General features: G+C 39.2%; 1 protein-coding gene and 1 long non-coding RNA gene across 2 annotated transcripts in view; both read left to right on the plus strand.

The window, feature by feature from the left end:
• Positions 1 to 25,337: 25,337 nt before the first annotated feature.
• LOC121343476 lies at positions 25,338 to 50,692 on the plus strand. The gene is made up of 8 exons (XR_005953708.1): positions 25,338 to 25,569; positions 25,973 to 26,049; positions 27,787 to 27,996; positions 34,508 to 34,662; positions 35,456 to 35,655; positions 38,275 to 38,389; positions 41,240 to 41,444; positions 48,762 to 50,692. It is a non-coding gene; the product is annotated as an uncharacterized LOC121343476 (long non-coding RNA).
• A 13,658-nt stretch (positions 50,693 to 64,350) lies between these two features.
• TMC3 (transmembrane channel like 3) overlaps positions 64,351 to 72,089 on the plus strand; it is a 20,934-nt gene continuing 13,195 nt past the window's right edge. The window contains exons 1-7 of the mRNA XM_041418428.1: positions 64,351 to 64,460; positions 65,738 to 65,881; positions 67,159 to 67,234; positions 69,866 to 69,947; positions 70,339 to 70,445; positions 71,530 to 71,628; positions 71,721 to 71,863. Coding sequence (XP_041274362.1) covers positions 64,351 to 64,460; positions 65,738 to 65,881; positions 67,159 to 67,234; positions 69,866 to 69,947; positions 70,339 to 70,445; positions 71,530 to 71,628; positions 71,721 to 71,863 — 761 coding nt within the window. The remainder of the gene's footprint in view (positions 64,461 to 65,737; positions 65,882 to 67,158; positions 67,235 to 69,865; positions 69,948 to 70,338; positions 70,446 to 71,529; positions 71,629 to 71,720; positions 71,864 to 72,089) is intronic.

The raw sequence follows: 72,089 nt of genomic DNA on the forward strand, positions 1-72,089 counted from the left end.
CTTGCATGCTATTCCTCTAAGAGAACTCCTTCAAGGATTGCAGCAAACGAATGCACTTCTAAAAGCCATTTTGATGAAATCCCAAGACTAGCAGCAGCAAGCCAGCCTTTCTCACTTTCCAGCTTGATAACAAGTCTCACTGGTTGACAGTTTATTTTCTTTCCAACAATCAAGTCTTGAGTGAAAGAGCACTTGATTCTTGAGTAGGCAATAACAAGCGTAGGCATGGAGTTGTTGCCACTTGTGCTTTCATTTCAACAGCAAAGTAGAAAACCAGATTTGCTGAAAATGAATTGAAATGTTTTCCTTAACCGCCTTCTCCATGTACATCTATTTTCTGTTTGGTTTTCTTAAATGGCATTCACAGAAGTTGACAAAGATTCCCACTTAAGTTTCTTCATCTCTTTTAGATTTTCATTTCATGCTTATATAACAAGGTAAAAGATTTATCAATCTTGCCAGCTTTTATAAAGGGCTAAATGTCTTGACTTTCTGTCCAGCTGTGGAGGTGGTGAGCAGATCAGATGAATGTGAAACAAAAGTGTAAATCTAACAGTGAGGTTCACAAAACCTCATTATGGTCAGTGAACTCAAATGAAGAGGGAGGTCAGTGAGCAGCACTTAAACCCATGCCCTTAGAAAATCTGGTTAAATTAAGGAATGCATTGCCTTGCTTGTGACTGTAGTGTCTAGAGGGAATATAAATTACAGACTTGACCAAGGTATCTACTTATGGAGGTAAAATAGCACTTCTGTGGAGCTGTTTTCCATTCCTATTTCATGCAGTCTTCACCCATTCCCAGAGCTATCTGCTGGAAGCAGGGCTAATATATAGGTAAGCTGGCAAGTTTAGAGTTCTGGAAGCAGGAATTTTTGCTGTTTTGTAAAAAGCCTGGGGCACTGAAGTGTTGGCCTTGATTAGTATCCTGAAGAGTTACTGTGCAGAAATATTTTGTGCATAAGGGGATAGAGCTATGGAATTACTGCTGAATGTTCCATGGGAGAGTCATGTCCAGAGAGATGTTTGTTATATTCTCATTTATTGGAGTTGGATATCATCATTGGCAGGTACCTTACAAAGATTCCTTTCCCAAAACTGCCAATCCTGTTTCATAGGCTGGTTATTTTAAAGATATTTTGAGGAAATTTAATTATGAACTAGTTTAAATCATCTCCATTCATTTTAAAAGTTCATTAGCATCAGATGTTTACTACTGTCCCAGATTCCATAATTTCCAGTGTTTGAAAAGAGAGAACCTTTAAGTCCCCCACTTTGTTAGAATAGAGCTATTTTTTATTTCTGTTATCCTGTATAAGATGTGTTAATATAAGAAAGTCATCTACCATCCCTAAAAATTTCTTTGAATTTTGCTTCTAAAACTGTTTTTTGAATCATATTTTCTAGTACCTCTTAGGGCTTTGTGCAAAAAAATCATTCTCTTCACCATTACGTAGACATTGACTGGGAAATCTCTTTATCAGTGGTTGGAATCAAAACTAATTTTTTTTTTTTTCCAAGAATCCATTTTAGTTTCATGTACTGCTGGTTCTCAGTGTGAAAGAATCTATTTAACTGCTTGCTTTTTGGATGGCTTTTAATGTTGTTTTTAGATTTATACAAAAAGTATTTTGCCAACGAACCTCTTCATCTTCACCACTAGAATGACTTTTAATGGACGTCCAGTAGTTTCATACTAAGTCGTTTCTTTTAGCTTTATTCTCCCTAGGGAGGAATGCACTGAATGGCTGGAAATGTCAGCAGCTGCATTAGCTGAAGAGTTTAGCTGCTGCCACCTCCTAGATAAATCTTGCCCTTTCTCATTTCTGTGTTTCTTACTGTTTCCCTCAAAGTCAGCCAAAGAAACTTCCTGTCTGGCATAACACAGATTAGGAACTAAATTAGCAGCTATTATAGATGGGCATTTTTCTGTTTATTTCAAGGCAATATCCATTAAAACTGGCAGAAAAGTTGGCTTCATTTCCATAGAGTCAACAAAAATCAAACAGAAACATGAAGCTGAGAAAAGGGAAGGAATGTGTGCAGCTGCTGGGAGTCCAGTCCAGCTCAGCCACTGCGAAGTGTAACAAGGACCTGGTCTGACCAACAGGGAGGTGGATTCTGTGTGGGCATGGACACTCCCTGGGCTTGACACACAGATGAGGTTTGACATGACAGCAAATTTGCCAGCATAGTCACCCTTTCCTCCAGAGTATCTGATCATGGGCTTGCTTGGAGATTGGAAAAGAATTAAATTTTGCTATTACTCAGCCAGGCAGTTTCTGTCTTGCCCTCCTTAGCTGATAAAATACAGTATTGCTGATAATGATGACTTAGTCATGTGTTTTGTGTGAGAATGCCTAGACCCAAATCTTCTCTAAGGCCATGACTATTCTTGTTATTAATTCTTATAATTCATCTGTAGGCATGTTGAAGTGGTTGAAAATAACAACTAAATAATCAGAGAAATCCTCTACATTGTAAAATGGTTCCACCAGCATATTTTGGTAATTTTTTGACCTCTCAGGAAAAGTCTAATATTAAGCATGTGTCCTTTTATTCATGTTCTGTGATCCATAAATTCAGAATTTTGATTGTAAAGCTCATTTTACACAGAAGTATCACAGGCTGTTCCTTATAATATTGCTCTGGATCTGTCCTTCATCTGAGTTCTTCAAAGAAAGGAGAGCCTGTGCTTTACAGTGACAGAATTACATTAAACATATATAGCTGCTTGATTAGAACTGAGATCTTTGTTCCAAGTTCTTGATGTTAAATACTGGAGTCAGCATATCTCACAGCTGTGCAGTTATTTCCAGTGCCAGAAATCAGGTTTGTAGGAAAGAGATTGTATGTCTTGAGTCATCACTACAGATTAGCCCCCAGAAATGTTATTTAGTGTAATGGTTTATCAGACTTCACAGTGATTTTCAGAATGGGTGTTTTTACAGCTTATTGGTAAAACTGTAATATGAAGTTTTATTTTTTGAATGCTAAAATGTAGGCCACCTCATTGCCATGGTGTGTATGTTATTAATAAAAATACTGGAAGGCTTTTCAAAAAAACATTGTCACTGGTTTTGAGTTAGTCAAGCATTCAGTCTCACAAGTTTGTTCCAGTTAGAAGGAGAATTTGATGTTGGAGACGAATGTCTTTCATCTAATCCTGTTTATTTGAAAAGACATGCCAAGTACCTTTTCCTTGAGCATAGGAGGATCAAAACCAGGAGATTGTTTTCAGCTGGTACCCAGACTCAAAAGCTCTCTCTAGGATTTTCTTTGTGCTGCATCCCACATTTGCCCAGCCTGCATCTGGATTTTCTTTCTAAATTCTGCTTGTCTGTTGTCCTTTTCATCATACCCACACACCAGTCAAACAAACAATCCTTTACATAGCTTAAATTCCTGGCTGTTCTTTTATATTCCTGTTTTGGCCTGCAATAAGTTGTGTATTGGGTTCAAGATTTGGTTCAAGAATCTTTCTTTCCTTCTTTTCTTTTTCTTGTCTCCTGTAAGTATTATTTTTTGTTAAACAGCATTCCTCTGGTTTGTACTACCTGTGAGCACATTTTATCAGACTGCTGCTTGCAGAACAGAGCAGCTCTGTGGACAAGAGAAAGGTGAATGCAGCATAAGGTAAAACTAAGACTCAGGTAATCTGCCAATTCATTGTAGAGGAAGATGTATACATTTTCTTGAATAGTGATTTCAGTGATTAACTACTTATTTTCTTTTTTCAGCACTTAGGTTACAGAATAAGCAAACCAGAATTCTAAAATGATGATGGCAATAATAATAATAGATTTTGTCTAGAAGCTGAGTAGTTCTGGTTGTGCTTCATTATTTACAAATCCCAAGCGTAATTTAACATAATTTTTCCAAGCAGCACAGTGCTCTTTTATCATGTCCCTTTCCCAGACCATCCATCCTTCTTGTTGAAATGTCCCCAGATTCTTTTATCTCTCCACAGGAAACTGGCAGGGAGTTATGCAAATTCAGCAGGCAGGACCAGCTTTCCAGGGCCATCAGGACTCTTACAGCAGCCCCTGAGCTAAAGGCCACCCATCTGCAGCACCAGAACTGAAATTTAAAATCCTTTTTCCTTGGCACTCTCAAGCAGAAACAGACAAATGGGGCACAGGGCTGAGTTTGCCACTTCCATGCATACTTGTGGATAAGTTACTCTCAGGATATCAGATTTGCAATAACCTAAAGCCATTAGAAATGGTTCATGAACATTCAGGCATGCATACATAATTCAAGTTAACTGAATACATTTATGTGCACGCTCATAAAATGGAAACAGGTTGCAACTTATTAGTGGAATAAATGGAATTGCTTCTTTATAGCACAAGTTTTATGCTTCTCCCTAATTTAAACCTAGATCATTAAAATATAAAGTTGTCTGATAATTGCAATAAATATTCCTATAACATTTCTACGTGCCAGCTTCTACATAATCTTCCTTTGTTTTCCTTTAAAAACATTTATTCTATTTCAGTTTGTTCAATATATGTCATGAGGATTTAAAATCTTTGTGTACTGGTGGGTAACTAACTTCTAAATGAAGGCTTGAGGTAAAATATCAAGTTTTACCTGAGTTAAATTACTTCTAGAGGAGAGTTGTTGAAAGGATTGAATCCACTTCACAATGGCTGTTGCTTTTGGCTAAATTCCTCCTACATTATTAGGCAGTTTTACCAATGTTATGTCACTGTTGTCTAGAGGGAGAAAATAACCCACAATAAACATCACTTGTCTTGAGTCGGGAACAAAGTGATGGAAACAGGTGTTTCTTCTGCATTAAAATATCTATATTTTGCAATATAAATCCTGAAAATTGAATAACTTCCAACCATTTTACTCTATATGAAATGATGGAGGACCACATCACATGTGACATCCCATTAGGCTCAGAGAGATGTTTGTTTTTGAGGAATACACTGTGTGCCTCAGCACTATGAAGGAACGTGCAAAAGTTTTTTTAGTACTTTTTTTTTAAAATGTTTTAAAATAAAAAGTCCTTACATAGCTACAGTTTTGAGCTTCACTGCAGTAAAAAATAATTTTTCCTATACTCAAAAATTAATGTCTATCTTGGGGCTTGATATTTTAGCAGATTAATAAGCAGGCATGCAAGTTTAAATCCTATTGCAGTCAGTTCAGGAAAAGCTGTCATGTGGAACTTAATTTTCAGAAAGGCCTAGAATCTGAGTGTCTTATATGTCTACAATTTAAAATCCGATCATTTTTAATAATTTTAATTATTGCATTTAAACAAAAGCCACATTAACCATTTCAGATTTAAGTTTTATTAGATAGATTTAGATCATAGTGATTTATAAATTTGTAAATAAAAATTCCAAATACATTCATTATTTATTCTTCATATCACTTTAGTGCCACCTTATTTTTGGGATTGACGACCATATGAAGTCACATGACCATGAAAGTCACAGCTCTTACACCAAGCAAATTAACTAAAATTAGAGTAATTGAATGGCTTCTATTGATTCTCTGATGTATTCTTTTATTGTTTTCTCACAAAGTGAAACAATTATCAATCTTAAATCTGTACATATTGATATGGGATGTAAGACTTTCTGTTCTTCTAATGTTCAAGTAATAATATTTACAGGATTTGATGCATGAAGTTCCTTATACCTCTGTCCTTCTTATTTTATGTGAATTGAAATACTAATGGAAAACAAAAATGCTCTGGATTTTTTTAAGACCCACACAATTGGATGAAGCTTTTCCTTTTCCTTACGCCAACCTACATCCTCAGTATTTTTATCTTTGCTGCTCCTCCTTAGAATGAAAATATTTGTCCAGTCTTACCAAAGCAAACACCCAAACCTCCATACTACACAGATTTAGAAGGGCTCTAAATCATCCTGCTTTTGTTGTGGGGCTTTTATTGTTGGTTTGGTTTTGTCTGACAGAAATCTATGAGCTCCCAAATGCTTTCTCCTGTTGTGTTAATGGAGGCTGGATGCTACCTGGACATTGGGAACAGAAGACAGGGAAGTTTCCAGATGAACTTGTAAGTTTGGCTCTGGCACACAGCAACTATTGCTGGAATCACCCCAATTCTTCTTTTGCAGATTGGTTAATAGCAACCTGGGGTTCTGTGGCCATGGGTCTGATGTCTAGGTCAGACTACCCAGGATGGTTAGAACTTCAATTCCCTTGCATTAATCCTTTTGATGTATGCCATGAAAGCGTAGCCTGTAGCTGTCAAATCATATATGCACTGTGGGTGTAGTCTGTTTAAGTTCAGGACTTAGCATCATGTATTCCAATTCAATTTATTTTTATATCTCATCTTTCACACAGAGGGTCTGAAAATGCTCAACAGCGAGAGACAGAATAATGAGATAATGCTTTACAGAACTGTGAAAAGTGACTTGCATATAGATAGCAAGCAAGGCAAAGGTTGGACTTGAGTGAGAGAAGACAGCTGTAAATTAAAAGCAGGAGTAGTATAAATACAGAGCAGTTCTGACAGAAGAGACCTGAAAAGTGTAAGGAAAGCTTCTACCTATTCAGTGAGGAAACAAAATATCTAAATGACATTTTGCATGTCAGGTATTTATGTTATTGGGATTTAGCAGCATGCTGCTAAATTTGTTACTTATGGGAGAAATAAGGATGGAAAAGTAAAAAAAAATCTTTTGGTAGCATCTGGCTGATGATAGAGCTCCTACTGAGGGGCTTAATCAAGACATGATTAAACTGTGTGAAGGAAGAAAAATATCAAGAAAGGGGGGTATAAAGATAATTTTTGACAAAATTAATTCTGGTTTGAGCAATAATCATAATTACAATATAGAAATTGTGGTAAATCTTCTGGTAGGGAATGGGGGTGAGGAGAGATGATAAAAATATAGGAGTCTGTGGAGATGATTAGGTATCTTGGGTTGGGTGGCCATTCCCAGATCATTTCACATGCCTTTCACCCAGAACATTTTCTCATTTCTCCCAATCTGCAATATCCATCACTGTAAAAGGAAAGTAGATTTTCCCATCATGGGATTTTAACCTGGTTTTCTTTGTCAAAGTCTTTGTGACTTTCTTGGTAAGACCTGAGTCTTGTGATGTCTATTGAAGTAGTAGAACTGAGTTCTTAGCTGAAGACAGGAGTAGCAGAATCAGAAAGAACATTCTACCTTTGAACTCCTCTACAGAAAAAGACAATATACCAATATTCCGTTTCCCCCACATTCCTTAGCTGCATGCATACAATCCTGATGTACACCAGATTTGAATTGAGGACCATAAATAAATTTACATCAATTGCATAAAATTGAAGGGCCAGCCTGAAACAAGCATAGAAGCTAAAGGGGAAAAAATAGAGGTTGAAAGCACAGAGCCCTAAGCAGTGAAGAATGGCAAAGGTATATAAAGCCTAAAAGCAGAAAAAAATCTTCAAATATAGATTTTGCTCTTTGAGGACAGCATCAAAAGCTGACTGTTGGAAAGGTTTGGGAAGGACAGAGTATAAATAACCATTGCTCCTCTGGTCACTCATCTCTATTTGACTACATGTAGGCTGCAGTCTGAGGTTCCTTGTGTCCCATGAGACTGAGTGAATAACTGATTTTTAGATAAAAAGCATATGTCAATGTATTATCAAATGGTTCGTGGTCAGAAGTAGTTGGAAAAAAGGCATGGCAAAAAGATGAAGTTGTGAGAGTAGGAAAATGTCATAAGGAAGATACCAAGAAAAAGTAAATGGATCCTTTTGTTGGAGACAAGAAGAGTCCTGCCCCAAAATTGTTGAGTGAATTTGGTTAGACTTGACCTTCACTGAACTTCTGAAAAGAGCTGGGTTTAGAAGGTAATCTCACTCTGATTTGCAGAGTCATGGGCATCTGTGTACAGCTTCCTGCAAATTTTTTATATACACCTTAATATGCAGTGTAGCATGCTATAAAATTGAATAACCACAGAAGTTGTTTTGTTCCCAAAGTTCCTTTAATATAAATGAGCTGTCTGGAAATAGTAGACAATTGTGGGGTGTTTCATAACCAGTGATGAATTTGTCATAGGACTACAATATAACTAGTTATTAAATATTTTGAATATATTATCTACTAATAAGGAAGTCATGCTGTTTAGCATCATTACACTAAGAAGTCACAATGACCCTTAACATAAACCCTGACACAAATTATTGTTGTTTACACAGACCTCCCAGCAGCCTGCTAAATGCAGTTTGCCAGTCAAAGTTTTGTAATTGTGATGCCTCAAACATTTTATTCTTTTACATAAGTACAGGGCTGCAGTGCAGATTACTGCTGTAGTGTATAAATAAATCCTGATTTCTGCTCCCTCTCCACATATATATATATTATGAAAACAGAAAGGATGTTTGAAATTGCCCAGGTAATCTGAGAGGATGCTATCTTGCATCTTCCCTCTATTCTTTTCATTAATACCTTTGTCATAGTTGGTGTAAAATTGTAGCATGTTGAGAAAGGCTTTGGATCTAAAAGATTTCATCACCTTTAAATGACAGTCAGTGGGGGAGCTTAACTGAGCACATGCACTTTCTGCTCTATGGAGTAGTTAATAAAATATGAACTTAGCACACAGTCTAATATTGATTTCTCTGGGAAAGACTGGATTGATATTAGATAATGATGTTGCATATGGACAGCAAATGACTTGAAAGACCTACTCAGCTTTTTGGTATTCACACTGCATTTTCAGCACATTCCTCAAATATATCAGAAAATTTCCCATCTAACCAAAATGACTGCACCTGATATTTGTCAGAATGTTTGTCAGCATTCTCCCTGTGCCTCGGTGAAATGCTTTAGGTCAGGTTCTGCAGTTTAGGGGCTTGGTTAGAGAAGGTGGTGATGATCCCTCTGAAATTCAGACAAGGAAACCTTCCAACACACCTCAAAATAACAAGTGTTGACTTTCCTGTCTTTCAGAAAGTGAGTCAAAGAACGCTCTGGCCATTCTCTGCTTTCCATTCCCTTGCATTGCTAGCCCAGAATCTGAGCTGTATCTCTACAAAAACATGAACAGAGTCAAGGAAGTGTCAAGGAATGCCAAAAATGTGCGAAAACTAGGGTTGGGAAAGGAAGAGCTCTGTCAGCTATAGAGTGTGTTGGGTCAATCCTTCAGTAGCTTTTGGTACTGAATGTATCTTAAGCTCTTTCTTTCATTAAACCACAGATTTAGTCAAAGGAACATATATTAAAAAATATATACCTTTGCTCATACTATCTCTTTGATGAGAGTTTAAGAATGTTGTATGGAATAATGCTCTGTATAATTGAGAAGAGTGCATCTCCTATTTTTGGAGCCTTGTAGTTTTGCAGTAAGCCCGAGCCAGCATTAGGGTACAGTACATTTAAAAGAAATGGTTTAGCAGTGGGTAATGAAAGCCTAGCAAAAGGGTCAGGGTGGGAATGTGGACAAGAGGCTGGAGACTGGGCTCTGCGGCATATAGAGGGCTGTAGTTAAGACTGGAATTAATCTTGATGCCAGGGCTACCAATAGACTCTCCTAAATAGCAAGATTAATGTTTTCCCTCAATAAAGTCTGAGTATCCTTTTGAAGAAGCTACTGTAGCTAAGTCTGAAATTGTGGATCTAATCCAGAAATAATTGAGAGAGGATATTTGGCTTGTGGTATGTGGTAGTCAAGCTAGATGATAGGAATTGTCTTTTATGGCTTCAGAAATATAACTATTTGTTTTTCAAAGGATGTGCCTCAAGATGATGAAATCTAGTGATTTTTATTTTGTCTTATAGATAACCACACTTGGAGTTTTCTGACATGAAATCCTTAAACATTCTTAGTGCCCTAGAAAGACACTTTCTTACCTTCAACTGAGGAAAGGTGACTATTTTTCCTTCAAATTAAATACACATCATAAATATACATTGTTTTTCTTCGATTAACTTTTCTTTAAGAATCAAGGCTTAAATGACTGTTTATTAAGCTTATTGCTTTATATATGAAGACAGAGGGTTTCTGAATGTAAGTCTACAGAGAAGACTTTCTCTTTTTTCTACAGAGAAAAAGGGTTGAAAATTGGCTAAAAGAATGGCAGAAGCCTATAGGTGGTTACCTATCCCATGGTGTATAACTTATTTAATGTGTAAGAGCACCTTAAAAATCCATGTGCATTTCTAATTGCATACTTCAATCTTGCTATGTGGTGGCACAAGTTCAAATGTTTTTGTATGTCTTTCTGAAAAGCATGCTTTTTATTTGCCACATCTTTAAAATAATGTAGACTGGGGTTTTTTTCAGATATTGGGGTAGAGTTTTTTAAAAAATATATTGATTTTATTTTCCTTTCACAATTAAACTAATACAAGTAAGGCCAAAAGGGAAAAGTTAAAGAATCCACCCAGGGATGTATTTAGTCATGAGGAATAGCTGTGACAAATATTCCTTTTCATCAAAGCTTTAATCTAGTGAGCCTTGGAGCTCTGGAAGAGGCGCCATGCTCCGGGAGCAGTGTGCGAATAGCTGTGGCAAATATTCCTTTTCATCAAAGCTTTAATCTAGTGAGCCTTGGAGCTCTGGAAGAGGCGCCATGCTCCGGGAGCAGTGTGCTGGTATTGTCCTGGTTTGAACAACCTGCGCTGCAGGTGCCCCAGGAAGCTCAGCCGTGTGGCCATGTGCGGCACTGGGCAGCACAAACCACCCAGTTCCTCACCCTGCTGAAGTGACAGGAGGAAATCTGGGGCTGTGCCCCCCTGAAAGGCAGCTTGAGCAGGGCTGGATTGCCCCTGATCATCTGGAGAGATACTGTGGCGTCTTTGACCTCGTGTGGTGAAATTCTCTCTTTAGCACCCACCTCCTCCCAGAACATCTCTGGGCTCCACACCCGCGGTGCCTTGGTTCCACACCAACTCCAAGGGAAGGCTGCCACCTACTGAACTCCCGGTTTTGTTGCTTGCAACATCTGTATTTGCCAATTTCTCACCCCAAGCAGCGACCAAATCCTGCTTTTGTTGTAGGAGATGTGTGATGGACAAGGTCCCTACATGACCCAGCTCCATCTATCACTGCGCTGGATGAGCAGCCGGGCACTTGCTAACAGATGCAATTTTTCTTTTTTGTTGCAAGCATTAGAATGTGTATTTTAACACAGTAATTATAAGAGATGGCAATGAAAGTGAAGATAACAAGAGCCCACACAGCATTGCTATTATCTGACCCTGAGCTGAACTCTTCACTGCTGTAAGTGCTAAAATGTACTGCTAAGGATTTCTTTGGAAATTGGTGTAATACTTCAGTCACAGTCTCACAAAATTTAGGAGTGTCTTTAAAAAGAATTAAACCAATAAGACTCCTCACACTTCCCACTAGATGCTCAAGTGAATTTCATCAAAGATTGTCATGCAAAAATTTTCAATTATCATTCCATAAATATGGATGAAATAAAGTATATATTTACCCCCTAAACTCTTCTAGTCATTCCAGGATGACTGAAATTTCAGATCTCTTCATGATTTTTCCTTCTAAAAAATCTTCCTTTTGGCAAAGCAGAAGGAAAAAAATTCAATTTTTGGACATATGCATACTCATTTCCAAAGGAAAACAGGACAACTTAAGTTTTGTATAAAAACTGAATCTCACGTTTTTGGACACCTTTTAGATATAGCTTCAAACTTTTGTTTAAAGTTGGTGATTTGGCTTCTCATGGATCATTTGGATTAGAGGATGACTACAGTAACTTCATGGAGCAAAGACAAGTATCTCCATAATATAAAGCTTTGTTTCACATGCCTCTGCTGGGGGAGGGGGGAGGAAAGAAGAGACTGAAATAGAGTTTAAAATGGGAGCAATGAGGGTCTTTCTGGTTGAAAAAAATACTTCTGAGAATTCTATAAAAGGATTAGCTTATATTTGCATCACAGTTTTTTGGTGACCTTGTATAAACAAGCTTCAGCACCTGATAATTGAGGCTGTACCTTCAGGCAGTTTCATTTGTAAAGTTAAGATTGTTCATGGTTCCTACCACACTTCAGCAAAACTTCATCTGCAGATGCTCCCTCAAAACTTGGCAGAAAATAAGACAATGGATGGAGGAAGAACACATTAGAAAGTACAATTGCATAAACATCAAATCTACATATTTTATTTTATTTTACTTTTTTATAATTTGCAAGATTAATCTGTCACTGTGCAAAATAGGCAGTGCTGCTCTCTGCATCCTGCCTGGCAGAAGGTTACTTCAGCACCTGATAACTTGAGGCTGTTCCTTTAGGCAGCTTCATTTCTAAAATTAAGATTGTTCATGGTTCCTACCACACTTCAGCAAAACTTCATCTGCAGATGCTCCCTCAAAATTTGGCAGAAAATAAGAAAATGGGTGGAGGAAGAACACATTAGAAAGTACAATTGCATAAACATAAAATCTACATATTTTATTTTATTTTATTTTATTTTATTTTATTTTATTTTATTTTATTTTACTTTTTTATAATTTGCAAGATTAATCTGTCACTGTGAAAAGTAGGCAGTGCTGCTCTCTGCATCCTGCCTGGCAGAAGGTTATCTTCAAGCAAAATCAGCAACATCTTGTGTCACAATTTAGTTCCTGGTATTGTTATTTGTTTAAAGTTGGTGATTTGGCTTCTCATGGATCATTTGGATTAGAGGATGACTACAGTAACTTCATGGAGCAAAGACAAGTATCTCCATAATATAAAGCTTTGTTTCACATGCCTCTGCTGGGGGAGGGGGGAGGAAAGAAGAGACTGAAATAGAGTTTAAAATGGGAGCAATGAGGGTCTTTCTGGTTGAAAAAAATACTTCTGAGAATTCTATAAAAGGATTAGCTTATATTTGCATCACAGTTTTTTGGTGACCTTGTATAAACAAACTTCAGCACCTGATAACTTGAGGCTGTTCCTTTAGGCAGCTTCATTTCTAAAATTAAGATTGTTCATGGTTCCTACCACACTTCAGCAAAACTTCATCTGCAGATGCTCCCTCAAAACTTGGCAGAAAATAAGACAATGGATGGAGGAAGAACACATTAGAAAGTACAATTGCATAAACATCAAATCTACATATTTTATTTTATTTTACTTTTTTATAATTTGCAAGATTAATCTGTCACTGTGCAAAATAGGCAGTGCTGCTCTCTGCATCCTGCCTGGCAGAAGGTTATCTTCAAGCAAAATCAGCAACATCTTGTGTCACAATTTAGTTCCTGGTATTGTTAGTCCACAGAGGTAACTCTTGGCCAGAAAATTCCCATTACTTCAGAACATTCTGTAGTTACATGTTCCTTTTGGTTGTGCAGTGTATTTCTTAAGAGCCATCACAGCTCAAAATTGGTGTATTTTACTGGAGGTGAAGTTTCTTCAAGGTGGCAGGTGATTCCAGATATTCCACACGTTGGAAAAACCAGGTTGTGACTCAGTCATAGCAGAATCTGCCCATACTCCTCAGTTTTGCACTTGTTTAAAGGAATTATCTCATGGATTTTTTCCCCTCAGGCAATCAGAGCCCCTGCTGTAGCTCTGTACTTTGGAGAGGGTGCAGATAAGACCTGGTACAAATTGGCCAAAATGTTCATTCTGAGCTTGAAGGAAATAGGGGATCCAGCCCTGGTTTTGGGTTTTAGCACTGCTCCAGGCACCCTGATCTGGTTATTTTGCTTTTGGAAAAGAGCAGCTGACATAGCCACGCTTATTTTGTGATGAAGCAGAAAATTCAATGGAAACAAGCTGGTATAATGTCCTTTTTATGCCTTTTTCTTTGCCCTCCTCCATAGTTTCCATTCTTGGGTTCTTTTCAGGTGAGTTCTCCCACTCATAAAAGCTGACAGGTTTCAAAGGATGTTCAAACAGCTGGTTCTGATGTAATGGTTACCTTTTCCAGCAGGCACTGCCTTCAAACCCATCAAGTCTGAGCCATATTTCATAGGGATCAAGGGCTCAATTCTAGAAAATATTGGAGCATCCAAACACTTGTGATTGCAGTGAGATTACTCGTGGGCCTAATGTGCTTAGTACCTGGCTGATTCATGCTGTAATAGGAGGCTCTTTGTGCTGTAGAGGGAAATAATCAGAGGCTTGACTGCAGCTTGTTAGGTGAAGTTCAGCAGTAAAGCTCTTATCACCAAATGGTTGGTATTTAGGGAATGATTCTATTTATAGAAACACACTTTCTTTGTTTTATTTCCTTGCACTGTTTATTCAGAGATTTATCTTTTCTGATTATCATAAATATGTAAGTTGCTAGAGGTGCTTTTATATGTCATGCTTCTTCCTCTGTGCAAGAACAAACTGATGCTTTATTCTATTTGCAGCAAATTGTTGCTGAGTATAGATGGTGCAGAGCAGAGAGATTCATGTGTTTTCTTTGTTTCTTTGCAGAAAAATGAAGTGACAGGTGCTTAGCCTCATTTTTCATGCTAGCTTTGCCATGCCATTTTCACCAATAATGAAGGCAGCTGCCAGAGCTTGAGGAAATCAGGCGAAAAATTCAGCTGGCAGGTAGACCCAGTCACTTTAAGAAATGTAATCTTATGTTAGCAGATGGTAATTAAAAGGCAGAAGAAATAAAATTTTGTCTCAGTTTTCTGCACTGTTACATCAATTAAATCTGCAATAGAAATGCAAGCAGAAAATATAATTTATTTTCATGTGGCTACACAGTATGATTGTATGCAAATCTAATGATTTGTTTTGCAAAGACAATTGCAGGTTTTTTTAACCTAAGTAGAATAACTGATCATTTCCAGAGTGTGTGTGTGAGCAATAAATCTTCAGTCTTTAATATGCCTAATGCAATGAAAAGCATCTCCTTGTTCTCTATTCATTGTTAAACCTCAAATTATGTTCTGCTGTCTATCGACTTCCAGCTTTCAGTAACATCAGTTTAAATCTGAGCAATTCAACCTATCTGAGCGTGGAGATTTAGTCTAGCTCAGGCCTCAGCAGGGGTGCATCCTGTTAAAAGAGAATATCCAAAAAGTGCAAGATTGAAGTGGGTAAGAGTTGTTATGATCTTGTAGGAAAATGATGTTTCAGCTCTAACAAGATTTCTAAGGATTTTCTGTTGCTTCTGCTACTTGCAGACATCAAGCTTTGAGGACAGAGCCTCATAATTTCTCATATGTTACTGCTTATGGCTTCTAGGATCACGAAGAACATGTGCAAATCACTTGAAGTGTGAAATAATTACATAATTAAAGCTCATTATGGCAGAGGCGAAATGCTGGTGTAGCTGTGTCACCCTTTCCAGAGCTGGCTGTGATTTGCAGGGCTTTTATGAGTCATGCACAAATATTCACCCAATTTTAGAAAAAGTCACCCAATTTTGAGTGTTACAGTATAATCAAACTTGAATGATATTTTATGCTGTTATTAATTTTTAAAAGGCATAGGGTTATTTAGTTTAAAGTTGATTAACCAGATGTTTATTTTGTATTTCTGCAGATCCAAGCCAGGTTTGTCTGTGATGCTGAAATTACACTTCCTTTCTTACCTCTCTTGCACCAAGTCTGCATTAAAGACAAAAGGAAATAACCTACATATTTTGTTTAAAAGTGCAGCCCCCAGTTCTTCTGTCCCACTGACTGATTGCTGATGACTTTGAACATAATGGAAATTTTATCACTGTAGATCCCATTCTAGGGAGACTGGCATAGCAAGCAACATTTTTTTTCAGTTTTTCTTAAGTGTTCAGTTGAGCAGAAATGCAAACACACTCCTTAAAGCTACAGTGATCAAAAGCATCACTTCAGACCAATGAATTAATTCTAGTTGCGTCTGATGAGATTCCCACTCATCTAAACATATAAAATATCTGGGATTTTTTGTAAGTTCTTATGAGTAACAATGAATACTAGTTTTGAATCAGATTTCACATTTATTTGCCATTTGCCCATGGAGTTTGCATCTAAGAACATAGGTAAGCATTTAAGTGAGAGATTTCACTTGAGCAATTCCAGAGAGAGAAAATCTCAGGGGGAAAGTGAGGAGGGGTATTATTATTACCATTATTATTATTAGTAGTAGTAGTAGTAGTAGTAGTAATAATAATAATAATAAGTAACCATACCTGTCTTGCCAGGTGCAAACTCTGTAGAGGGGATCACGTGTCATAAGGAGTGACTGGGACAAGTGTCACTCTTTACTGATGCCACCCCATCCCTGAGAACCTCCAGGTAACACAGAGAGCAAATGGGGGGTCATGGCTTCTGATCCATGGTGGTGGCTGGAAACACCTTGATCTCTTGGCATGGTCTCTGAAGTTGGCTTTCTCAATTTTTTTTTTTAATTATTATCCCAGGTCACCAAGCTTGCCCAGTGGTCGCTGGTGCTGTGGTGCCAGGAGGCGCAGCCTGGGGCAGTGGTGGAAGGGGAACAGAGGCTGCAATTCCTGTCACATCCCAGCCTCAACAGGCTGGCTGAGCATGGAGTGAACTCCAGCTTCTCTGGGGCCCAGGTGCTGCTTTTGTACACACATCAGGCAACAAATCCCTCGACACATCCACTGAAGGATGTGCAGTTGTGGGCAAGCAGAGAGTGGAGTGGTGGAGCCTGACTGTGCTGAGCAAGGCTCTGTTTGTGCACCTGGGCAGCAGCAGCTCGCTGAGCCTCTGGCTGGGGATGCCCCCTACGACTCTCAACATGTTTCCTTTGCTCTTGCTGCTCTTTGGGCCATCCCAACTACCAAAATGTTCTTGGTAGTTAATTCTTGGAGCTCTTGTTTTCCCAGCACTGCAACTGTTTGCATGTGGTGTGGCGCTCTGAAACGCATCTTGTCCACAGAGACCACAAATATATTTTGTCTAGAGAGCCAGGCCAGGGCTGATTCTCAGACCTGGCTGAAAGCTTTGGGCATTTAACCCATCCTTACAAATATCAGCTTGTAACTTCCAAGCTTTTGTGATGTTTGCCTCACAACACTATTAAGTCTAAAATACTTGAGTATCAGAGATTACAAAGGAACAAAATAAATAGAAGAATTAGCAAGGTAAGTGTACAAGTGTGAGAAAATTTCCCTGCCTACTCTTTGTTAAATGGGAGAGTACCTGATAATGCTGGTTAGTATTCTCAGTTTGTTGGTTTTTTTTTTTTTTTTGTTTTGGTTTTTTGGTTTTTTTTTGGTTTTTTTTTGGTTTTTTTTGTTTTTTTTTTTTGTTTTTTTTTTGGTAGCCTTTTCATTGTACTTGGGCATTGAGTAAGGTACTCCACCACTGTTAAGCCTTTTGCTTTCTTTGGACACTGACATTTAACCTCTAAGTTGTTCAGCTGCAGGTTTTAGATGTGGAAGCTCCATTTGTACCTGGCTTTGCAAAGGTAAGTCTGTAAGAGACACTGAATGCCTGGGGTGTCTGAGAGTGTTCATTGTTGTCTGAGAATCCAGTGCTGCTGGTTTTGAAATTTCATCTGTGCCCTCTGAGAAATGATCTTTTTATATACCCAAAGGATAAAAACCCTTCAGCTAAGGCTTTCCAAAAAATGAATGCAGTATTCCTCCTGCCGGGACTTTGTCCTTAAGAAGGAAACAGATGCTTCACTTGATTTTCCCTTTCACGCAGAAATCAATAAAGAAGGTAATATGAAGTCAAATTTTGAAAATGTGCAAAGCAAACTCAATGCATACTGCCACTGGGCATTCTCTAAAATTCTTCAGTGCCCTTGAGAATTTTGTGGCCTTATTCTTAAAATGCCCTATTTGGGGCACTTAGAGAAACCCAACAGTCTTAAAATCCTGAATAGCCTTTCCTTATAAATTTGGGTTACTGGTGTGCTGCACCAATCACTAAAATCCCTGACAATAAATGAATAAATAAATAAATACTGGCTTCAGTATTTATGCCCTGTCCCTTGTGAATCTTCTAAGCAGTTTCCTCCTCCATTTTCAGAGTTGAAAGAAATTATGGGAGTGGTTTGAGAAATGGCAGGAGTGTTTGGACTAGGAAATGCTATGGTCTGAAAACAAAATCCAAGGGTTAGGCATGCTCTAAAAGAGGGAGGTGAAGTGGGAGAATAAGAAAATAGTTTGGATTCAGTTTGACATTTTCTTTTATCACACTTGCCCTCAGTCAGCTTGTTCAGTGATAGCAATTTCTCAGCACAATGTCAGGTACATAAAAGAATGTGACAGCTTTCCCTGCTAACCCAGGCTGCCTGATAGAAATTATCATTCATTATCATTATTAATGTAACTCACCAACTCCAAGTCTGTTCCCATTCCAGTGGCACTGAAATGGCAAAAATCCCAGTCACATCTACAGCCTAGGCTCAGGCCTGAAGCTCTAGTATTTGAAGAAATCCAATGGTGATTACTGACTGGAGTTCTGTTGTTTTATCTGGGATTTATGTTCTGTTTTTTAATGGAGTGTGTTAAATGAGAAGCGTTAAAAGACTAGCTACTACAAGAAAAATAATTTAATGTGATTTTATAGTTTTTATATATGTTACCAGATGTAGCAAATCAATCAATAAAAGAGCTTTTCTTTGAGAGCATTCTACTCCAGTGGCTAAACTTCCATAATTACCCTGCCACCATAATTAAAAATTATTTCGACTCCTTCCTTCTAGTTTGTTCAAGCTGATGAGAAACTGATAAAATGGAGTTTCAGTGGAAATGGCATCTTATCACTTGGCAACTTTCAAATGCAGAGTATTTCAAAATCAAATCTCTAAGACTGCACATTACTTTGAGGGAAGGTGTCAACAAAATACTGTCAGCTCCTTCCTCTTGACAAGCTGTACAGATTTCAGATGACTCTTAACCATAGCTTGTCCATCAAATCAGCAGATGTCCTTTTTGGCACTACTGGTAGCACAGTTAGGGTGCCTGGTGGCTTTTTTAAAAGGCAGGAAAGAGTTTCTGATTGTTACTGAGGTCTAGGATCTAGTTCTAAATGAGGAGAGAGGAGCAAGTGATGCTTATTGCTGACGTACCTGGCAGTGGGAAGAAGGGAGCCGTGAAGACTTTGGCATTTTGCTCATTTGATCTCAGAGAGGGATGGGGTGTCCTGAAGGACAAGAATGACTAATTGGAAACTGCTTCTCTCAGCCCTGGAAAATGAAACAAATGCTCAGAGCACTTGTTCAGGCTGCAAAGTGTCACATGTCTTGATGGTTTTTAGGGCTGTCATTGCAGTGTGTAATTTCCAGTGTGTAATTTCCTTCCAAGAGGGACAGCCCTGAAACACCCCCATTTCCCTGTCTGAGAAAAGCCTCTGCTTGTGAGGTGCTTCTGGCTGCTATTATCCCTCCTCTTGTGGATTGGCTGGGCTGCAGAGGTCCAGCTGTTTCTGTTTTCATTGAAAGGGACAATGGTATACAGATTCAGCAGGTTTAATGTTTTACATGCCAGTTTAATAGATTGTTAGACTGGAGCATCTTGTCACGAGTGGAGAGATGGTAGAGTGCCTCTCTCAGATTTATGTGTGTCCTGTGTACTTACCTAGTGCCTTTTTGGGCTCCTTTTATTCCCTAAGGCCACCATGCACATGCTTCTCAAGTAACACAAACCAAAGTCTGTTTGTAGCCCACAAAATAAAGGTTTGTAGAAAGGAAAGCTGATCTTTTCCATCACATGGATTCCTCAGTTTTAAATTTAAACTGGTTGAAATACCTTTGAACAGTTACACTTCAAAGGATATTTCTGTAAAATTCATGTGCTCTGACTCTATCTTTGCTTGCAAATTGAATCTGATTTCCTTACATTCTGTAATAGCTTGCAGTTTTGTTTTTCCTGGCACAAAAGCTCTTTCCGTTTGTCCTTCAGTTAGTCAGAGGTAGAAGGCTCTCCCTGAGAGAGAGATTCATGTTTCTCACTAGAATTTCAAACTGCAGGATGACAGTCTTCTCTGGCACACACTAAGCTCACCACCATCCTCAGTATACATGAAATCATAATCAAAGACAGATGCCTTTGCCTGTTATAAATAATCAGTGCTGCTTGCACAGACCAGGAAAAATCCTTGTTTAGACTGGTCTTACTTTCTTTCTTGGACCTCTGTATTTCCCTTGGCCTTTCTTTTTTTTTCATTTTTCTCTGTCTCTAATTCTAGATATTTGCCTAAGGAAATAAAAGGAATGGGGAAAGTAGATCTTGGCACTCTCTGAATTCTCAGTGGATTACCCTATGGAGTGAAATTAAATGCACATGACATATAAAAGGGAACAGCCTTTTAATTTATAGCAAAAACCCCAGTTCACAATAAATCCGTTCTTTCCTGTTTGTTCATGTGCATGATGAGAACATGTCATATGCCTCTGTGAAGCTGATATAGGAGCCCTTTGTTCTGTGGAGGACTAATTTGTTTTGAATTGGTTAAAGGTTCTCTGTAAATATCAAATAGCAATTGTGAATACACTTTTAAATTGGTGATCAAATTCACTTGCTTTTATAGCAAAACCCAGTGCAGCAGCATCTATTTGAATAGCTTCTTGTAAAGGCATTGTCCTGCCAACTACAAGTTGTCCTCAAGTAATGGTGAGATTTCTGTCATAAGCCTCTTTTGGGGGAGTATTTTCAGATCTCTTTGTGGAAAAATTCTGCTCTGGAAGTGGATGCCATTAGGAATTTTTACCCCTGGGCAGTGCACTCCTATGCTGAGTTTTGGGTAAGGTTTCCAGCTGCAGACACCACCCCATCAACATGCTTCTAATTCAAATGTCCTGAACTCTTCCTGATAAACTGTCTGAAAGTTTTGCTGGGTGTTTTGTCTTCTAGGCTTCCAAATTCTTCTGCTGGTTAATTTTTTTTTTTAGGGATGTATAAAGTGATGAGGCAGGGATTGTGAAAAGAGCCTTGCACCACTAACGGGTTGCTGCTACACAACCATCCATGTTCTGTGTGCTTACAGGAGCTCTGCAAAGACCTGACATTAAGAAATGAGAATATAATTTTGCTTTGTTTTTTTTAATCTCAGTGTTTTACCACAAAAATCACCACTGCCAGTGCTTTGATAGAAATCCAGGCTGGTCCTGTTCCAAGAGACCCAGGCTTTTTTCCCCAAAGGTCAGCTTGTTCATGATGAAGTAGGGATTGAGAAGCTCTTTTTGTTTTAAACTTCTCCCTGCTTGGTTTGTTGGTTTTGGGTTTTTTGGTGCCTTTTTTTTTTTTTTTTTTTAAGGTGGGCTAATTCCAGTATTAATTGCTTCAACTCTTATTTCACCATGGTAAAAAATAAATTGCTATAGTTGCTTGCCCATTACTATTTATAGCTTTCTCCTTTACTGGCTGTTTTCCTCCTCTGCACAAGACCATAAATACATTAAAGAGCAAAGGAAGGAATGATTGGTTTGTCTTTGACACATAGGCTCTCAAGATTGTTGATATTAGTCACATTAATTAATCATCTTATGGACTAGAGGTTTTATTAACGGAAGTGTTATCTGATTCAAAAAATCAGATCCTGACCACTCCTGAAAAAATACACACTCTTGACATTAAGGTGACTTATTGATACCAGTTGCCACAAAAAACCATGCCAGATAGGTCAGATGTGGTTAAACTGGCTTGGATTTCTGACCAGCAGCCAGGCTTTGCCTGTCATAATTTTCCCTGATTCTCCACTTCTCTGGGAATTATTTAAGAATATTATTATACAATTATAATGAGCTGAAATCCCCCTGCTTCAGCTGCCTTGGCCTTGGTAATAATATTTTCCCCCTCCTCTGCAGTGAGAAGGATCTGACTCAATTGCATTTTCCTCTCACAGAAAGTGTCCTTGGTCAGCAGTGCAGGGAGGTGCAAGGGAAGCCCCAAAGCAGTTTGTGTTTGCAAACCCTCTTTCATTTACAGCCTGTGCAACTTTGACACCGTTCTCTTGTGATAGGTTCTAGGGAATGAAAACCCCATGGAGCAAGGTACATGATCAAACTGTCACTGAAATTCCTGCTCTATCAGGGCTGCCACTGAGTCCTTCTGAAGGCTTTGAGTTAGGAAGTGGCATGTTTCCTGAGAGCTGATACTCTGTGTTTTGGATAAAGTCATGGCAGAAATGTCACACTGAAAATATCCCAATGGATTTTTACACCCATTTAATCATCCTTTGGAGAAGTGAGGCATGTATCACTGCAGATAGAAATGCTGTGTATTGACTTTCCAGCTCTACTGGAAACAGCTAAATCATATTTGGTTAATAAAAACCAAAATATAAATTGTGCTTTTTTCACTGGGAGAGGCTTGCTTTCTGCCCCCTCCTTTGTGTTTTCTTTCTTTCCACCCTGTGGTTTCATTTGTCTGTCTCTGATAACATGACTAATTAGAATGAAAGCAAATTAATTAACTTTATAAGGGAGTGCTGAATTATACTGTCTTTGGGTCACGGTTGCAAACAGAAGCACCTTGTCCAGAAGCCTTAATTTCCCTAAAATATTGCATAAGATCCATTCAGTTAAACCAATGCAATCTGCTTAAATGTTTGCTCTTGTGGATGAGGGAAAACCAGCTGATAAATATTTTAGGATGAATCATGCAGTTACTACATTAAGGTGAATTAATATAGTTGATGCTTTTGTGATTGACCAGCACAAGCCAAGTTACTGTAATCCATCTGTAAACTGTCTGCGCCTCAAGCCTTTTTTGAGGCTCTTTCATCAAAACCAGGCGGTTTACCTGCATCCTTTGTCATGCTCTGCATGCACAAATAAGGCCATTGCCACTGAGATAGTCCATTAGACTGATTTTTCAAGCACACAAACAGCACTTCCCAGTGAGTAATTGTATATTTGACCTAACATACTATGTTTGCAACCCTTGCAATTGATGTCAGTTGAGACTAAGCCTAATTCATCCTTCCCCTCACCCAGAGAAGGATATTTGTAAACCAAAACCCATGCAACTGTGATTTCATCTCAATACCTGTTACACAGCTGAGAAACCTGCCTTAATGCTGCTAACTGCTACTCAGCTTGTCTATGCCAAAACAGTGAATAAAAAAAAATATTTGGTGCTTGTGCACAGGAGTGTAACATCAAGGATTTCAGTAGGGATGCTAAATAAAAAAGTTCATTACAAACATAACCAGTTATGAGCTATCTAAGGATATTTCACTCCCATGCATGAGTCAAGTTAGCCTGTAGTAATTTATCAAAGCTCAGGTGTGTAGGACTCTATAAGCCTGGTTTAGTTTCTCTAATGAAGAGTCCACATCACAAAGTCAAATTGAAGAAAGTGGTTTTGGGGGCAAACACGAGGATATAGATCAGAGCAAGGCAGTGCAGAGAGACCTCCAGCTCTGTTTTCTGAGAGGTGTTTGTGTGTGATGTCAATGGGTGTACGTGTGCTTCAGAGGCAGGCTTGGCTAAATGGGAATGGCCAAGAGCAGGGGCAGGGACAGTATGAGACTGCTGAGGAGCAAACATGGAAGGCAACACAGGATGTAACAGAAGCAAAAAGATTGTGAGCTGGATATGGACCAGCCTTCTTTTCTAGTTTGCTGGGGGGAATTAATTCTGTCCAGCACATTTCATTTTATATTATGTCTGTCTTATTTTTTGGTAGTCTGCTTCTGCCATTTGCTTAGATATTGAAATGACCTTTCTTACTTGTTCATCTTGGCAGTTTTCAGTCGGACTGCCAAGAAAACTAAAACTCTCTTCCTTATTCCTCGAAAGCATAATCAGGGAGTTAAGAAGCCAAGATTAGTCTTGCTAATAAATGTGTACAAGAGGACTCCTTTGGGGATTTCTGTTTTTCTAAGTATTTGCTCTAAAGGATTATGAGTTTCTACCCCTCTTGGGAGATATTTGGGGTTTGTCTCATCCTTCTTTGTATTGTGGAAGGGAAAATACCCAGTAGGTCTGATCACTGATTTTCTAAAATACCCTTTTTTCACTATTTTTGTGGTGGCAATGTTTTGCTTTCCAAGGACACTATGAGACACAGCCCATCCCCTGAGGAGCTCTGGTCATACTATCTGTTTCCTCCAGGGAATAACAGCAGGCATGGGAGCTTTGTCTAATTAATGTGTGTCAAGGTCACCAATCCTTGCAGGGGCTGGCTGCCTTGCCTTGCAGAAAGGGACAAGGGTAAACAGGTAAATAGAAATCGCTGTGTGATAATGAGTGTACATCCACAGATATCCAGAATTCTTATTTCAGGTTGCTTTAGGCTGTGTGAGAACACATCTCAGCACATCTTTGTCTGATGTCAGCTGGAGCACTGGAAAAGGAGCAGACGTGAGCAGGTGGAATTCCCACCTGGGAGCAGAGAACCTGCACAGGAGCCCATCACATCACAGAGCTTGTTAGCCTCTGTCCAAAAGGGGTGAATGGATCCAGCCTGATCAATGACTTTGTGCTGGCTGCAGCCACAGATTACTCTGAGACCATTCATAAATTATGGTTTAAACAGTAACATTTTTCAAGGGCTTGAAACAATTAGGTGCATAGATTGAGATAATGCAGTGTCATGGCAGTTTTGCGTTGCGTGTCTGCAGTATGTGGTATTCAGCCTTTGCTGTTGGAAGCTGCCATCTGTGCAAACATTTTAACTGATCCCATTCTGAAAGAAATTTGATGAGTGGCAGAAGAAAAATAAGTTAATTAATGGTTTGGTTGTGCATATGGACATGTAATCCCTGGCCAGATGCAATCAGACATTTTGGGTCATATAAGCAGCATGGTTGGCCTTTAGATAGCCAGTGACAGGCACCCACAATAAAGTTAATACTGCCAGAACCCCCTGTATTTCTGGGAGGCTTAGGGTGCTCTGTGGTGTGTGTGTGTGTGTACTTCATCCCCCGCCTCCTCTTGTGTTTCTGTTTTTGCCTTTTCAGTGCAGCAACAACCCCTTCAGCTGAGGCCCTTTGGATTGCTTTGATATAACATTCAAAAAGATCAAAGGGAAAGCAAATCTCAGCTGGTGGCCTTTCCCTTTAAAGCAGTGACTTTTAGGCCATGTCTCTGCTACAGATGTTTGCTGGCAGGACTGTGTCAAGCCAGGTTTGATGGGGAGTTTGATCCCTGTCAGGCAGATTTGTGTGAGCAGATGATTTTTTCCTGGTTGTGCTGCATGTGTTTGCTTGGCAGGAGTGAACAGTGAGTGGGCCTGACTGTGCTCATGGTGCAAGGGCACTTTTGTCAGTTCAAAAGCAATTTGCACATGGGGCACCCTGTCCCTGCTCATGCAGTAGTGCCCAGGCTGAACAGTGCTCATGGATGTAGCTGTGATGCCCAGGAAGCAAAGCAGCTGAGCCTTTAAATTGATACTGCTCTGTTGGCAAAGTCTCTGAAAGAAATGTAAAACAACTCTCTGGTGTTGAACTGTGTTCTGTTTTAGGAACTGGTTTAGCCTGTGCTGGCACAGAAACTCTCTCTGAGGCAGGCTTTTTTTCAGCTGCAATGGGTTTATCCTCTCTAGTTTAATTCTATCTCATTTGTTGGAAAACCTTTCTATAAAAGCAAGACATCAGTTTCTCCCTCATAGTTGGGTTTTTAGTAGAAATCCTGCTGTGAAGATCAAGAGAGAGAAGATGGACCTCTAAAATGTGACTGGCCTCAGAAGCCTTCCCATTTTGGGTGGAAATGCAGTGCTACAGTGTTTGCCAGAATGCACCATAATTCCAGTGTTCCAGGAGACGTTTCCTCTTGGTAATGACTTGAACATGTCAGTAATTTAGGTACTTAAGAATCCCTTTCATTTTCAGGATGTTGAGTTTGTAGTGCCAGGAAGATGCTTTTTGGGGAAAGCAGCTTATTTCTAAATGACTAAAATGGAATTATGGGCTGCTGAGAGTGAGCCTGACAGAGGTGCTGCTCAGGACACACATCTGTGCCCACAACCAACATTCAGAACTGCAACTCCTGGAACAGAAAAGAAATGGCTCTACTTTTTGCAATGAGAGCTGCTCTTGGCTTGCTCCTTAAATAAAATTTAGGGTGCGATAGTATTCTCTCCTGCCACAATCTAGACATAATCTAGATTAAATTACTTTTCTTTTTATTTATTTTCTTACTGGTTTTGTTTTTTTGGTTTGGTTTCTCTTTTGTATAGGCACTAAAGATGGCCCAGGTCGTGGATTACATGAGAACTCCAATGCATATTACTGAACTCCACTACTGTGAATTCAGGTAAGTGCTATTTAAGCACAAGTCTTGTTTGGTTGGTTTTTTAATTAAGGGAAATTGCCTTTACTGAAAAACAAGCTTATATGAAGCCTACATCTTCTTGAACACAATTGGAATTTACCCCTTTCCTAGATATTTTGCTTTTATTTTATTGAAGGTTTTAATTTTTATACTGTTGCTAGGTTTATTGAACTTCCAGTAAAGGATTTTTTTTAAATAATGATTTGAAGGTGTGGGACTTTTTTTTAAGTATGGTCTTCAAGCCTACTTTTAGAACAACCTACTCAGTTGGGTTTGAATCAGCCTGATTCAAAGCTGTCTGAAATCATTGGAAAACCTCCAGAAGGTTTCACGAGCTTTGGCTGAGGCCTTTTTTGAGAGCATGAGAATGAAGGCATTTCTGGTTTTCACTGTTGCATTCTTAAATCTGAATAAGCAGAAAATTGGATTTATTGCTAATAGAAGCAGATCTACAAAAAACAAAGGACCTGTAGTTCTCTACTGTGAGGGATATGGTTTGGCAAGATGTAGAGCAGGTAACTCTTACGACGTGAAAAATGTAGACAATCGGAATTAACTGCAACCAAATGTACCCTGGAAGCACAGCTGTAATTTATAATGCAGTCAGGAATGCACTGCAGGCTCCTCAATCGATAAGCTAATGGGAAAAAAGCCTGCAATTAATTACAAATCAACTGGGTCAATATCCTTTAAATGAAAGATATGAAATTGCTAACATTTGGATGGAACTTCTTTGCCAAGTATATTTATAAACCTCATATAAAATATGATATTTATGAAAAGAATAAAAGCTCCTTTCACTGTTTAAAGGCAGGACTCTGAATGCCTGATTTCCTTTTGCTCTAAAAATTCAACTGAACTGACTTTATTTCAACAAGTTTTCTACTGTGTATAAAAGAAGTGAAGTAATCTTTTACCTTTAATTCAAGACCTTACAGAGAAGCACAAGAGCTATAAATAGGACTCCCAGGGTGATGCTGCCCATGACTTCATGGTCAAAACATTTAAATGATGAAAGTTTGTGCCCAAATGGTTCTCTTAGTAGATGTCAGGACCTGGCAATCTAATATCTTGTTATATTTACAGAAATAGCCCCAGAAAGGGCAGCCAAGGCAGGAGGAGATGGGCTAATGCTGGCACTTGAAGGCTGCTTGTTGTCTGTGAGGTCCCAGCTTCAAACAACTCTGGGCTTTACAATTTGCTAAATTGGGAGTGCTACTTACCTGGAACCCTTTTCATTTGGCACTGATGATGTTTTCCATACATATTCTATAACACTTCTGCTTTTTATGAAAAAAGTGGAGGAGAGTCATGGCCAAGGAGGAAATAATATTATTAAACTTGTGACTCTCTACTTTTTTTTTCTTTTTTTTAAGATAATTTTGTTCATTACCTTGCTACATGCTTTTTATTGTCCTTTTTTGGGAACAGTGGAAATCAAAGGATTGCATTGTAATTATATAACACAAAAATTAAAATATAGGGATGCAGTATTGTGTGATTTCAGAGAGGAATGTTTGACAGCTTCCATCCAATGCAATGATGGTATTTGACCACTGTCTTTGCACCTTCAATTGTAGCTCTGTCTTGCTGCTTTTACTGATTGCAATGCAACTATCCTGCAATGCCTGGCGCCAGGAAATCTGTGCTGATGTTTGAGCAGTATTGAGTTGTTGCTTTTCCACCTCATGAATCTTTCTGTTGTCTCCTCCCTCCCAGATTGTAATGGCTCAGACACAGTGTCTTCATCCACCCAAGTGTTAGTCCCAAACGACTTGGTCTTGGCTGCTGGGTGGGTTTCATGAAGCTTCCATGAAACATCTTCAATCTGGGCAGTGGATTTCTGCTCAGGTAGCACATTGCTGAGCCAGGCTGTCTCTAGAAGCACTAATCATCCACAAAATCACCACCAACTCTGCAATATTTTAGGTAAGCATGGTCTGTCTCAATGTGAATGGCATCCTTGCCTCACAAAACACTTCTGCTACTTGGAACAAGAACTTGATCTCTTTCCAGTCCTCTCCACTCTTTCTTGCAACATGATTTTTCTCAACCTCTTCCAACAAAATCTCAGGAGTTCATAATATATAATAAAACATAGATATGTTGGTATATTGTAATATGTTCATTAGTATAAAGGTAGGAAGTAAGAAAACCATGACAACTGCTGGTGATTCCATCAAAGAAGTCCATTTCTGGGTGAAAATTATATCATGATGGTTGTTTGTTATCACAGCAACTGGAAACTGCTATGCTACTTGACCCTTTCAATATATTTTATATACATCCCAGAAGTTGTTGTGCCAATTACTTTTCACCTCCAGGCTTCCAGTACTCGGTCATTTCATCTTTCATCTTTCTGGAGAATGAGTTCCGATTTGAGTTCCTATTTCTCATTTGCAGTGACAGGGAAAAATATTGGTCAGCCTCACTTGGAAGTGAAATTCATTATATAAATGTCCAAGCTGTTCCTTTATTATTTAATTTTTATATATTATATAAATGTCCATCGGCTCCTTAAAAAAACCCAACAAAACAGAACATTTGAAAAATTTCCTGAATGGATGAATGGCTGATACTATTTTAATAAAAGATAATATTAACACAACACTGACAAATATTTCATTGGTTTAGTCAAAATATTAGTAGCATCACTGGTGATGATACAGACACATGCAAATTACCAGAGAAAATGTCTGAATTTCACATCTGTAGACATAGCACTGCAAAGCTAATACTGCTCTTATTTCAAACACGTTCCACCTGCTCAGGCAGCTGCAGATAGATCAGAAATGTTGATGAAATCTGTAGAAGAAATTCTGTTACAGTGACATTAGCTGATTTCTCTTCTGCCTGCAGAAGCACAACCATTTTTCTGTCTGCATTTGCATTATATATTCAAAATAAATTAAACACGTGAAACCTGCATTAAGAATGTATTTTTTATTAAGCTACAGAAAATAATTGGCACTGAAATTTCTTTTCACATACCATTCATGAGGTTAAGTCTTTTGAAAACTAAAACACAAAACAAACACAACGAAGAAAAACCCAATCAAAACCTACAACAATTTTACATAGAGATAGCAGCATTTCAACTAAAGCATGCTGCCTCCACAGTTCTATTGTAAGCCATGCTTCATTTCTTTTGACTTTCTCTTCAGTTAATCATTGGGTTTCCTAAATACAAATTCATTATGACAATAATCAGGTTTTAATTTAAATTTAAATGCATTCCTTAGTGCATCCAGTCAAGCTGTCTTCCTTCCTTCCTTCTGATGTGGCTTTTTGGGGGAAAGTGAGTGCAACTTCATAGAATTTTTTTCTGTCTTTGTCATTGTTTAGTCAGTCATTATTTCAGAGACAGACTCTGAACCTTTTACAGTCATTGGCATGGTGAGGCTGTTGTCATTGACTGGTCTCAGAGTGAGAGTGGAAAAGGGTCCTAGAATAATGAATTTGTGATTCTGCACAGAAGGGTTGGGAGAGCTGGGAAGACATCTTGAAAAATACAAAGCCTGAGGTAATTTCTTGTCTTATGCTGTATGTTGCTATTTCAAGAAATAGCAGTGATCAGTTGTTTAAAAGAGTAAGAGGGAAGAAAATATTTATCCCAGTATTGCAGGCTTCTTGTGCTTGTTTATTTTGACGACTACAATTCTGTGACATACTGCAGCACGGCCCTTCAATAGCTGAACAGCTGACAAAATAGAAAACCAGTCAGAGCAGCTTCTTTGGTGGGTTAGTGCTCACCACACAGGCATGTTCTTTCATCTAAATTTCAAAAGTAGTACAACATTTTTCTTTCAAAAGTTTGGATTGGAGCAGGGCTAATCTAGAGTTGGTATGGCCCTTTTTCTGTTGTGTGTTATTTTCAGCAAGGGCAGTGACTTTGCTTAATGTCAGCTGCCAACACAAGAAGTCAGGACAGCAACAAGCCTCTGCCTTTGTCAGAAACATCTGCATGAAGTGGGGAGTGTCACATGTGCTGCTTATATCCAGGGGCCTGAGTTCAAATAAATAATGAAATAGCATTTCTTGCTTTGATTTCCAATTGTGCTTTTACTTCATTCCATCACCTTGCTCAATTCAGTTAAGTTTATCTGTTTGTAAAATATGTTCCATAATACTTGCTTGATTTGCTGTGATTAAATCCTCTGCTATTAGTTTAGGTCCACTTTCTTCTTGTTACTTTATACATCATAAGAAATCAAATTTTCTCCTTTGGAGGAAGTATTACCTTCATACATAATGTAAACAGAGTAGCATAAAATTCTGAGATGAATTAGGGGAAGCTGGGCAGCTGGGAACACAGAAAATAGCATGGACATTCTTTTCAAAGAAAGCTGGAGGTGTTGGGTGTTGAACCAGCACTCGGGAATTCATCAGTCCTGGGTTATCTGCTCTTTTTTCTAATGCGGCTAACCTGATTTTTTAGCAATTTATTAAAGCATTTTAGGAAATCCTTGAAAGTGTCCAAAAATAATGATATAAACCACATCTTTTGTGTGAACTGTGCAAAGTGAGCCATAGAAACCAATATCTGGTAGGACTGAAGTTTCTTGAACATGTATTTTATCAAACTGACAAATGAAAAACTGTGTTTTTAAAATTAAAAGAACAGCCAATTTGTCATGAATTTTAATCTAGACTAACCCTCAGCCTTTCCTTCTTGCATGTCCTCACATAATTTCTGTAATTGGTTTTAGTAGTTATGTACATTTATTTAAATGCTTTATCTGGAATCAAATACTCTTTTTGATTTAGATGTAAATTAAAATTACAGACATTCTTGATGTTAAGTCAGCCTATAACAAAGCTCAGTTGTTTGGCTCTTATGAGACAGAGGTGTAACAGTTCTACACATGGGTTGCTTGAAACCAGCTACTGGAAGGTGTGCTGTACACATTTTCCTGGATTTTTAAAAACTATTTTAGCATCCTGACACAGTGCCTCATTGGTATAAACTGCTGCCAGCAGTAAATACAAATTTAGTGTGTCCCCAGCCTGCTTTGTGAAATTATGGCACCACGTTTTGAAGCTATGCCAGTTTAGGTTACAAGGAAAAGCGCTGCTAGCTCTGGCTTGCTACTGTCAATGTAGAGCCTTAAAATTATGATTAATGGGGAATTGGTGGAATTCAGTCCTGCCCAGGAAGACTTAAGAGGGAAAGGAGAAAGGAATAGGTATCACAGTTCTGGCACTTCATTTGTTTTCTTGGAACCTGATTCTCCTCTGCCTGAAATCTGCTAGAAGTTAGGGAAGATCAGTAGAGTTTGATTATGAGAGCTGGGCAGGAAGGCAGTGCTCTAGGTTGTGTTAACACAGGATAATTTGAATTTGGTGCTGTTTTTCTTCCCCGCTCTTTTCTCCTCTGCCAAATTCACTTTACTTTGGCACTGTTTCGTCTGTGACCTTTACCTCTTAATTGCTTCTGGGTTTTGTTACTTATTTTCCTTCATTATCTTCATCATCTAACCTAAGTGATTGCCACTGCTCACACGTCCTTCTCCAAAGGTAGGAACCAGAATTCAAATCCAGGAGAAAGTGCTTGGATGGCATTAACAGCTGAACCCCAGTCAGTGGGTAAAAGTTAGTGGACTGAAGAGTTGGTCACACTGTTTTCCCAGAGTTTTAGCATAGACAAGTGGCAGCTTGGAGACTCCCCTTGTCACCGGGAGACAGGAGAGAGAAGAAGGAAAAGAAGCCTCCTGAGAGCTTCATTTTCGTGTCTGAAAAGCTGTGCTTACTCTTATTTTATCCCTGTAACTATTTCATCCTCCTTCCAAATGCCTCTGTTGCTGCTACTTGCCTTCCTCAGCTGTAAAACAGCAACAGCACCTGATCTGCCACCTGATGCTGGGGTGATTCTTGGTTTGAAATTCCTCTGAACACACAAAGTGTGAGCATTGCTTATCTGCTCTTGCTTATCTATTATTATCCTATAAATATTTCACCATGGGCATTCATTTTAATTGCTCCATATATTTATTCATCAGAAATCCTCTCTTCCTTGTAGTTTGGAAATATATCTGAATGGCATACAAGCAAAATCTGACTAGGGAAATGCTGGTATGGACTGCAGGTATATTGATTTGTCCCTTTAGTGCAATGTTTGTGACAGGTGATGTCCAGGGAAGAGAACAGCTATGTCACTTGTGCAGAAGAGCCTTCAAAAGAAAAAAAAAATCTTCACTAAAACTGCCAGAAATACCCACAATTTCATTCTGATGCCGTTGAGGTAACTTAATCCTTCTGTATCTGGTACTTTTTGTTTTGTGGTTGTGTTATAGCTGTGCAACAAAATTGAAAAGAAATAAGTAGCGTGCTTGGGGTGAATTTCACATCATTAAATTGAAGCATATCATTTCCTTAAAAAAGTTAACATGGCAAGAGATTTAAAATGTGGGTTAATTTTAATAGATACAAATTACTGTAATCACATCAGGAGATAAATTACTGTAATCATGTCCCCTTAAATCTTTCAGTGATTATAATGCCCTTGTATCAGTGTCATGTTTCTAACAAGATATTAATTTCTTGTCATGCGTGGTCTTTAATGGGTATAACTCTGTATGTTGGAGCCCATTGCTCTTGGGGGACAGTTACCACTTTCAGTGGCAAAAAACAAGATGGGCAAAGGCAAGAGAAGTTAGAGGAAGTGGATAACTCTGAGTCCATCCTGTCCTCTCTGCTGGAGGTCCAGGTCATCCCTCCTCCTGTTTTGGAAACAGCTGTAGTGATTGCACAGGCATACTGGAATCCAAGGAGACACCCAACGCCAACATTGACTTCTCCCAATTTAATGAAAAAGCTGTGGGGAAAGGAAAATCTCTCAGGGGCCCTGAGGTCTGTGTGATTACAAGGAGTTTTTTTTCCTCCACTGCTGTGGAAGCACCCTGGAATTCACCTAGAATTCGCACACTACCCAGAGATCCTCTGTAGAGAAACCTATGGATATTTACAATGACAAAAGAAAATAGCTATGACAGTGGAAAGCACTTTTTTTTTTTTTTTTTTTTTGTACAAATGTAAGAGTAAAATGCTATACTATTTAGCTCCTGTTTTCATCAAAGTCCATGTGGAATTCTGTGAGTCAAAACAAGGGAAAGGAATCTGTTTTGTAACATTTTTGGTATGGGAAAGGGAAAAGGAATTGTTCTGCACTTGAAGCTTCTGCAGCATAATCAGAGGGGTGTTCAGAATTTATAGATGTTTCCTGTGTCAGGGACTTTTTCCCCTCCTTTTGGGTCAATTTTCAGGGGAAAAAAAAAGAATGAAAACAAAAGGAAGTGACTTTCATACTTCTGATTTGCTTTTCACCAACTCCTTGCTTGATAGCAGCTTTGACAACCTACAGTTTAAATAACTGTACTTTTGAGAAATATATTGTCCAGTGAAATATTTTCCTTACTTCATCTTAATGACTGGGACTGTTCATTGAGAATAAACATGTAAATAATGTTATTACCATGGAGCAGAGTTAATAGCCTCTAATGGCCTAGGACCTGTGAACAATCATGCCCATGAGGAACTCCTTACACAAATGGTCCTGGTAAACTCAACAGGAGTCTTCATGTGGTAAAATTACTCATACAAGTGAGTGTTTGAGAGGAAAATGTCATTGTTCCTCTCCCACATTCCTCCTGTTTCTCCGTGAAAGAAAGCCAGCACACGAACATCAGAAGGCATTTTTGGTCTAATATGTCCCAAATAAGGATTTAATCTAGACTAAACAACTGTTTTGAGTATTTGCTGTAACTGTTATTGAAAATGTTTTGAATTTTTCTATTCACTTTCTAGCTTTTGGTTCTTGATTTAAATCATCTGTAGTGTTCCTACTTAGTGTGTTCACTTGGTATTTAATGTTTAGAATGTCTGTTTAGTACACTTTAATAACCTCTACAGTTCAGCTGCATTTTACTTAAAAAGCATTCATTACTAAAAAGGTTTTGGAATGAGTGATTCATCAAAGAAGCTAAAATAGCTCAATCTTGTGTCCTGCTAACAAGACACAAGATATTTGTTTAATTGTAAGTGCATATTCAAAGCATTTACAATTAGCTGTAGCATAGTTGTGAAAGAAATACTGTCTAGAAGGAGCTGTCATTTTTGTCTGACATGAGGTTACTTCAAAAGGCACAATTCCCCTGCAGGTACTGAAGTTATCCAATTACACTTCTTGTTTGTTTATTATAATTAGTGTGTTTTGGTAGAGCTTTTCATGGAGAAATTAAAACTAGCTGATAAAACAGCTACTCTCCTGAACCAGGTAATAAAACTGACCAAAATAGACCTGTGAGTTCTAGGAGCAGGTGTGCAAAATTTCCAGTGGTGATTTTAGTGGGCTTTGTTTGGTTTGGTTTTGGTTGGTTTTATTTTTCTACCGTATAATCCTTGATCCTAAAGGTAATATAATAACTATCTGCTTTTCATTTAGGCTGATTGTGAGTCAAATCTGTATCTGCTGAGAAGTTAACTGATGCACCCTCTAATTAAGTCTCTGCAGCACCTTCCTCCTACATAAATGGGCTGGTGAATTCCTGCTTGTTCCTGTGGCCACCCGTGCAACGGAGGGACCCATCTGAGTGACAGGTACTTGCATCCATCTGGAATTTTTAATCACAGCTTAACACTTGTCAGCTTCAAAGTATACACTGTGGGGAAATTAGTGTCACATCATGTGATGCAGTAGTTGCAGGGCTGCAAAGAAAACAGATTGTTTGATTATTTTTTTGCTTCCATGGCTAAGGTTAACTGTCCGGACAGCTGCGAGTGCAGCCTGCAAGGCGTGCTGCTTTATCTGATTGGTCTCAGTCTTGATCTGGCACATGAAAGGAAATGTGAGGAAGTTTCCAGCAGAGATCATTTTGCAAGTCCAAAGATAAGGGCAAGGTCAAGTTCACTCGTGTTTCCACAGTATCTGGTTACAAACACCAACCCAAGTGCCACGCAGATAATTCCAGTTTAGTCTGGCAGTGGTTTGCACCTTCAGCAGATTTGCCTCGCTGGAGTATTTTTCATGTTCTGTTCACCAGCATCAAAAAGACCCACCACAGTAAATCAAAATTGCCTTTCTCAAAAGGTGACTTTTCCTTCTAGGGAGCAAACACATGGTGATTTTATCCAAGTTCTGATGGGTAACTTGCACTGGTGCTGCCAGCCTCCCATGGGGCTGCAGGGAAATGTTAATGCTTAGTTAAGAGTAAGTTGTTATTATCTGTGTTACATTATTTTAGCACATAAGGTTTCTCCTGTAGGAAACTACCATTTCTTCCATGCCTTCAGAACTGGGGAGTTACTGCAGGAATATATGAGGTGGGAAAATAGAGCTGCTTTTTAAAATTATTTTAGTTTATTTTTTAAACAGTGTCCTTTATGGTTACAGTGACTAGAGTGTGAAACTTGAGAGCTGTGGCCTGAGGGTGGAAGGAGCTGTCTCTGCCCCATGAGGCTCACCAAAAACATTTCCTGAGTTATGGATGAGCATTGCCTTACAAAACCCAGCCCTACACACTGAAAACTGTTCCAGTCTCAGCGCTGGCTCCTCAGTTTGTAAAGGTTTATCTTAATTCCACCAAGGTCTTGGTGAGATTTCCTAATTGCTTTTTAATTTCTTAATTATGTACATTGTTATGCTGCAATGCTTTATGGCTTTATGTAATCAGTTTTTGTTATGGCAGAGTTGCTGGTTAGTGGTGCATTTCAGTAAAAACCACAATTTAAATTTTTCTCTTAGCTGCTGCTACAAGCAGTAAATTCTGTGGTTGAAGGAAGGAGCATATTGAGTGAGCCTGTGCACTCTTCCATTCAATCACCTCAAATGCTGTTTTGTGTATGCTGTGCCTGAGGAACCGGTCTGCACACTTGTGACTGCAGTGTAATGTATAGTTCTCAATATCTTCCGCAGAGAAGCAGAAGCTGTAAGGGTTTTTCTGGTTTTTTGTGGGGTTGTTTTTTTTTTTTTTTTTTTTTTGTTTTTGAGGTCTGCATTTTTCTTCAATTCAAAAAGGAAAGTTGTCATCCCCCAAGTTAAAAATCCATACAGTCAAATAAGCTGGCCTTCTTTCATGAAAATGTTTGCTATCTCTACCATGAAAACAGAAGATTACAAATTGGCTGTAGAATATCTTGATAGCTCTCATGTAAATTATTCTACCACTCACATCAGTAAGCACAGTACACTGGGTAGAGAGATGCTTTTCTGAATCTTTTTGGGATCTGTTTTCAGAGAGACAATTACAGTGGTGCAAACTATAATATAATAGTGAAATTAAGGTGAAGTGAATGATGTGCTGCTACACAAAGCTTGAAAAGACAGAGTACTGATCTGTTAAACATGAGTTACAGTTTTATTTTGTTGTAAATTCTCCAAGATTCTAGTCTGTTTTGGATTTTGGAATGGGTGGGTGGTGGTACCTCTTTTGTCTTTAGAAAAGCATCTTTTATAATTAAAGAGGCACCGTCCTGGGACGCTCTGGTCACTTGGATGGTTATTAGGGAGAGCTGTGTGCAAGCTGGCTAAATTAAACCCTCAGTCCACTGTGCTCTGAGAGGAGACTCATACCCAAAGGAGCATGTCCTGCCCTCATGTCTCCTTTGCTGACATTATTAAGGGCTGGGATGATTTCCTGGGCAATAATGATGGGTCCACGTCCAGCAATCAATCCAGACATGGGAGCAGTGTGCCCAAAACGTTCAGTGCTAGGTGTTAGGGCAATTCCTGCACCATTTCTATCACTTCCTTCATTTACAAGTTCTGACTGTCTCAAGGCATTTCTCTGCTTTTCTGTTCTGCTTTCATAATTTTTTCCCAATACCATGAAACCATGTTTAACTTCATGTAGTGCTTTCTTCCAGGGAGAGCTGAACTCCATACAAATTTATCCTGATCAGTCTGTGTCCAATCTGTTACTGGCTTGATCAGATAGAAATGGATGATATCAGTGAAGCTGGCACATTGCTTCTAACCTTTCCTGATGGTATATTCAATACTTGAAAATACCAAAGATCTAAATTTAAAGGAAGATCTATAAAATCACTGTCCCTTTTCCAAGAGATATATAATATGTATCTCATGTCTCTAAAAGTCCTAATTTGAAAGCATGTGGTCTTTATTCGTATTTAATGTCTAGGGTAAGACATATTCCCCCAAAATACACCCCTAGCTTTCAACTTTTCCTCATTATTTTTAATGCTTTTTAAAATAAAAGTAATGAGCATTTGCGTTTCAGTGAACATTTGCCTTTCAGTGAATCTGTCCTTCCTTTTCAAAGCAGTGATTTTTTATTATTGACTTTCAAAGAGCAAATCAATCCCACTAAACTGCCGCACTTTTAATCCTAATTATTTTTTTCAATTGCTGTGTTTCTTATTCTACATCTGCATTAGTATGACTTTGTTTTTTTCCCTTTTAAACATAACATTAATACTCATTTATGTCTTTTTACTTTCCAGCTTTATGAAGGCACTGTTGACTCTCACCTTTGTAAATGTCTGCCCCCGAAGTTTTAAATGTTTGCAATAAACACACAATTTTGCTGCCATCATTAGCAGCCATTAGCCATAGATTAGCTGCTTCATTTCAAGTTCAACTTCCATTTCTCCTTAAGTGCCATCAAGAATCCTTCTCTCCTGGCCAGCCTTACAATGGTGGAGTAGGGAGACCAATTTCAAAATTTTAAGAATTGCACAAGTGTAATTTTGACTGCAGTCAGGAATATATCCTCCTTAAGTATTTTCTTCCTTTTTCTTAGCTAGTGGAAATCCTTTGGATATTTCTGACAGTGTATGCCCCCTGGAATGTCTCTGCTAAAATATCCAGACATTCCAAGACGTTGGTGGCAAGATCCTGAATCATAACTGTAGTAAATTTCTGGTGGGTGTTGCTGCCTTTTTAGATCTCTGTGGGAGATCAAACCTTTAATCCATGCAATCAGACTCTGCTGTCATGACTGTGACTCTGCATGTGAAGAAGCAATTCTCCAGTAAGACAATTTATTTCATTGATGTGTTCATGTGACCTAACTAATTCTGAGGTGAGAGCACTGACATCAAGGACAATCTGGCTAGATATGGGCTCTAATTTTGGTCCTCAGATAAATATGGCAAGTGTGCTGTAAGCATGGCATGCACTAGATGAAAGGCAACACTGTTTGTGTTTCTCTGATAATTCTCTGAATTTTTCATTTCTTCTCTCTGTTTGAGTTTGAGTTTGAAAAGCAAAAACAGCCAAAAGGAGATTGTTTTGGAGAGAAGTGATGGCCAACTTTGGATAGCAGTCAAGGAAACCTCAGTGGGGTCATGATTCAATTACAAGGAGGTAAGAAAAGTTCTAACAAGGACTTCCACGTGAACCAAATTTATATTTTAGAAATTCCACATGTTCTGTTGTTGATTGTAATTAATATTCAGCATCCATACACGTTTACACCAGGTGAAGAGCAGAGGCTGCCTAGGTCTCCTGGGAAAGCCCCTTGCACAGCATGTACAGCAGCTTTTCCTCCCTGTAACTCAGACTTTCCATCCCTTTCCCCTCAGGTCCGTGTGGATTCCTCACCTGCTGATATTTGTGCTACAGCCGTGTATCTTTTCCTAAGGTTTGGGAAGAGAAGCCTTAGCACCTCCTCACTGGAACAGGAGAGACACTTGTCTGAGTTGGCAAGGTGATCTCAAAGCTGCAGAATAAGATTTAAAAGTCTTGGTCAAAGGGAGAGGCCAGAGCAATATCAAGTCATCTTAGAAATTTTGACTTTAGTTACAGAGACCTGCTACCCTCAAACACATTGGGAAACCACACTGATGAGCTTTGCCAGGGTCAGGCTGTGGGGAGGTGCTGTAACACGGGCTGCTTCAGAAATACAAATGTTTTCTTCTCTGATTTTTAATTTTTTTTCTGCATTCTACCCAAATTAATAATTTCTTTGATAAAGTTGCTCCTGATTTACACACAAACACGCCAGTCCCCTTCTGTTCCTGTCTATCTTAGAAGAAGCATGAGGAGTTCAGCTTTTCCTCACTCAATTTTTAGTAAAACACAATAATTATTTTTTAAATAGAAAACAGACTTAGGCTAGGGATCTTGCATTTTGAAAGGCACCATTTAAAAAACCAAAGACAGATGGTCTCTTGTACCCATAATTTCTTCTTATAAAATGCAATTTGAATTATTCTCAGTGGATTCAGAATATCTTTTTTTTCTATGCATAAGCCAATTTTTTTCCCTCCAGCCTACAGAAGAATATACTAGATAATAAATACTTGATGCATAATTTGTTGCTCACTGTGAGATGCCTCTTAAATATTTTGTTTACATTGTTTACATGTACATATATTGCAACCTAACAATAATACAAGCTGTATTGAAAACTCATGTACATTATTCAGGTACTTTAGTGCATAGAATCCAATAATTCTTTTACAGAATTGACAGAAAAAGTTTTAAGGATGCAAATTTCCTGGTAAATGAATCCTTCAATATTTCAATTTATGTTACAGTTAAGGCCAGTAGGAAGGATAAAATGCAGTGGTCCTGCACTGGTTTTAGGGCAGCTGTCTGTGCTCTGAAGGCTGCTACACATCCATCTCTGTCCTCTTGCTTTTGCAAATTCTATAATCCCAATCTGGATGCTGTACTTGACTTTTCCCTTTTAATAAGAGGTTAAATGTATTTTTAAACAGTGATTGTGTTAAAGGTTTTTCCTCTTCTCTGAAAGGGCTTTGTGGCCTCTGATTTTTCCAAGTCCTGGAAGCTTAAAGCCAAATGTTCCCATTAGGGTGGTTTAGGTGGATATGGACTTTCAGGAGGGATGTTCAGATGTGTTTTATGTTCAGCACTAAGGAAGGGACACAAATCTCATGTCTCCAAGCCAACAGGCTGTCCCCTCAGCAGCCTTGCATGGGATGACTTCTGTGTGGGGTAAGGATGAATCCTGTGGCTGCTCTTCTTGGTGACAGCAGAAACCAATGTCAGGAAAATTAATTCACTGTATTTCCTCCTGGGTCTTTCTTACATCTCTAAAGAGGAAATCCATGCATGAAAAATCTAAATATCTAAATATCAAGTGATATTTAAAAAAGACAACATCTGAATTGAAGTCCCTGAGCCAGAAATTACTGGGGCTTGGGAGAGGACACCAGGGGAAGTGTTGATTACTCTCCTGTTACAGTCTTGGGTTCTCTTTGTCCAGGTAATCCTCCCTGCAATGGCAGCAGAGGGAGACAAAACAGCTGAGCTGGCTGATCTAAACTGCATGTGTTGTGTGTTTCCCACAGCACCCTGACTGCACCCCTGAGCACAGGACATGCACAGTCTGGGGCAAGGTCCTGTGTGATGAAAATTCATCTTGTGCTGCTTCAAAACACCACATCATCTTTAACAGCTAGTAACAATCATAATGCAATTATTTTATTTCATGGCTCTGGGGAGAACAAGACACAAAGGGTTTTGTTTGTTTGTTTTTTTTTTTTTTGTTTTTTTTTTTTTTTTTTGTTTTGTTTTTTTTTGTTGGGGCATGTGTGGCTTTTTTATCACTGTTAAGCTGCAGTGTAAAATCTGCTGTGTGAGGGGCATCTCCTGACCCTCCCTGGTGCTCTGCAGGGTGGATGTGCAGCTCTCTGTCCCTGTGAGCAGCTGCCACCCTGGTGGCTTTGCCTCTGCTGCCTGCACAGAGCCCGTGAGGAACAACAGGCAAAGACTGACCCGAGCAGGGTGGGGTGGGGCAGTGAGGTCCCACAGTCTGGCAGCTCTGCTGTAAATGTTTGAGACAGAAATTGCCCCTTGAGCTGTGCTGGAGCTGCCACAGATCCTGGTCCCATGGGCCTCCAGCCCCGCCCGTTTTCTCACTTTATGAGACAGAAGCAGTAGAATAACAAAAGATGTTCTGACACTTTTCACTGGCTTTTCCCCCCCTCTCTTTGTCTGGGATTATGCTGAATATAACTTAAGCCCTAGTGCCCTCTTCTGATCTTGAATTAGGTGTCAGCTCCCAGCACACCTGTCCCTGCAGCTCCTGCTCAGCAGCCAATTGTTTGAAGTTAGGCAAGCATTTGGGGACACAGATATTTTAATTTGTAATCAGCTTTAAAGCTTTCAACGTTTACTCTGATCAGAAACAGCAGCTTAGTCATAAATTAGCCTTTTCTATTTAAAAAAACATTTTTTGTCTCCCAGCAGGGGCAGTAGGCTTGATGTGAAGTCCACAGAAGTGAAGGGATAAACCCTTATCAGCTCTGGCCCAGCCCCTCACACAGCACACAGAGTCACTTAGGCTGAAAGAGGTAAACTGTTACAAGATCTTCAAGGAACAAAGACTGATTAAGGATAATCTTGTAGAAAATGTTACATTTTTTGGATGTATTTAACATGGGAAATGTTGGTAAGTGATAATTGTACAATTCCTTGGCTTTTCAGTGCTAGTAACCCAAATTTAGTTTGTGTCCTTATGTGCAGACATGTGTAATGTGTATTAGGTATATCTCTGACACTCAGCTGCAGACTGTATGAATTAGTTCATTCATCATTTCCAGGCTGCCACCTCTGGGATGGAAGGCAGCAGCTGGCAGGGAGCACAGAGCAGCTCTGCACAGCATTCTCAAGGCCAAGCCAGAAACCCTGCATCCAGGTTGTACTGTAGGGAGGTTCCACACACAGGGAGCTAGAAACCTCTTCTCTGCAAAAACACACACTTGCTTTCTAAAACCATACGTTTTACTGATAGCCATTGAAAAAAAAATTACTATATTTGCCCATAAGGCATATGATATATCTGAAGTATGCTAAATGTTGCTAAATCTTCTAACACTAAATTTACTGCAAAATAAGGTTATGAATTAATTTTCACAGTCCTGGCTTTCCTAGACTGTGGCTGTTTGCTTATGTTTTAAGCAGATAATATTCTGCAAACTGAGAGTTGTGCAACTGCAAATAAACATTCTCTACTGACCAAACTACTTGTTGATAATTTTAGATGGGAATTTTTGAGAGACTGATGGGCAGATTAACACTAAAGGCCTCTCTAGCAAGTGGTATAACAACATATTAAGCAACAAAAGGGATATTTATAGCTCTTTGCTGGAATATGAGTTTTCCAGCTCTCTATTGCCATCTTGAGTCCCTGACTGCCTCACACAGAAAAAACAAATTGGGGCGTAACACCGACAGAGACAAAAGGAAAATACATTTCCACTCCTGATGGCCAGAGCCCTCTCCAGTTACCAGGCAAAAGCCACCAGGTATCAGAGAAACAGCATTATTTCCTTTATTTGAGGTGATACACACTGTGGCACGCTGCAGGGAGAGCTGAAGGGAAATGCCAGGGCAGTGGGATGTCGCTGCACATTTGTTTTGAGGGCTTGCAGAACGAGCTCCTTGGAAAGCAGCTGAGCTTGGGGCCCGTGGGGAATTCTTGGACATGTGCACCCTGCAGACATCTCTGGCTGTCAGAGGAGCCAGGCAGAGTTTAGAGTATATTTGCAGGTGGATTGTAAAACGCTGAAAGGACTATTCTTCCTCCTGTGCAGAGGTTTTGATACCATTCTCTTTGTCCTATAATTGCCCTTCACAAATTTCTCACCTTCCTCTGAGAATCACTAAGGTGGGCACTGCAGTACCTGATCCACCCTGTGATATTTTAGTATGTAGTTACTACATACTAAAGAAAACCTATGGATTTCCAAGCTCTTTGGGAGAGGTGCCATGAAAAGAAGCCCGAGGCCTTTCCTATGTGGGCATTTCTCTAACACCTCCTGCTTCCTACCTCATAATGTTCAGACTCCTTTTTATTGCTTTATAACTTTCAGAAGTCCTTCTTTTTATTGTTATTATTCCTATTCTCTCCCACTGCCTTCTTTCACACTTGGTAGCAGTGTTTTCAGCCAGTATTCAGAATATTTTATGAGTAATGAGTGTCCCAGGCAGAAGGAATACATTGTGAGATCATTGTTACTAATTGAATACTTGGTGGGGGATCTCTTCTCCTCCACTGAGTGCTTGACATAGACTGAAAATAAGTTGCTAATACTTGATTCTAATAAATCTACTGCCCATAGCCTGTTTTAGAGTCTTAAGTATATTTGGGCACAATATCAGCAATCTGTACTTTCCTCTTCCAAACGAAGGATACTGTTTGAAGGAGCCATTAAAACTCCTTTTTAATAAATCTCAGAGTAGCAGCTGACACTAACACAGTTTCAGCTGGGCTAGCACAGGGGTAGATTAAACCCTGATGAAAACAGCCTGGATTTTCCACTCTGTTTTCTGCTGCTCTGTACTGCAGCAAATATTGGTCCTCCCTCTTGCTTTGCTGTCCTGGGCATTTCTGCAGTGCCAGGCTGGTACAAAGGGCTCCTACAAAGGCTGGTACAAAAAGCCCCTGCCTGGGACTGGGGTGAGATGCAGGTGCCATTCCTCAATGCCCAAATGCAAGGAAAACTCTGAAGGTGTCAGGGTTCTGGGCTGTTCCTCCGTAGAATAACTGGCACAAAGTAAAACTGAATGTTTGCTGAATATTTTGAGCTGGCTGTATCTGAACAGATGGGGGTCTCCCCAGGCCTCTGGGAACCTCAGGTGGTTTTGTACTCATTTCAGAATTGCTTTACCCTCCTAGGATCTGGGTGGTTCCTCAGGTATTGGTAATGTATCAGACTTAGCATTTCTTCAAAAAAATGGCCTCATTTATTGGATTGTGCCTTCTGCTAAGAGGTACTCTGGCACACCCATCCTTGGCTCCCAGAATTCATGGAGCTGATTATTTTTAATAACATTCTTGGAATAATCTCTGGATGGTGTATATTTGCATTTGTATTGATGTCATCATACTGCTGCAGTTCTGTCTTCAATACTCCTTTTTATATATTTCCTGCAAGTGCCACATTAAATGATCATGGGATTCTTGGAAAAGCAACAGGAAATTATATAATGGTGCCCACAAGTCTGTGTATTGACTTTTCCACAGACTTGCTGGTCCCTGAGCCTAAAAATTGTTGGTAAAACAAAGATATTTGATCTTATTTTCTGTTCTTGATTCTTCTTACTGTCTGAGAAGTCCTGGTCTTTTGCTGTTCTATTATGAAAAACCAAAAAAGATAAAAAGAGCTAATTATAGAAATTATTGTGGGTTTAATTATAAGGATACTTGTTTAATTTAGTTGCTTTGCATTCTTAAGTAACTATCAGCAGGAATTCAGATGGACACACTGTCATTTGCAGTAAGCTACAACTGGCACTTAGATGAGCAGAAATGTCTGTAATGGAATCATAGCCCTGGTATAAAACCTGTAAGACATTGAAAGAAATAATTGCCTTTTAAGTCTACCTCAGAACATTCAGACCTTAAAGCATAAGCTGTAAAAATGGAGGAAAGCTACAGGGAAAACTGTTTGTGGCATTGTTTCTCAGAAACCTTACACAGGTCATAAGCTGTTGAGGACAAGGCAAAGGTTTCTATGGAAAATTGTAGAAAAACAACTGATGCCAATGTCACAGAAACAAGAATATCTCTAAGACCTGGGCTTTTGGCCATGTCTAAGGGGTTTTCAAGGTGCTTTGTGGAATATTTTGAATATTTATAGCTGAGAATTCAAAATCCTTCTCTTTGATGGGCTGAAAATAGTTTTGGTTTTGAAGATACAGTGACTCTTTCTGGTTTGTGGTGGTTTTACCAAATAACTTTCCCCTCTTATGAGTTTAGTTTTTATCTGAGGGATAACACATCCCCTGGATGCTGGAAATAACCAACATATTACACTGCCTAGAGCCTTCCCGTCTCATTTGGACAATCCCTTCAGTAAATTCCCTTCTCACCCAGGGTGATTCCTTGATCAGGCCAAGCTGGGTTTCCAGCACATTCCTTTGGAAGTCTCATCCCTGGGTGAGTCCCCGTGCAAGAGCGGCGCTGTGGGCTGGTGGCACTGCCGCAGGGCTGGCTGTCCCTTGTGCCCTGCTGCTGCCAGCGCTGCCAGGAGCCCTCAGTGCTAGGAATGAGTGATACACGGACAGCCACAAGCCCACAGGAAGGCCAAGAGCAGTCAGCCTGCTCTGAAACCTGCAGCGGAGCCTTTCTCTGTGTTGAAAAAGCTCTGGTACCAGAAACACTCTGATCTTACCAGGGTGAGGTCAAAAAGTGCTGGTTTGCCCTGCGGCAGCGTGCTTGACTCCAGAAGCAGATGAAATTAATCTCTCCTGATCTCTCCACTGGGGCTGCTGGATGGTTTCCAAGGCTGGGGCAGGCCTGTGGAGCATCAGCTCGGGCACTTCAGGGCTCCTGGGGTCTGAAAAAAGACACATCCTATAAATGCTGCTCCAGTTCTCCACTCAGGGCTGGCAGCTCTGCAGAGAGCCGAGCCCAGGATGCAAGGCAGATTTGAGATTTGCTTTACTCCTCACAGGACCCAAACCAAGTGCAGCTGCCCTGGCTGGAGCTCATCAGTCCCACATTTCACCCTCCAGAACAGACACATTGACAGTTGTCCTAAAGCACTAAGCTCTCATGGTAATTTGAACAAACAAAACCCAAAGACGTTTGGGGTGTGACTGCTGAGAGCATTTTAACTCCGCAGGCACGAGATCCTCACACCTACTGTAATTCCTGAGATTCCTACTTCACAGTTAATTGAAACTGGATATTAATGTGTATTTTCTGAATGAGAACAGCCTCTCTGGCATTTATTTTGTTAAGATACACACCTTTTGACACAAACTTGGAATAAAACTGAGAATGGCACAATGTCGTAATATGCTGAACAGAAAGTTTACTGAAATATTGTTAATTTTCTTCCCCTCCAGCACAGAACAACTGTTTTACTGTGCTACACAAGCTATTTGCTTCCTACTGCTTGGGAGTTTAGCCTGTTTGGAGAGACTGCAAAAAGTATTGGAAACCTCTAGTGTATTTCCTGAAAAAGTAATCCTCTTTAGCTGTTTACCTACATCTTTTGCCAAAGCAGATTTTTGTAGCCACGTTATACTACTATCAAAAAGATTTTATTCAGCTGAGGAAGCAAATGAGACAAATATGTTTTGTCATGACTGAGAATGAAGAAAAGTTAAGTTTCTTTCCATTGTAAATATTTACACATTGGGTAGTGTAAAAATTTACTTTGAGGTATTTACAGTGGGAACACTGACTGTTTTTTCAATAGCCATAATGTTCTGAATGTTGTTGCTAAAGCTTAGTGACTCTTTCTTTTGTTTTCTGACAGATTGCATGATGAAATGTCAGGTAATACACTTTCAGAGCACGCACCATCATCCTGTTTTATTGGTTTAATCAGTGTGAAAGGAATGATTTAATTCACTATCCAATTACATTCCTGAGTATGTTCATTTTAATAGGCTCAGTATTTCCCTAATTTATCTGCTAATCATTAGAAATGCATTTGGCCTCAGCTCAGAGACTGCTGTGTCCCGGGGTTCAAGCTGGGATTAGCACAGTTCTAAGAAATCCAGAGCAAGTCTGACTAATGCAATCAGAGTACTTTGCATACACTCAGGTGAGAGCAAGTGGGGCTGGTGGTTTGTGTGCTGGGCTCTGTGTGCCCATCTCCACAGGCACCCACAGAGGTCAGGATTTTCCCTCGCTGATACAACTTCCTTAGCAGGGTTTAATTACCAGGAAAAGTGCACGCAGTGACAGAAAATCAGTTTATCATGTAGTTAAACTGGCCTTGCACTTGGATGCTTTTGAGCTGGGTGAGTACTTTGGTTGTAGTGGCTGTACTTTAAATGGATCTCTGTGTCTTCTCTGGAATAAAATTTTTTTCTGAAAATTTACCACCTGGTAGGAGTCAGGAAAGGCTGAGATTTACTTGCAGCATTATCACAAACTTGTTCAGCACAAATCTGAAAATTGAATTTATAATTCAGGGATTAGTTTTGCTAGGATACTTTCCCCACAGCAAATTAAATGCCTTGAAAACATTGCTCATCCCTCTTAACTGACAGAAAATACTCTTTATTATTTATTTATGGAATTATGAATAGTATTGATTTCTACAGTGTTATCTATATAACTAGATGTTTATTAGAAATAAGCAATGCCCAAGCAGTGAAATTAAAGAGATTTTTTTTAGATGTCTAAAATTTTATCGTGTTGTTATTTGGACCTGCCATAAAAACAGTGCCAAGAAGGTTTCTAATATCTGAGGGCATACTGCTACATAAGAACTTCTCTCAAGAGTAATATTTTTTAATATATGATTAGGTGATTCCATAAATCCTTGAGTCTTTATTTTCCTACAAAATGCAGTGTTTGGATGTGATATAATGTTCTGTTTCCTGTTTCCAGAGCTCTCTGGATTCCCAAAAAAAAAAAACAAAACAAATTGACAACAAGAGTTACTCATGTCCCCAAAAGCAAACTCCTACTCTGCAAGAGAAATAGAAATACTTCAGTCTTCTGCAATAGTGTCAGTAGGGTTAGATAAGTCATATAAGAGTCAGATAAGATTTGGGGTCAAGAAGAAAAGATAAATAACTAAAAGTCACCCTATAGTCAATATAATATTTTGTTACAGCTACAATATTTAGCAGAGTCCATATAGACACAACACAGTTTTGATACTTCTATGGGAGAAATTTTATCATTTTAACAGAGCTCCTTTAAGTGAAATATCTGTTTTGATCCCCTCTTGGGAAAACACATTTTCATGTTCCAGGGTGAAACACTTGTTGCTTTTAGCTTTTTATATTTCTAGTTCTGCAGTGAGAGTTGATTGACAAACAGCAAATGCCATGTGCCTCCTCCTCACCCTGCAGCCAGAAGGTTGGGGTTAAAAGTGAGAGGGAAAAATGGGAAAAGAATAAATGAGAGCACAAGAAATTTGGCAGCATCAGAGATCTGTACATACAATTACTGAATGACACATTGAGGCAAGTCAGCTTAATTATAAATCATATGTGGTAAATTTCAGGATAAAAGCATTTTAGAAACTAAATCCCATATTGGTATGTTGCATTATCCTGAAGTGACCCCGGGCAGCCAAATGTTCTTGCAGTCTGTCCTTGGCTCCTTGTTGCATTATACAGGTTCCTAAGCCAAATTTGCAAAGTTAAACATCTGAGCTGTAAATAAAGATCCCTAAAGCCTACTGTGCTTTCCTTGTTTTAAGAGTCCCTTCACAGTATGGCCTCAATTCAACTAAGTACTTAATATGTACTTAAATCCCACTTAAATCAATGGGATTTAAACATTTGCTTAAATGCTTTGCTAAATCATGGCCTATTAAACTGTCTGTGTTGGAGATCAAACTGTAATTTATATTGCTGTGATTTCTTCTTCTGGTGTTAAACATGAGACCCCAAACTACCTTTCACTGTAGTCTTGCTTGACTGAAGCTGAACTGTTCAATGGGAATGTGTGCAAGACCTGTATTCCTCGTGTGCAAGAAACAGGTTTTATTTATTTTGGTCACCAGCTGTTGTCAACTTATGTTCCTGATAAAGTGAAGTCAAATAAGCTCTGTCAAGAGGCTGAATGTTTCTCACACACCATCATTTTGAAGATGAATAGCACAAAATTTTTCTTTTTCAGTAATGAGTGTAACTCCTGGTTAAACCTGGGAACATACAGTTATTTGTACAGATTGTAGATACATGAAAATATTTGAAGAGGAAGGGGGGAAATTTTTATTCTTTTGCTGATTTGTTGGCAATCTCTTCCTGGTGGTTTCTTTTTTTTTTTTGCAAATGCAACTAGGGTTGACAAGAAAAACAGCCTTTTGTAGCTGAGGAGGCAGCAGGAAAAGGAGTTGCCAAAAGAGCCGTCAAGACTCTCCAAGTAATTTGATGTGTAGAGAAAATATGTCAAGATTATTGCAACTGCATATAGTATAAGTTTTTTAGAAGGAAGTCAGATGCTCCACTACGCCTGGGATGCCCACAGAGATTACTCTGGCCTTATCACTGCTTTTTTGGAAAAGAGTGAAGATGAATGGTGGGAAAGTGAGGACACTTCTTGACTTCTTCTCTTCTCTGCTTGTAGTGGAAATCAGCCAAAAATCCAGCTCATATGCCAAGAAAGCCCAAACGAAGAGATGAGTGGAAAATACCAGATGCTTAAATTTGTCTTGGATTTTCTCAAAACTGCTAAGACTGGTTTTCTCCTTAATTAGCCAAATAAGGCATGGAGTGCATTTCTTTTTCATGTACAGATTTTTCTTGGATCCTGTGGGTTAACCACCTCTAGAGCACTGCTGTCCCTGCCAGAGGAGGAGACAGATGTGGCTTTCTTGGACAACATGAAGAGGAGAGAAGTTTGCAGAGGACATCCCATCCTCCTCACCCTCACCCACTGCTGCCCTGCCAGGATTCCCCCAAGACTGAAATTCCTGAGACTGCTGTTGTCTGGAAGCCAGTTTACATTTCTGTCCCGAGAAGGAATTACTCTCAAGGCATGATTTTTTCCAACTAGACAAGATTTATTTTCAGTCCAAGAGTTGTCTTTTGTTCAGTGCTTAGTTTGTTGTGTCACTTGTAATGACTACAGTAATATCTGGAAAAAGAGATAACTAGAAAAGCTTGCAGCACTTGATTATTCTGCTCAGAATATCTGATACAGCCCTTTCAGACAGCAGATGTAAGTGGTATGAATGCATACAATTTCATAGTAATCTCAATATTCCAGTTATTTCCATAATTTTATACAATATACAGATATATTAATATTAATGTCACACTTAGAAAAATGAAATACATGCAGGATAGTTTATGGTTTAAAACAAATGGGTATAAAGGTAATGTTTATATTCATAATATATTAAAATAATAATTTACTACTAATATTTAAAATCCATGTGTCATAATTTGGAAAAGAAACCCTACTTCAGAATCTAAAATATTCCAAAAATTTTAGGCTTCATCACTGATTTGAAGATGCTTGTTATGTATTTTATATATATATATGCACATATATATACTCCTACACACACAAACATATATGTATGTATACATATATGTGTATGTATGTATATATATATATAAAATATATTTGTTTCTCAGCGGGTTTTTTTAAACTACAGTCAGCCACCACAGAACTTCAGTGAAAGGAAGAAAACAGCCATTTTCTGAGCAGGGGAAGTAAATATTTTCTTATCCTTCATGTGTTGTTACAATATCTTTATATCTGTGTGTTTATTGATAAATCTTTCTTTTGCAGCTTCCTTTGTTCCCAAGCTTGGATAAAAAATTATAACTACTTAAAAAAATCTTAGAATGTTGCAGTGCACTTTGTTTCACCTCAAAGGCTGATTTATGAATTGCACATGAAAGTGTTCCATGTTTTCATGTTAGTTTTTTAAGATTTAAATTTCCACAAATATTTACAACTACCCACTCTTTTCTCACAACTAAGAAGCATAGATATAAAAATCCACCCCCTCTGATTTTCACACTCCTTATCACATATTGAATTAAATTAGAAGGGAAAATGGTAGAGAGATTAAATTGCAATTATATTACTTTCTTCAAATGATCATAATTTGATTTAATATCAAATAAAATATTAATAAAGTGCTAACTTTTCTTGGTGGGAAATGCCATTAATGGAACAGTTTCCCAGGGAAACAGAAGCAAAGTGATTAACTGTCCTTTTTGCTTCAGTAATGAGATCTTTCTAAAATAAACAGTTTTGCCTGGTTTAGCATTTGTCTCATGTATTTATGCCCAGTTTGAGAACCTCAGCCTATACGTGGCATGTTCTGGACCTTGTTTGAGGGTCTCTTAACTCTCTTAATTGTCACACTTTTTAGAGGTTGTAAATTTCAAGCAAACTACAAGATAATCCCTTTTAGATTCTATAATTAGTAATAGGGGGGAAATTATATACGTGTCTAATTTCAATGACATAATAACTGAAAGGTTTTTTTGAAAAATAAATGTGAAAGATGTCCATATGCAAGCTCCCATGAAAACATTCAGAGGTTCAAAATTAGATAATTTTAATGTACTCTTATGGTTGGTTTTCATTTACAAAAATTTAACTCCAGAAATGTCCCCCTGTCTAAATGAGGCTTTTTCAATGTTGAAATTAATCAATAAACTCTCCAATAAGAGCCAAGCCTCAAATCCACAAGCACAAAACAACAGCTAGTAATGGCCACGTGAATTGATTTCAGAAGGTTAAATGTGCACATTCAGGGCTTAGAACAAAGTCTTTGTAGCCTTATCCAAAGGGGATATCTGTGTGACTCACATACTTTGCACACACTGTAATAATGAAAATTAAGGGACTGGGTTTAGACGAGGCCATGAAGGTTTATTCATGGTCGAAATTTAGACCAGAGCTTTTTTTTCCTGATAAACAAGGTCCATGGAAGTCTGGCACTGAATAATTTTGTTCCCTCTTGGGGCAGAAAAAAAAAGGATGTAAAAACCCCAAATGTACTAAATATATGTGTGATGGTAGTTTGTTTTTTTGGGGTTTTTTTGGGGTTGGTTGTTTTTTTTTTTTTTGGGGGGGGGGGTGTTTTGTTTTTTGTTTTGTTTTGTTTTTTTTTTTAATTGGTTAATGGTTGGGCACATTTGAAGGACAAAATAGGTTGTTGGCTTCTAAGCTGAGGTTGTGGCTCAGGCTGGCATCAATTGTTTGTTTAAACTTTAGAAGAATCAGTCTGAGAAACGGGTTCATGGTAAAAATGGGGATGTAAATCTGTAAGTAATCATGCCTAAAGCTGGGCTGGGTAGGAATAGGGAGGCTTTGGTTTACTGTTTAGCCAAAGTTTGCTCCAATTGGAATAATTAATGGCTTTGAACAAGTGTAACAATTCTTAACAGCAGAGAAACCTGACAATGAGCCAGGGTTCAACCAAGAGAGGGATAGAGATGGATTTTGGAGAAATCATATGCAGGTTTTCTCTGTGGGACTTTCCAAACTAAGGCTGTTATTAGATATAGGCTAAAAAAGGGATTCTGGGTTGTTTGTCATTTAATACCCGTTGCAGAAGAGGTTTCCAGGCTAAAATCAGCACTGTGTCCTTCAGACCTCAGAAAATTACAATTATCATAAGGACATGTAGAAGTCCCTGGACTAAAGTGTTTGTGTTATCCATGGTAAAACTGTTTCAGACAGATGAGGCAGAGGCTGGATTTCAGCTGTTCACACTCAGAGGGAGTGGCAGCCCTTGGCTGAGGTTGCTGTTTAGGTGCTGTTGATCTTCCTTGTCAGGGCAAAGTTTCCAGGTCTAGGTGACCAGCCAAGCTTTTCCTGCTCAAGCTTGTGTTCAGAATTATGCATATGTTCCTTGGCTGAATTGGAGCTTAAGACCCACGGCTGGTGTCAAGCTAGGAAGTGGCATGGCCAGTTACCAAAAAATCCAAAATGGAAAGGAATGGGTGGTGTAGTGAGCAGGCACCGTGAGCAGTGAATGGCAGCTAAGCATGGGAGAGAGGGAAGGTTTGGCAATCAGTGTAATTAACACAAAGAGCCTAATTGCAGAAAACAGAGATGCAGACGCTTCAAAAGAACTTCCCAAAAAAAGATTGATTTCAAAAAAGCAGAAAGAAAAAATAATCTGATGTTGATTATTTGAATTCTGTGGGACATATAACCAAAAAATGAGCAGAACAAAATGCTAAACGGGAAGGGAAAAAAAATCTAAAAACCAGGCCAATTATTAAATTCTGTTTTTTAAAAAATCACTTTTAATAATATTTTGGCAAATGTCTCAAGGATTTGCATTTTTGAAAGAGGAAATTCTTGCAGTAGCCACATGCATTTGAGGTGCTTTGAGCCCTGTAGCTGAGGGCTCTGCGTGCTCGCTGCGATGCCACAGCCTCTGCAGCCATCTCGTGGGGACACTGTGCCTGGTCACCCAGGAGAGCCAGGCTGGGACACTGAGCTGGGCAGCAGCACAGGCTCACCTCCTGGCTTTGCTTCCCTGTCACAATTAATTTTTTCTGAGGCACAGTAGGCAGAGTCCTACAGCACATGCCAGTGAGTAGTGACTGCACATACTGGTAGGTGATTTCTCACTTGCATTCAGATCCTGGGTGTTTTCTCCCTTCCTCATCATCATAGACTTGCTACAGGAGTGAGCATGCAGAGCCTGGGGCACTGGCTGCAAAGCAGGAAAGGTCCCTTTCATGCTGAAGCTCCATCTCTTGTGTCCTGGCAGAACACACACGCCTTCCCAAAGGAGCCTTGGAAGGGTTGGCTGTGGCTGACAGCAGCACCAATAGGCTGCAAGGCTGAACAATCTATTTCTGTTTCCTCCTCCAGTCAAATCAGATGCATTCTGTTATTCTGTTCTCTCTGATTATACCCTTTCTGATCCCTTTTTGATCCTGCCAACTCAACCAGCCAAATTCAACTTGGGGACGGTATTTCTTTTTTCATAACTGTTTGACTGTCTTCCTCTCTATGTCTTCTTGGCAGTTTTTTGCTTGGCAAATCGGTGAAAGAAAGGCTGCTCATTTCATTGGAATTAGCAATTGTTTTCCTGAGGGTTTTGTTTATTCAGCCTACAGAAAGGCAGAGACCAAGCAAGCTGATTTGTCCTGACAGGATGAAGTAATGGAGGTACAGGCCATTCACTTCATGGATTCTTCTCCAAGGACTATTAATGCCTTTTGACTATTCTTATCCCACTGCCAGCAGCCAGACTTTTGCCCCAGAAGTGCTGTTAAATATTCCAGGAGAAGCTTCCCTTTCTGCTTCCAGTGATTCACCAGCAGCTTGGGACACAAAGGTATCACAGGCTGTTCACCCAGCCAGGTAGAAATGTGTTCAGCACACCGAATACAATTTCTTTGAATCCTCAGGGGAAGTTCCTGCAGATCCCTAGCAAGCTGGCCCACCACCACTATTCCCTGGTGAGCTGAGCATGTTTAACCATCTACTTGACAACAGGAGGATTCCAATCCCCAGGTTTGGTTCTTAATGACCCTGTTTCCTTGGGCTGGTGGGCAGAGTGGAAATTATTTCTTGGTGACAAGTGGCTGTGTTCTAAATATATGGGAGGTCATGGCAAAAGGCTTTGTGAAGAGCTGAGTAGCTGCAGAAGCTGTAGCCTTTGTTGCCTTCTAAATTCTCTGGCTTTGGTCCCCTACTGAAGTGTTTCTCTCAGCTGTGCTTCAGTTGAAGCACAGAAAATTATTAAAAAATCCAAAAAAAACAACAACCACAAAAAAAACCCCCACTACTTTTCTTGCAGTTTGATCAGGGAATTACAGTTTATTGTAGCACTCATTTAAATGCTCAGAGACTATTATCCCCCACAGATGCATAAAAAAGATTAAACAGCACAACCACCTATGTTTGTGTAAAAAGCACCATAAATTGATTAAGCAGTTGACAACCATATCTGAGATGTGGGATGAGATATGAGAGTGAAATACAAGTGTAATTTCCAGAGGTGTAGTAATTATTTATGTGGCTACCTGGGTTCTCAAAAATGTTTGTAACTAAAAGAAAATCTTCAGGTCAAGTTGTACTTTGCAGACACTTCCCCTAATAAGGGGACAAATGTTTTAGGCTTTTCTTTCATGCCTTGACTTTTCTTTCCACTACAGAATTTCCTGCAAGGTGCTGCACTGGCCACAGGGAGGATGTGACCTTCAGGAATGGATGCTTGACAACTTTCACCTTCTAAAAATTGAGATTTATGATCCAGTGACTTGAACCTTTCCCTTTCAGGTATTCTTGGTGTCTAACTGATCTGCAGCAAATCACAATAACATTAAATGTTCCAGGAAATCAGTGTATGTCATCTCAAATGATAGAATCTTGTTTAGCTACATTCATCTCAGATTCCAGTTGTTTTGTTTGTGTGCATGTCTGTGGAATTACTCTGTTGGCTTTTTTTTTTTTTTTCCTCAAAGAAGTACAGGTTCCTAATCTCATTGATTTGGTTTCTTCACTTTAGGTTATGTTACAAATTTCAAATCAGATTACAAGAAAATCAGATTAGTTCCTTGTGTTTAAACAGAACACTTAAATGTCTGGACTTGGTACTTAAAAACTGATGTTTCACAGAATGTGTTTGGTTTGGGTGTGCAGGAGGAGCAGAGCACTCAGCATTGAATGCACCACCCCTTAATTTTCTTTCAAGGAGACTTTTCACAATAAGTAAACAGTGGATTATACTAATAGTCTGAGAAAGTAATTTTCAAAAGTATGCTCTGGCAGTTGAAATATCAGTGCTGTTTCAGCTGTTTCATTTGCCTTCTACAAAAAGGACCATGAACGTGACAAATCACACATTCTGCACTCTGAGCTTGTTTTATGTTCTGACACTTCCAATACATTGATTTTCTTATTCATCATTACCAGAAGAAAGAGATTAGTTTTATGAAAATTAGACAATGGAGTCACATTTCTGGGAAACATTACTCATTAGAATCAGATGCCTCCCTTTAGTATCAAAATCATCTAATTACTTATGAGAACTTCACCTTTCAGCAGAAGATATTATTTCTCTAAATGGGAGCCTAAATATCCTTTCTTTTTATTGTTTTGTTGATAAATGTTAATAACAATAATTCTTTTTCTAGTCATCTGCAGATATTAAACACTTAATGTGGCACTGAATATTTATGCTATATGGAAGAAGTAATGCTTAAAAAGTTCACTGAAGAATTAAGCGAAAAAGTTAAAGTAAAAAACATTCCATTCTTAATGCTTCTGATATTAAAAAGTAAAGGAAAAAACCACCCAACCCTCAGTGAAAAAGTGGAGCAGTTTATATATCTCAGAGAGGAAAAAGGATAATAAAAGCATTTTGCATAATATATAGGTGGGGTTTTTTTCCTAATTAGTTGCTCACACCTCATTGACAAATGAAAAGAATGGTCTTTGATATTTAAACTCTGATACGGACTTCGACTGGGGATTTAACTGTTTCTAGCTTTTTATATTGTTTTCATGTGACTTTAGTGCTCTCGGGTTCATCTATGGCCATCCAATGCTCTGCAATTAAACCAGATACGTGTGACTGTATCTGGAGAATTTAAATGAAGGGGGCTTTTTCACCTGAGAACACCTCCTTTTCGATGTTTTGCTTCTTTCCCAAGAGTTAATCTGAATTTTCTGGGAGGTAAAGCCCCTTTCCCAAAGGGACCCGTTAACTGAGAGCGGCCGTGCCGGAGGGAGCAGCTCGGCCACACGGTGGAGCGGTGGGATCTCTGCAGGGAGAAATCCGAGCGCTGCCTGCCTGCCAGCATCCCCCAGCACGGAGGGATGCTGCAAGTCCTCCGAGTTCTCCTGGGAGCCGCGATCTTTACGGTGATTTATGTTCATACCCCCAATAAAGGTGGGAATGGCTTCTGCCCCCGCCCAGCTCTGGAAGCAGCATCTAATGGTGAAATGAATTACCAGGGCGTTTCATTCAGGGCAGCAATTCCAGTTTGCCTTCAGCATCAGCACTGCACTCTCGTCCTCGTGTCGCATGCAGGTGAAGGGGTTCTCATGCCGCTGATCGCTCCTGGATGCATCAAATTCTTCACACAAATACATTTACGGTACAGACAGGGGCAGGGCGCTGTCCTCACCCTGTTCCCCCCCTTACACAGCTCATGATGTGCTTTGCCTTCCTCCAGGCTCATCTTGGGCAATGCTTGGCTGGGACCACACAGAAGGGAAAGGCTAAGGACCAGCAGCAGATCAGGGACATTGCTTAATAAAATGCTAATACAGTCTCATTAACATGGAAGCCCTCCCAGAGTGGATATTAAGGCAAAGAGCTTTTGGCATTTGTGCAGAGTTAAGGGAACATCTGTGTTTGTGATGGCAGAGGATTCATTGTGTGACAATAGAAATGGAGCCTCGAAGGAAAATCCTTTTATTCATAAAAAGAAAGACTTGTTATAAGAACTTTCACTCATGTTCTATTTGTGTGTGGTTTTTTTTTTCCAGATGTCACCATTTGCATAACTTTTTGTTTCCTATTGATAGATATGTTATCTGTTCAAAAACAGTACACATCCTGAAAGGACTAACTAAACCATAAACCAATATTTTCAGTAGTTCTGTTTTCTTGTTCACATTTATGTGCTTTGAAATACGATACAAATCTAAAGGTCTGCACAGGCTGAATTAAATAGCTTCCTACCTTGGGGCTGGTTTAGTTTAGTCCTTTAAGCATTTAAACCAGTTACCCAATTAAACAAATCAGTATTAGTTACAGCTAAGATGATTTACAAGTTGCAGAGATCACACTCATTTAATTAAGCCTAAAAAAATTATTTAATTCTTTTGATATATTTTCTGCATTTAGGTGTCAGCTTAGAAATATTTTTTAAATTGTGAAGAACTGCACATCTCAAAACTTTGAGAAGAATATATGGTGTTGTTTAAAAGTGTGAATATTAAATACTGTAATGAGAATTTAATGATTATACCATGAGCAGGAAATACAAGAAAGGGGAGGGAAAAAAAAGAAATCAGACTTAGTTTGTTGTGTAATAATAATAAAAAGCTAAATATTAATGATAGGTTTTGAGTCATAGTTTTCTTATTAAGATTTAAACTGTTTTGCTTGAGCTGAGCCTTAGAGGCTGCTCATATGCATCTTCATAGCACATCTCAAATCTTAGATGGGTTAATTTAGCAAAGCCCATGCTGGCTATTAAAGAGCTTTCTCAAAACATTCCACCTACAGAGGAAATAAAATGTACCATGAGACCAGTGAACACAATAGATGAACTTCCAAAAACCAGCATGTGTTTAATGCGTGCTGGCAGGAAGGAGATAATTACCACAGTAACTAAGAAAGTCTCTTCACTGCTTTATGATTTAAGGCTTTTCTTGTAACTTTTGGCCTCAAACACTTGATGTCCATAAGCTCAGTGATAATTAATTCAGCAGCAGATAAAGGTATTTGCTGGGAAGAAAGGACTATTTGAAATGTATGTATCAAGATTTTGTTAGTGTTTACCTAATGTTTGTAAACTGCATTTTGTGTTGGGTTTTTAGTGCTTTTGCACTGAGGGTAGCACCCATAAAAGCCCCCCAGATGCAAGCAACAAAAAAGTCCCAGATCCTCCCTTTAAAAAATGGGTTAAGAAAGGATCCTCCCTTGAAGATGTGAGTGTTCCATGTGGTCTCCTAGGACCTGGGCCAGGAGCTGTTAATGCAAAGGCTGTGAGGCTGACTTACCAACCACTGAAGACAGGGGAAAAATTATGATTTTATTCATCATTGCGGTGTTCCCACTGTTCAGCTGAATCCCATCAATTCAGAACACTCAGAAGTTCCATAGCTGTGCCTTTTCCTTCTGAGACTGAAAAGCCATTATGAGAAAACTTGTTATGCTGAAAAACCGAGGGTGCTAATGGATTATTAAGTGTCTGGGTTAACCTTACTAGAGATGTTTTCATTGGGATAACTCAATTTAATATAGTATAATAGAATTTTCTAGTATATGTGAAAGTCCAAATGGTGATGTGTAAAAGCAAAGATGAAAAGTCCCTTTGAGAAATCTGTTTGAAAGCTGATTATTTGAAGTTGCTGTAACCTTATAACTGCTTATCCTAGTGATGAGATAATGATATAATTTAGAAGTGGGAGGCTTAGTGATATATGTTTCATTTAGATTCCTCCTAATAGGTGACATTTGTTGAAAGCTGACTCTTGAACTGTGCTGCATGCCTTTGCTATCTATCTGCCTTGGAGCTGTTGGAGAATGTAATTGCATTTTGCTTCATTTCCTGTATAATTTATGTGAAAAATCCCTCAGTGGTAGGAAAGTACAAAGCCCAGATAATGAGTACGTGACGATGTGTAAGATTTAGGATGGTTGTTTGGGCTGCAGCTTGAGCTGCCCATGACTCAGGAACTTTCAAGGTCATCTGATATTCAGCAAGCTCAGGCAGCACAGTGCTTCTGAGACTGTATGAAATTCATAACATTTTGCCTACTTCTAATAAACATCAGTCTGAATATCATTATTTTTAGCTGCAGGGGTGTGTCTTTGGGGTAGGGTAAGAAGAAATGACCAATTTTATTGCATTGAGTTAATGCAGTATTTATAGCACACTGTCTCTGTGTAAAGAATTTTTAAAGTAATTTTCTGCAAGGATGTAATATTTTGAAGTCTCCAAAGCTTTTCTTTTTTGTTCTGTTACACTTCCACAGTTTCTCCTTCACAGTTTCTTGACCTATTTCTAGATCTATTTTTTTAACTAATGTGTTAGGTGCTGAATTCAGGGGATCATGTACCCACAGCCTGGTACCCCCAGCTTTCCCAAGTACAGTGTTGATGCAGTATCCTGGAGAACAAGAGGAATAAGCTCATCTCTTTGCAGACAGTAATTTGAGGAGCTGCATTTGTGGTCTTTTCTTGGACAAATGATGATTACTGTTCCTTAATGAGTTAAGTATTGTGTACCTAAATGAGCTCATAGGTTGTAATAGAATTACTAACATTCCTTATGCAGTGAATTAAGCTCATCTGAATTTCCTTGCCCATTTTTTATGGAAATCTCCTTTGTGAAGATGTTAGTCAATAAATGTAGGTGAACTAAACTCACTATTCCAATATCAAACCCTCTAAAATTAGGGTGGGATTTTAGCCTGGGAAATTGAATGGATGTTACAAAACCCAAGGAAACCAGAAATAGTTTTTATGGACGTCTGCTCCAGCTACATCCCACCTCTTCCAGGCTTTTGACTAGCAAGGTTGTCCCAAATATCATCACTCTGGGAAGTCCTGGCTATTCAGTTACTTTCTGCCATTGTCAGTTCCTGGAATTCTTCCTCTCTTCTTCTAAAATGAGTAATTTCTTCTTTTTTTATTTTTTTTTAAATTGATTTATTAAATAGTCTAACATTATCTTCATTTTCACCGACTCCTAGGTCTGGCTTGTAACGACTCATGTAAGTCTGGAAAATAATTTGGTTACAGTGCTTTCAAAAAGGTCTCTGGTGAAATGCACACGTCTGTGGGATGCACGTCAGACTGCTGGGTAGGCAAAGCTGCACAAAATACTGATTTCCTCAGAGCAGAAGAAGCTGCAGCCTATGTATTATTCTTGAAAAATCAGTTTTCTGGTGATGTCTAATTAACTTTTTGCCACCTGAAAGTAGAGAGGGACAAGTCCCAGGGACAGTGAGCCAGGCAGGCCAGGGCAGGGCTGGAAGCCAGGGCATCAGCTGAACTGGCTGTAAAAGCTTTAATGCCTCTTCTGCCCCTCCATGGGTGTTTGGCTTGGCATGGAGCTGTTTCTCTTTGTCTTCAGCTCCTTTTCTTCCCTTGGTTTTCTTCCTTAGCCTCTGTCTTAGCATTGGTTTCTAAAACACTCCTGAAAATTTACTGATTTCAATATATTTTCTTTTGAGTTGTACTGTTACAGAAATATATATTTGAATAGTCATGAAACTCATCCAAGAATAAAAATAGTCATCTCATGATGCTCATCAGTTAACTGCACAGGAGGAGCTTTTTAAAAGGAATTTTTTAATGTGGGATGTGAATTCATGAAGAAAATTGAACTACAATGGGAGCCTTCCCCTTGATCCAAGTGTGATAAATGTCAGCAAGAGTTACGAACATGCTGAAATTGAAGAGCAGAACCTACTGTATGAAATTAGACTGTCCAAACAATCTTAGGAGGAGAGAATGATTTACCAGAGCTCAGCAGATCAATTTTATTCTCAGTAAGTGAAAACGATGGCTTTGGCACCCTGGAAATTCCATAACTGCTCTTAAGTCCAGCTGCATATCTGTGTTACCTCTGGGAACTAAACAGGTGAATTTAGATTGCAATTTGAAAATTAAATGTCTGTCTTTGAAGTCTAACTGAGGTGTCTTTTGATCTTAGATCTTTCAGCTCTACAAGGAAAGGTCCTCTAGCTATGAGGAGCTTCAATATTTTTACACAAACCTGGATGATCTTCAGCATCATTACCTATCACTGGGGTCTGTGTGTTTTCAGCACTACTGATAATTACTTCACTTAAAAATACACAAGCTGTCTTGATCAGTGTTCCCAAATGCTACCCCCCCTCCCCAGTCACCTTTGTTTTCTGCAATTAAGGATGTGGAGGGATAATATTCTCTCTTCCTTACAAAGATGACTGGAAAACTTGTCCCTTTCTTAATGTTTTACCTTGAAATTGAGATCAGCAATGTTCTGAATCTCCCAAGCAGGGAGATTTTGAAAAGGTCCTGAGTTGAACTGCAGCGCTGGAATGAAGGGTAACATTTAAACTCTACCTCTATGGGAATAGAGGATATGGGAAGGAATAAAGCCTACTGTTTCCTTGAATTGTCAGTAAGCAGAGCTCACCAGCCCAGCTCTTTCCTGGGTAAGTGTTTGGAAATGCAAAATGATCCTATGGATCAAATGTGAGTCTTCCTCTTACACAACGAGAGCTGAAAGTTTTGCAGTAAAAGGCTAATGTCCTGTTTTACATCCTGTTAATAGCAATTGAAATCAAATCTATAACCTCCGTAGTACTCACTCAGACTAAAACAAACCCAAGTAGGTTTCTGGATTCAATACAGCAGATTGAAATGGGCAGCTGGGTGTTCTGGTTGCTGAACTGCTGGCTGAGTCGAAAAGCAAAACCAAAACCCTCTTTGTGATCTGAGTTAACACTTGAATTCTTTAGAGGCTGCTGCAGGGATCATGGACAACAGAGGATATTGCCAAATTCAGGGCTGAGCCCTTGAAGCTGCTTTCCATTTTCCCTGCATCCTTCTGTCAGATGGGCTCAGAATTCATAAGTCTCTTGCTGCTCATTGTGCTTTTACTGTTTGGTAGTAACTTCTCATGATGTATGTGCCTCAAGCACTGGCACTATTAGAGCTGTATAAATGTCAGCCTTAAATTGTCCCTTTGTTTTTTTAAGACTCTCAGCTTTCTTCTAACAAAGGGGAACAAAATTTTTCTGCCTCGTTGACACATTAACATACACTAGCCAATTAAATGCATGTAAATCAGTAATGTTAGTGTTTTAATGGGTTTGGTAGTGCTGTAACACCATGACATTGAAGAATACTGCTTTATTTGTGAAATAGAGTAATCTCTAGGAACTATAGTTGATGTTAGATTTTAATCTTTCCACTTTCAGATGAAAAGTAGAACATCTAAAATCTCAGGGAAAACTATGATGCAGGAATGGTAGTGCAGAAGGAGAGATATCTATGTTTCTCTCCCACAGATTTTGGAGATCTAGCTTATGTCTTCAGGGGAGTTCAGGCCATTACTGTGTCAAAACCTGCCTTTTGGGGCATTTGGGTGAGTGTTTATCTGCAACATGAGATTAACATTCATGCACATAGTTGGAATAAGCAGGGAGCTGATGGGCTGTGGTAGAGTGATCTGGGCAGAGGGACACTTATCCTCATGAGCCAAGGCAGCAGAACCTGCCCCCAGTGCTGTGCCACTGGCTGAGATGCAAAGGAAAATAACTACAGCCAAGCAAGGATGTTTGAACTAGCATATTCCTGCTCTTAAATTATATAATTGAAAATCTATCTTGTGACATGTCAAAAAAAGTGGTGATGTGGGTGTGTTTGCAGCTCTCTGAGCATCAAAGCTCTAAAGGGCGTTCCTGGCATCCAGAATAGTTCTTTTGTTTTTCCAGCTAGGAAGAGGTGATAAAACTTATGGGAGATGTGCTTCCGGGCTGATATCTATTCTTTTTGGCTGTTTGCTTTCACTTGATGAATGGCCTGACAGAGAGAGGGTGGTGGGATGTTTTATTTGTCATATGAACTGGAAGCCAAGTAGGAAAGCCACAGAGAGGTTTGTGGATTTAGGAATGGTACAGAAAGATTGAGATGTCAAAGCTCTATCAGCCTTTGTTTTACAGATTTCAAATGAAAAAGAAATAAAATACAGTACAGAAAAAAGTAAATTTTTCTGTGGTCCATCCATTGTAAGCTGCAAACTGGAGTCCAGAGGCTTTAGTCTCTACTGGGGCTAAAGGAGGTGGGTGCAAGAGATGCTCAGAGTGAAGCTGGGACTAGAGAGTTCAGTTCACAGAAAAAGCCCCACACAGTAATTGGGTTTTAGCAGGCTTTAATAGTCATGCATATGACACATTCTGTGGTGCAGAATACAGCTGAACTCTGAATAGGGACATTTCTTTACCATTCTGATTTTGCTAGTGGAACTCACAGATTTCTAGGGAGACTTCACCCAGCAAGCAAACTCTAGGCTTTATTGTGAGATACATTTTGGAAATGCAGAATCATATTTATCTGTTCCTTACTTGTCATCTCAGTAATTCAGTGAATTACTCCAAATGGACTTATTCTTTCAATACTGTAACAAAAGATAAAACTTGTAACCACTTAGCCCTTCAGTTATTTAACTGAATAAGTCTAGGACAATACACAGCAAAAAAGTAAAACTTTTCACCAAGTGGCAATATTTTGGATTAATTCAGGATGGAGAGAAAAAACAGCCTGTGCTATTGTCTACAGGAGATTTAGAAGCAAGAACTAAATGTTCTTTTTGTGAGACACTGCAAACGAAAGTTAACTACAACAACCATTGATTTATGCAATCAAAATTATTGCTGCACTGTGTGCAGAGCTATTAAGGAGAGAAAATACCAAGTTAAGAACAAGTAAAAACTTCAAACTCTTCCTTTCACTCCCACTTTCTGAGCATCAAATGATGGCTGCAGGAACTTTTAATATCTAGTATTTTTGGTCTGTTTTGCTGTGTTTTAACAATGACACCAGAATATCTGTAACTTCTATGATGGAGAAAAGCACTAAAAACTCACTTCCCTGGGCCCAGCAGAACCTGGAGCAGATTATTCTGTCCTGGCAACCAAGCCCAGCATCACAGAGGTGCTGGCAGAGAGGTTTTGTGGGTGCTGACCATAGAAGGGGCGTCAGGGGACGCTCCACTACTAAACTGGAAGCGCTGTGGGACAACATTGCATATTTCTCTGTTACTGATGGCCAAAACACAAACCATCTTGCTTTTCCTGAGCAAGAGCCTTGTGTCAAGCACAGGAAGCAGAATCACCAACAGCACCTACAGGGTGTTTGCTGGCAGCACCACCCAGAGCCAGCGCGGTGTGCTCAGAGGGATGTCCCTCATCCACAACAAGGGAAACTTGGCTGCGAATTAAGGGTTGCAGCTTTGAACTCTTCTTCCCACCTTGATCTGGCCTTGGAGGAGCAGTGGTGGGGCTGCTGTGTGCTGTGGCTTTAAGGCACTGCCAGGGAGCAGCAGTTTCTCCAGGCTGGAGCACCAGGCAATGATCCTCTGCTCCACAGGGCTCGCAGCACACGCTGCTCTCTGCTTAATAACATTTGGCTGCTGCTGAGACGCCTGCCCAGCGAGCTCCAAGCTGCTGGCAGCCCTGCAGAGTCCCAGCTGGCAGCATGGCAGCAGCACCGGGCTCCCCTGCGCTCAGAGCTGCCAAGTCCTGCAAGAAGCAGCGCACGGTGAAGCGGCAAAGCGGCATCTACACCTACCAGGAGCCTCCCCACAGGTAAGGGAGTGCCCTCTCCTCAAGGGACAGTCTGCTTTGTCTAGCACAGCACTGGGAGCTTGTCTTTTCACTTCCATGCAGACAGAGTGTGTGTCAGACTGGGGAAGGTAGGCTGGTTTGAGGAAGAGTATGGTAGCATGGAAATGAGCGTGAGAAAAATAATTCTCTGTGTTTTAAGATATATTTCAAACCTCTTTGTTTTGTTTTTTTTTTTTGATCAAAGTCACATTTCATACTGAAATATAAACATAAAGCAAAGTAACTCCAAAGAGTTCAGGGTATAGCATGGTAAGAAGTCTCTTATTCTTTTCCTGTGCAATTATAAATTTCCCTTGAATGTCGCCTGTGACTGAAGGGACAGGACTGCAGACTAACGGATTAGTGATCTGATGAAGTATGTCCCCCAAATATTATTCCATGGCATAGTTTAGGTTATGATTTATTTCTAATTGATTAAAAGGCTGCCTTTTCAGCAAAATTGCAGGGAACTTTCCCAGCAAGTACATAGCCATAGAACTGGGAAAGTTCCTGGCTGGTGGTTGTTGCAGTACTTCACATCCCTTCATGTCATTCAGGGAGAAACAGCCACCACAGGCTTTTAGACCTAAGCCTCTGTAAGAATGAATATTGCTGCTATTTCACAGACCAACAGGGAATTGCAAGAGCTGTAGCTTAGCAAATGTGGTGACAGCATCAGAAAAGATGATTTAATAATCATCAAAACACAGGAATCTTTTCACAGGGACAAGTAATTCTTGGTATGTGGGGTCCCACACCCCTGTACCCCCACACCAGGGAATAGAATTAAATGGTGACCATGACCAAATCACCTGCTCCCCTCATTCATTTAGAAATAAAACATTTTATCATTATTGAAATAAAAATAATGGGTATGATTAATAAATTGATGTTTTCTGCTCTTTCTGGAAATGTTTAGACAGCAGTTTGTTCCAGAAAAATATACAGAGAGTCTTGCTAGCGTGATGTACGTGCTGAATGGCTGGAAATGCTTGGGAAGAGAGACTGGGATTCATGGTCAGGAGTTGAGATAATTTATAACTGACCAGCAAGTGGTGGGGAGGGAAAGAAGTATATCCTGGAGATGGAGAAACCATCCAAGTTATCATTCAACTTTGAAACAATAAGGTTATGTGATTTCCCTCGTTCTTACAATGCTCTAAGAGGTTGGATCCTGTGCAAATCAACTCCTTGCTGGGAATCCAAAAGGAATAACTTGTCTCCTTTTTGCTCTCGTGGGGTGTGTGCTGGGCTGCCAGCAACTCGGATGACGACGCTGGTGAAGAGAAGGCTGAGAGCCATGACCCAGAGCAGATCTTTCAGAACATCCAGTACCAGAAGGAGATCATGTCCAACATCCGCTGCCGGCCCTGGCCCATGAGGCAGAAGCTGAGGGCTCTCAGGTAAAGGTGCCCATGCAGAGATTTTCAGGCTCACTGGCTGTGACAGCGCTTCCAGCCTCGGCTGTGAGCACAGGAATGATTTAGAGCTGCTAGGAAAGCGTTCCATGAGGATGCTCTGGGAAGATCCGAGGGCTGGCCGAAGGCAGCAGCCTCTGGATGGACAGTCTGTAAGTGAAGTTGTCTCTGGTGCATCCCTGTGGCTCCCTTTAGAAAGTCACAGCAGAAAAGAGAGCAAGAAATCATGCTTTGGCTATTAATTATTAAAAGAGACTGTCAGCTATTCAGTGGTCTCAAGGAAGGCTGTTGGTAATGCTCCATAATCTGTTTTTAAGTTAAATTGTTTCACTGTGTCCCAAAAAGGAGAACCAGGCTGCCTTTTTAAGGTAAGTACATGGTATGAGAGCAGAAGCTGGTCATAGCTTCAGGCAACATACTGTAAATGCAGTAAATACTGGACACTTGTAAGTTTAAAAAGTATGGTCAGTGTAGTAAAGTATGTTTCACAGTTTGGGATTTCAATTATTATAATTCCAGGTCTCCAATAAAAGAGCATGTGACTAACTCTTTGGGCTATCTGTCGAAACTGTGTCAGGTTTTTCACCTCATGATCTGTGTGATAATTGGGGGTTTTTTTTGCCCTTTTCATCTGGAATTTTCTCTCTAAACCCTGTATGGTGCTCAGATGGCAATGCAGCCCAGAGGAATCTCTACCTTCCCAAGAGCCCTTGTGTTATCTGGGAAGCAAAGAGAGGTTTTTCTCTCTCAGGCAGAGTCTGTGACTTCCTGCTTTCCTGTCCTTTTGATCAGATCTTGGTGGTCCTAATCCACCTTCTGCTGAGGTCAAAGACTGCGTATGACCAGATGAACATGCACCTCTTTGCATCTCACAAGACCATACCTGCAGAAGAGGTGTCAGTATCCACAGGAAATTACCAGACTATAAAGGGGATCTTGCTATTTTACTCATTTTGGTTCGACCATTTTAGAAGACAGACTTTGAAACAAAAGGACAGAGAAATAAATGAGAGGAACAGAAAGCTCTCCCTGCAGTCAAACCCTTGAATGCCGAGTTCCCTCAGACAAAATTCTGAGTGGTTTTAAAGTATCAGTAAAAAGCTCAATAGTCAGAGAAAAAAAGCATTGCCTGGGTTAGGGGCTGACGGTGGGACAGCCCGTGGCTGTATTTCAGAGCATCTGAGCCCTTTGGTAGATGCTGTTTGGGCAGAATGAGAGCTGTGAGCAGTGGATGATGCAGAGCTGACCCTCCCCTCTCGCAGGCAGGCCAAGGAGATCGTGCTGAAGTACGAGGGGAGGCTCACGAGAACCAGAGGTTACCAGGCTGCTGGGGCAGAGGTATGGCTGCTTGCTCTCAAATCTCTGAAATGTCTTGTTCCCACCAAGAGCCATTTGCAGCTCTGATTCAGAGAAGAGTGTGCTGGCTCTGCACTCCTGATACTTCAGCTCAGGACCGTAGGGAGAGAAAAAAGCAGTTAAAAGCTTTTTTTTTGTTTTTCTTCTTTTTTTTTTATTGTAATTTTAGTAATTACATTTTTGCAGACTAATTTCATGTGTTGATGGATGAATATCCTTCTGTTAATGCAGTATAAGCTTTCTTTTCAGACAGCCTACAAATATTGATGCCTGTTAGAGGGGGTGATGTGAAAGGGATAACAACAAACATCATGCAATATCCTCTGAAGAGCTATTTCAACAAACTGGGGCCACAGTTCAATAGCTTCATATGAAAAATGTGTCTAGCTTTTGGTTTGGAAGACAATCCTACAATAGCTTATGTTAAATTCATCAATAAAGAAGGGTTTTTGCTTGCATTGTACTCAGAATTTGAATCAAATATTAGCAAATCTATTTACACCACTGAAAATAGACACTGGCCTGAGTTTCTGGAAATTTATAATATGCAGGAAATTGTATTTAATAAGCAACAAAAAGAAGACTTCTTTAGTCATCTAAGCAGTAAAGAATATTTTTGTCGTCATAACAAGTTCATTTTTAATTACTAATTTTTCTTAGTTCAAAAAGGCAGGGTTAGGCCAACAGAACACCATGCATTTTATTCATGTGATCAAGTGAAGAGCTGCACCTGTATCTGGTGCTCTGTGATGCTGGCCCCAGAAGCACTTTCTAATGTAGAAAGACTAAGTTTTCCTTGTTCTGCCTTTGCATGTGTGGCAAATGCAGTGGAAGGAAAAATGCTGTTAAAATAAACACTATTTTTTGCCTTTGATATGAGAGGAACTAGGACTTTAGCTAGAAAGAGAACTGCTAAATCAGAATGTCAGTAGAGCAGAGATTGGGCTCAGTGCTTGCTCATATAATTCTTCCTATACAAACCCAAAAGCTTTTATCTTAGAGTTCACAGTGCATAAATGTTTGTGTCTAATCTAATTGCCTTTGTTGTATTTGTGTTTGCTTGAAGACATTCAGCACAGGGATGTAATTCAGCACTTAATTAGTATAACTCATTACATGTAGGGGATCTGTATTCTTTTATCCTAGCACAAATTAGGGGTATAGCCTTTACATTAGGGCTAAATTCAGCAACAGCAACAGAATGAGCTGTCTTTTCATGGTGTAGGGTATTTTTTGTTGTGGTTTTTTTTTTTGTTTTGTTTTGTTTTGTTTTGTTTTGTTTTTTTGGGTTTTGTTTGGTTTTTTTTTTTTTGTTTTTTTTTTTAACTGGAAGAGATTTTTTTCCCGTCTATTTTTTTAGAAAATAGCATGGTGACCAAGGAGACAAAAACTCTAGCACAGCAAAACAAGCACTACATCATCAAAATTAAGAACTCAGTGGTTGAACATGTGCTAAGAACAAGATGCAGTTACTAGGTGTATATGTATTTACACAAGTTTTTCAAATTTGCAAAATAGATAGTGTTCATGATTGGACAGCCTACTCATGGTATTATTTATGAAAATTAAAGTTAAAATACATTTTTATTATCTTGACACTGAAAGCCATTTTCTTTTCTCAATTCAATTATTTTACACTTTCTTCGTAGCTGTTTTTTGAGGTTTTTTTCCCCAGTTAAAGCCAGATGCCCATACACTGGGTTCTAAGAGTGTAAATTATCCATTCAACAACATAGCAGGGAGGAAAAGAGATGATAGCTATCAAATGATAATTTTAGTAAATTTTGCTTCACTGTGGACACCTTGTTATTATTTCTAAATCTGTAGTGCAGCTGGCACAAGGTGCTTGAGCCCTTTCTCAGCTCTGTGAACCCTGTACTGAAAATTGCAATCCCAGCAATTCCCATGCAGTTCCCAGCATCTAAATTTCTTTATTTAAAATACTTCCCATTCATGCAACTAAAAGTCCATATCATCATAAATATTAATTAACTTTGGCCAAGGAGACTGATTATATTTTCAGTAATTAAAATTTTATTTACTCCTCTTCAATTTTAGGAGATCAAATTATGTGATAGAATATTGACACTGCTATTAAAAATGCCTAAAATATAGGTGGGATTTTATTATCTAGCTGTACTAAAAATACATTATAATGCCTGGAATACAAATTTTTTTTCCCTATTGATACTGTAAAGTTATAGTTCTAACACAGCTCAAAAACTGCTCTCACTTTTGCACAGGTGGATTTTGTTTTTTCTCCCCCATGTGTGTGCAAGAAGAGCATCTGACCATGCAAAAATGGAGTCTGAATAAAGACTCTACAAAATATAACCACAGGATTTCTGCAAGTGTTGGCTGCACAACATAGAACTGAGAAAAAACTAGTTACATTTGCTGCTGTTGAATTAAAAAAGTGTATTTTTCCTCTAAGAGAATTTCCTTTGAGGCATTATGCTCCTTAAGTAAGTCTTAAGTAAGACCTTATTCATCCATGTTTGTAACAATTATTGTGATAAAAGATAAGACATGAGCAAAGAACTCAGCACTTAATTTTTTTTATTTTTTTTTTTTCATGTGAAGAAGTGTCATATTTCTCTGCTTTTTTCTCAGCTTTGGAAGAAGTTTATTCGACTTGCATACAATTTTGTGGTAATCTTTATTCCTTGGGAAATGAGAATAAAGAAAATCGAGAGTAAGTATAAAGATTTCATGGTATTTGTAAAACACTTGCTAAACTGCTGAGTCTTATGATGTATCTTTTTAATGTACTGAATTAAATATTTGGGAGGGAGTTAAATGCATATTTTCAGCAGTGAATTCTTTATTTAAAACTTTGCTTTTTCATCTTTTCCTGGTGCCTCAGAAACTGCACAGTTCTCATTGATGGTCTTAGTTGGGGGGTGACTTTTGAAAAAATCAGTTTTGTCCCTTTGAGATTCTGAAAATGAAAAAATTCTCTAGTTTGCTGAATGCCCTTCATAAGAGAGGTTTTTCTTTTTGGCTGTTATTCAAGTACTTCATGGATAAATGATACAAGCTTTTATAGACTGTGCAGGCCACATAATGGTTTTTTGTGGTTTAAGGTCATTTTGGGTCTGGAGTTGCCTCTTACTTCATCTTTCTGAGATGGCTGTTTGGAATCAATATTGTCCTTACCATAATGACAGGAGCATTTGTAGTCCTACCAGAGGTAAGAACACACTGTTAATATTTACAGAGAAGCACTTACTGCTGAACTTTCCTTTCTCAATGGAACAAACACCACACTTTAAGACATGCATCAGTTTGAAATGTACACTGTAAAATGAATTATTTAAAATAAATTCCCCTATTAAGAGTTTTTTCTCTGCCAAAGGATAACAGACTTTTTCTATTAGTGTTTGAGATTGTATTTTGTCAACATGGTGCTAATGTTTTTAGGGAATATTTTTTTTTCTGATTACTAAAATAAAGAACCCATTCTTAAAGATGTAGTGGGTGTTGAGTACACTTAAGTCCTATTAGTGTCATTTACAGTAATGAGAAGTGTAAATGACAGTAAGAAAAACAAAACATCCCTCTCTAGACTCTGGATTATTGTCCATTAGAAAGCATTTCCTACAAGTTCTGAACAGTCACAACTTTGTTTAGTTCTTGCATATGAGTAAGGCAATTTGTTAACTTTGTTAAATTATCCATAAACATTATTTTGCCTCACCTACCCTGTGTTTTAATAGTGTTATTGGAAAACATGGGAATACCTGATTTTATTCTCACTGCACAAAATAAAAATTAAATACATTTCAAATAAAGAAAAAGTAAACTGGAAAAAAAAAGGTATTCACATTCACTTTTTAATTTTTAAGGAAAAGTAAATTTAATCCTGAACTATCATTTTGAGATCAAACATTTCCCCATTGAATTTAAAAATGCTCACTTTGAAAGCACGACTTTTAATGCTGGCACAGTGCTGACACAGTACTTGTTACCCTGGGAGCACCACCCATGTTGATGGGTTCCACTGTGCAGCCCTGGCTCAGATGGGCTTGTGGAGTTCCTGGGACCTCCTCTCTTTTCCCCATCTCCTGAGACCTCTCTTTCCCATCTCCGGAGACCTCCTCTCCTTTCCCCACCTCCTGAGACCTCCTCTCTCTTTCCCACCTCCTGAGACTTCTTCTCTCTTTGCCATCTCCTGAGACCTCCTCTCTTCCCCATCTCCTGAGACTCCTCTCTTTTCCCCATTTCCTGAGACTCCTCTCTTTCCCACCTCCTGAGACCTGCTCTCTCTCCCGCAGCTCCTGGCCGGAGCCCCGTTTGGCAGCACGCTCAGCAAGACCATTCCCAAGGAGCACATTGCATCTGCTCAAGACCTGGACACCATCTGGTCCCTAGGGGCAAGACTCAAACCCCTCCTTGTTGTTTTGCTGTCACTGTTCTGTTGCAATTGTTGGTTACTGCTCTTACTGACAGGCTCTGGTCTTTGCAGGGCTACCTCCAGTACTCTGTTCTGTTTTATGGCTACTATGGTCGGGACAGGAAGATTGGCAAAGCTGGATACCGGCTGCCTCTTGCCTACTTCCTTGTTGGAATGGCTGTGTTTGCTTACAGCTTCATCATTCTTCTAAAAAAGTAAGACTGCCCATTTCCTGCTCTTCATAAACCTGTGTGCTCAGGCAATCAGCAATGGTATTTACTCCACTTCCTCTGTATTTGTTCTGTGTAGTTCTATTAGCATGCTCACCTCTCTAGTATCATGGAGGCAGACTAGATTGCCCTTTATCTTGCTGTAATCCTCCCTCTCTGTTCCATTTCAGAGCCTTTAAAAGAAGGGCAGCACAGACCATCTGTGTGCTTT

Source organism: Onychostruthus taczanowskii, unplaced genomic scaffold (assembly GCF_017590055.1).
Source record: "Onychostruthus taczanowskii isolate IOZ18803 unplaced genomic scaffold, ASM1759005v1 scaffold6, whole genome shotgun sequence".
Classification (NCBI taxonomy): Eukaryota; Metazoa; Chordata; class Aves; order Passeriformes; family Passeridae; genus Onychostruthus; species Onychostruthus taczanowskii.